The 60948-nt window shown below is 46.4% G+C and overlaps 1 protein-coding gene across 1 annotated transcript; it reads left to right on the top strand.

The window, feature by feature from the left end:
- Nucleotides 1-465: 465 nt before the first annotated feature.
- On the top strand, nucleotides 466-41815 carry C1QL1 (complement C1q like 1). The gene is made up of 2 exons (XM_066630673.1): nucleotides 466-1092; nucleotides 41636-41815. The coding sequence occupies exons 1-2, from the start codon at nucleotides 487-489 to the stop codon at nucleotides 41813-41815; spliced, it is 786 nt and encodes a 261-aa protein (XP_066486770.1). The 5' UTR covers nucleotides 466-486.
- The last annotated feature ends 19133 nt before the right edge of the window (nucleotides 41816-60948 follow it).

The following is a 60948-nucleotide window of genomic DNA, read 5'->3' as shown; positions in this document are numbered from 1 at the left end:
AGAAACAGATCAATGAGAGCATCTTACTAAGATGTATTGAGCGGGGGGGGGGGCTGGGAAAAGAACAGTCAGAGTCTCTCTCTCTCTCTCTCTCACTTCTTTTCTGCTGCGCTTTCTCCCCGTCTTCCCCCCCCCCTTCCTAGACCTTTCCATACCAAACCTGGAGTCCCCCTCGCAGCTGTCCTGAAGGCTCCCCCCCACCAACAGCAGCACCCCGCCTTGAGGGTGCTGCCACTTCACCCCAGGAGGGGCTCCTTTGATCCTCAGCCCCCCCACCGCGCTCTTCTGCTCTGCTTCCTCCCCCCTTCTGGGGGATCCTTCATATTTCACCGGAGTCTCTTCCCCCCCCCCCATCGGCCCCTCTCTCCCGCCAGGCTGCCCGGACCACCCGTCACCATTCCCCCGCCGGGGAGGCAGCGCGCCCAGCCCCTCCAGCGGCTGAGCCTGGGCAGGAAAACTTTGATCGCGGCGGCCATCGGGGTGGTGATGATCCTGCTCCTGGTGATCCTGATCCCGGTGCTGGTGAACTCGGTGGGCATGGACGGGCACTACGAGATGCTGGGCACCTGCCGCATGGTCTGCGACCCCTACCTGGGGGGCAAGGGCGGCTCCACCACCAGCGCCAGCGGCATCCGCACCGAGGGGGGCGAGCCCAGCGGCGGGCTGCCCCCTCCCTCCACCCTGGTGCAGGGCCCCCCGGGCAAGACTGGCAGGCCGGGCAAGCCGGGCCCCCCGGGGCCCCCGGGGGAGCCGGGCCCTCCGGGGGCCATGGGGCCGCCGGGGGAGAGGGGGGAGCCGGGCAAGCCGGGACCCCCAGGCTTGCCCGGCCCGGGCTTGAGCAGCGGGGCCATCAGCACTGCCACCTACACCACGGTGCCCCGCGTGGCCTTCTACGCCGGCCTGAAGAACCCCCACGAGGGCTACGAGATCCTCAAGTTCGACGACGTGGTCACCAACCTGGGCAACAACTACGACGCCGCCACCGGCAAGTTCACCTGCAACATCCCGGGCACCTACTTCTTCACCTACCACGTCCTCATGCGCGGCGGGGACGGCACCAGCATGTGGGCGGACCTCTGCAAGAACGGCCAGGTAGGCAGCCGGGGCGTCGCTGGGGTGGGGGGCGCGGACCCCGCGCTGGGTGGGCGCAGGGGCCAGCCCCACTGTGGGGGACCCGAGCGAGCATTCACCTGTCCCATGCGCACACCCCACCACTGGGACCACCATCATCATAACCCTGAATTCCTGGAGGTAGAGGAGACAACCCCCAGAGCTCCGCACTGGCACCCTGACCGGGGATCTACACTTCTGAGTAGATATGTGACAGTCCGATCCTATGGAGGAGTACTGGGAGTCCCATGGAGTTCAGTCCCCTGGTCTGAAAGTTAGTGGTAGACAGGGGGGCCTGGCATGCTGTGGTCCATGGGGTCACCAAGAGTCAGGCACTACTTAATGACTGAACAACAACAAAAAGCATGTACAGGACTGCCACCTAAGAGTCTTACAGGGCCCAATCCTATCCAACTTTCCAGCACCGGTGCAGCCACAATGCAGCCCCAAGGTAAGGGAACAAATGTTCCCATAACTTGAACTCATACGTGAACAAATGTTCCCATAACTTGAACTCATAACGTGCACTGCATAGCAGGAGAGGAGGATAATAAATGTTAAAGGCACTGTATCTGTCACTTTTCCTTAGAATTCTTCTCACCCAGGGCTTCTGAGAAGAATTTTATCAGGAGGTACAAAGTTTCTTTTGGGCCCTTTTTGGGGTACAAGGTTTCTTTTGGGCTTCTTCCCTTCTCCACTGATTCCCTTCCAGCATAATTCCATATGATCATCAGATCATAATTTCTACAAATTACAATATATAAAACTATGTTGGCCTACACCAAATGTGAATACTAGTCTTCACACAGTATATGCAAACATTTTCTGAGATCCCAGGCAATTTCTGGCCCCCTCCTTTGGCTCCCGGGACCTCTTTTTGACCCCAGGCCTGGGTATAATTTACCCCCTGAACCCCCTTCCCAAGGGTCCTTTCCTCACCTCACCTTTCTGCTCCTGCTTCCCTGTCCATGACCTTCAACTCCTCTAGTTTATTTCATTCTGGGTGCAGTCCTAACTCCTTATGTCAGTGCTTTCCAGCACTGACATAAGGGCAGTGCAGCTCCAAGGCAAGGGAACAAACATTCCTTTACTTTGAGGAGGCCTCCGTGAGTGACACCCAACTGCAGGATGCAGCACATGTCCCATTGGCACCAATATGCCAGTGCTGGAAAGCTCTGACATAAGGGGTTAGGATTGCGCCCTCAGTTACGCAGAGTGCTCTGTTTCTGTCAAAGAAACAGAGTCCCATAATCCCATGTTTCACATTAGTCCTGGAACTTCTTCCCACAACACTTATGGATACTACCCCCTCTCTTTTTCATCCTCCTGCAAATCCCTCTCAATAACCACCTTTTCTGCAAAGGCTTTAGCCTTCATCTCCTGCCAAAATGAAGCCCAAGTACTATATGTAGAACTGCATTTGCTCACATTCATCCCTTTGTTATCTTTGAGACCACATCATACAAGAGACCAGACTGAGGGTCCAATCCTATCCAATTTTCCAGTGCCGGTGCTGCTGTGCCCATGGGGTATGCACTGCCTCCTGTGTTGGGGAGGCAGTCACAGAGGCCTCCTCAAGGTATGGGAACATTTGTTCCCTTACCTTGGGGCAGCATGGTGGCTGCAGAAGGCTGGAAAATTGGATAGGATTGGGCCCTGAATCAGAACATTTGCCATTCAAATCTTACCACTGCCAAGCAATCACTAGGTGACCTTAGGCAAGCCACCAGGGGTGGTGTCAGGTGTCAACCAGGTTTGGGACTAACCAGTCAGAGAGCCCACCTAACCTGGCCAACCTCTGAACAATACTGGCAGCAGAGGTAGTATCCAACGTGCTATATCAGGGATATCATGGGTGAACTTAGGAGGTCTTAGCATTGCCCCAGGGCCCCCCAAAACTCAGATTTAATTTTGGATCAGATGTCAGTGCTTCAGTCTGTTATGTTATGAAGGAGAGCTCAGTGAAATCTGCATCTTGGTCTATGGTAGAAGATTCAGCAAGCCCATTTTTTTTAAAAAGCAAGAAATATCCCGCAAGTTATGTAGATCTCCTTGAGGCTTCATTTGAACTGTGATTGAGCCCCAAACTTGTTCCAAATGCTAAGGGTCTGCCTTGGAAGATGCATTAAAGGAGTGTTTTGAGCATTTGTGTACAATGTCTGTCCCCCACCAGGCAGGAGCCACATCTATTCCCAACATTGTTAGAGATGGAGGATGGCTTCCATGCTGTCTTGAGTCCCTGTCTCGCTCATATTACAAATTAATTGGAAACAATCCTTTGCAATGTTTTCAGATGTGGCTGTATTTGGAATTTGAAAGATTAGCAGTATATTGCCAATGGGTCCATTGGAATGAGATATTACATACAGCACTTGGAGGAGGGGATCCTAACCCATGTCGCCGCTACATCTTTGAGAGTGACTAGCTAGATCCCCTCACTTGCTTGCCTTTTTTGCAGAGATGGGCGGATTAGCTTCTATGCTTTGAACAGCTGCATAAATAGGCAGACACATCACATGTTCCACCAGTGCACTTTCATGTTAGGCGTCAAACTTCTGCTTGTCATGCAGTTCTTAAAGGCACAGAAACCTTGTCATGAAAAAGGTGGCAATCCTGCTGGACAATCAAGGACAGCAGTGGCAAAACTCACCACCACTGCGCATCGTAGTCCCCATTTGGTCCGCATCTTTCTGTTCCGCCCATGCGCCACATGTAGTCCTCCACAATTAAGGAACAGGGATGCTCTCGGTAGTTGCATCTACTTCCCAGCTTCGCGACAGGATGTCTGAGCAGATGCAACTATGTCCCTGTCCCCCCGATTGTGGAGGACTACATGCAACGCCTGGGTGGAACATTAAGGTCTGCTCACCAGGCGGATGGATTCACCTGAACTCCAGACTCAGCTCCTAGACCGGCTTATTCGAGCAGCCCTAATCTAGGATAATCTGGACAGCTACCATTATGGTCAAAGCTTGAGGAATGTTCAATAGAATGTAGTGTAACAGTTTCCATGTCTACCAGTCTTACTGCCCAACCCTATCTCCCACCGTTGGTGCAGATGCAGCAACAAAGACAGAGTGCACACTACATCCAATGGTGAAGGGGGGCAATCAGACAGCCAACAGGAGGTAAGTCAGTACTGCTGGATCCACCCCCTGCCCTTTCCCCTCTCTACCTTGAAGCTCTCCTTGCCTGTGGCTTACCAGCACCAGCAGGGGCTCTGGAGACTCTGCCGCATAGGCCACACTACTGCCTGTTTGTGGCAGATGCCCAGCAATATGCAACAGTGGCCTGCCTATTGTGCCACTGTAAAAGGCCTAGCTCTGCTGGAACACTAGTTCTGGCAGCACAAGGCCCTGATAGATTGAGACCATAAACTACTAATGGGCTGACAACACCATGGCAAAAGCTGTAAGAGTTCTCCATAGAAGGTGATTGAAGAGCTCTGAGAAACTGACCTGTCTAGGGCTTCAATCCTACATGCACTTTCCTCTGAGTAAGCTCCATTGGAACCTACTTCTGGGTAGTCATGCATAGGATTGATGTGTAGGATTTGTGCAAGGCAGGTACTCCGAGATTAATTTTCAGACACATTTACTTGGTGGAATACATTACTGAGAACCATCTAATATTTACATACAATTGGCACTGCCAAGGCAAGACTCTTCAAACATGTTACCTTTTTTACTTCCCCAGAATTCAAGTTTGAGAAGTATATGCAGTACATAACTTGAGGGCATGTGAACCTCAGCCTTGACACAATCTGTAATCTCTGAACTTTGAGACTAGAGAGGCTTTTCACAGCTGAGGAGAAGCTCCCACTGAATGGATAGCTTCTAACCCTGAAGAAGGAAACCACTGAATGTAGTTACTGTTGGCATCCTTCAGTCTTGGAAGACTATGGTATTGCGCTCTGAATGGTGGTTCTGGAACAGTGTCCTCTCCAGTGTGCGAAGCCTGGGTAAAGTAGGTATGGAGGATAGGCTGTTACCCATGCAGCAAATCCCCCCTCTCCACGTTGCTGAAATGGTCCAATGGAAAGGCGGAAGCCAATACGGTTGGTTCCAGCGGTGTCGCAGGAGTTGCCAGAACGTGACTGTGTTCAGCCATGAACTGCCTCAGGGACTCCGGCTCCGGATTTTGCCTCGAGGTTGACTCCTGAAGCCTCTTCCATAACTGGATGTAGCCACAAGGCAGTGGAGATTTGGGATCAGAGTTTTCCTTCTCTCAGATGAGCTGCCTTCCCAGGCTAAGGAGTCCCATCTACCCGGTGGCTGTTCAGTCACCTCTTAGGACAAGGACAGCCAAACTGAGGGCCTATTCTTATCCCCCAGCCCCCAGGGGTTAACTGAATGCAGTGGCTTTTTTTAAAGACAACCACCATCAGACTGAAACTCCGGCCTCTTGCAATGGGTGGCCAGGTAGTAATTCATCAGCAGCATAAGAATGGCACTTTGTACATGTTCAGAGGCACTCTATCATCCCTTCACAGATTTAGTTCTTACATTTGTATTACACCCTTTCTCCAGGGAGCTCAGAGTAGTGTACATGCTCCTGTTTAGCCTCACAACAACCTTGTCAGGTTGAAAGACAGTGACTGGCCCAAAGTCACACAGTGAGTTTCATGGCTAAGAGAAAATTTGAACCCGTGTTTCCTCAACAATTATCTGACATTCTAACCAGTATACCACACTAACTCTCTTCCAATAGGCAAGGCACTGGCTCTCAAAGCAGATTCAGGGTGTGATCCTGGATGGGACCCTTTCTTTCTTTCTTTCTTTCTTTCTTTCTTTCTTTCTTTCTTTCTTTCTTTCTTTCTTTCTTTCTTTCTTTCTTTCCCTGTGACCTCTGATGTGAGGAAACTTAATATATATTGAATAGTAAATTTAAAGTACTCCTTTTCGAAAAGAAGAAGGGACGATTAAATCATTTCTGGTCCCTTTTCCACATTCTTAAAGGAGGGAACACCAAAGCCATCTGGGGAGGCCTGGGCCAGAAGCACCACAGCCCAGGAGGAGAAAGGAGCTGTGACCTTTAAGGAACAGCTTCCCCTCTGCCCTCCAAGATGATTGTGCTTTGTGTTTTTAAATCTTGCTGCAAAGGATCTATTTATTTATTCATGTACTTAGTTTTACTGGAAATGAGAAATAACTCCCCCTCACCCTGTGTTTGTAGACAACAGCCCCTCCAGAATCTGGTCTGATAAACTCTTTCTAATGGTTCCTCTAGCAACTGGAAACTACCGATAAATAACAACAAAGTTTTTTAAAGGCAACCACATACCTATAGATGAGTGTTCACTGTTGCATGCTCACTCCCCCCCCCCCATTGTCCCATGTTCTGTCACACGCTCCATCCAGATGATTAGAAAGTGGGTTTCCCTACCCTTTCAGCACATACGGATGCGACTGTGAGTGTGAAACCAGGGCTGGGGTAAAACCTTCTACATTATTAATTGACAGAGTACAAAGGTGTGATCCTGAATATGAGGTGGCAGCATCCGTGTATGTATATTTTAGGCACGGCTGAGTGTTCGCCAAGGGAAGGAGCACATGGTCAAAAGAGACAGAGATGGATCTGTAACAGGATGCAAAATGAAAAGCGGTTTGGCGAAGGCTGGGCTTAATTATGAAATTCAGTTAGAAAGCATCAAGAATCTCACTGCTGGTCTCCCTCTGGTTGGATTAACTAGAGCTATCACAAAGGGATGGTTTGATAAGACTGTGGTGGTGGTGGACAAGGGAGGCAGCTCCTGTCTTTGCAGTTCCCCTTCTGTCTTTTTCAGCCCCTGAAGCATGTGATTTTTTAATATCTTAAAGAAAACTTTTTAAAAAAAATGTTCCTGCACCACATAACCCCACCCCAAACTATTCTAGAAAGTGGAAAACAGGTTTCAAATATCATCACATAATTTTGTTTTAAATGAGAGCATCCTGGGCACTATATAATAAGCTGATTAGTGAATGTTTGTCCCAAACTATATTCAATTTCATCATTTAAATTAAGAGAAATATACAGAGATAAATTGACAGAGGAGAAAAGGGTGAGCTGATCTCTGTGAAATTGACTCAAGTGAGCTTCACTTCTGAGAGCACAGACCTGAGAGCAAATCCCATTGAATTCAGTGAGCCTTGATTCTGAGTAGACCTCCATACCAACAAATGTATTCTTCCTAGGATGCAGACTCCATTGAACTCTATCAGCCTTGGAGAATGCTGTCAGAAAAGCATCCTTTCACCCACCTCAGAAGTTTGGGGGAAGGCTCCAGACTCTTCCTATAATAAAGTTAGAGGGCTCTTAGCAATGATCTCCTTTTCTTCCCGGTAACATATGGGGGGGGGGCACTGCAAATGACAAAATGTTTTCCTTGAAGGAAGAAAATACTTTAAGGGGGAACTAAGGGGGAAGCATTGCCCCTTTCATCAGGAGCAGATTGAGAGATGGATGTTGCATGTGTGTTTGGGGGAAGGGGGGGAATGAGAAGGGTTGCCAAAGGCAGGCAGGTCCAGATTTCATATGGCCATGCATATTCTAAAGACAGGAGTGGAAAGTTTGGGGGATGAGGAAGAGGACGCATGTCCCATACTATTTGGGGGCTGCTATTGCTGGAGAAGATCCCCTGACTCCACACTTGTACGGATTTGAGGTTATGTGTAGATGAGCCTACAAAACTTGCTTGGGCCTCTCTCTCTCTCTCTCTCTCTCTCTCTCTCTCTCTCTCTCTCTCTCTCTCTCTCTCTCACACACACACACACACACACACACACACACACACTCACTCACTCACTCACTCACTCACACACCCCTGGATGTTACAGAATCCATGGGGAGGGGTAATTCCTCTGACACCAAAAGAGCTATGTGCACTTTATATCACACAGGAACATCTCTACACATCCAGGTTCCTGAATGTTCACAGGAACCTGGATGTCCACAGATGTTCCTGAGTTAGCAACGATACAATATATGCATTCAATTTAAAGGTCAGCCTTGGTGCCTACACGTTAAATGCGGTGTGATAACTATCCATGCGGACAGACTATGCTTGTTGACTGTCATGTGTGAATTGAGTTAATGAGTTGTCTGGTGAGTTGGGGAGGAGAATCCAGAGAGAAAGAGAGACTTTTTCAGAGCCCAATCCTACCCAATTTTCCAGGGCTGGTACAGCTGTGCCAATGGGGCGTGCACTGCATCCAGTGGTATGCAACTCACCAGACAACTCATTAACTCAATTCACACATGACAGTCAACAAGCATAGTCTGTCCGCATGGATAGTTATCACACCGCATTTAACGTGTAGGCACCAAGGCTGACCTTTAAATTGAATGCATATATTGTATCGTTGCTAACTCAGGAACATCTGTGGACATCCAGGTTCCTGTGAACATTCAGGAACCTGGATGTGTAGAGATGTTCCTGTGTGATATAAAGTGCACATAGCTCTTTTGGTGTCAGAGGAATTACCCCTCCCCATGGATTCTGTAACATCCAGGGGTGTGTGAGTGAGTGAGTGAGTGAGTGAGTGTGTGTGTGTGTGTGTGTGTGTGTGTGTGTGTGTGAGAGAGAGAGAGAGAGAGAGAGAGAGAGAGAGAGAGAGAGAGAGAGAGAGAGGCCCAAGCAAGTTTTGTAGGCTCATCTACACATAACCTCAAATCCGTACAAGTGTGGAGTCAGGGGATCTTCTCCAGCAATAGCAGCCCCCAAATAGTATGGGACATGCGTCCTCTTCCTCATCCCCCAAACTTTCCACTCCTGTCTTTAGAATATGCATGGCCATATGAAATCTGGACCTGCCTGCCTTTGGCAACCCTTCTCATTCCCCCCCTTCCCCCAAACACACATGCAACATCCATCTCTCAATCTGCTCCTGATGAAAGGGGCAATGCTTCCCCCTTAGTTCCCCCTTAAAGTATTTTCTTCCTTCAAGGAAAACATTTTGTCATTTGCAGTGCCCCCCCCCCATATGTTACCGGGAAGAAAAGGAGATCATTGCTAAGAGCCCTCTAACTTTATTATAGGAAGAGTCTGGAGCCTTCCCCCAAACTTCTGAGGTGGGTGAAAGGATGCTTTTCTGACAGCATTCTCCAAGGCTGATAGAGTTCAATGGAGTCTGCATCCTAGGAAGAATACATTTGTTGGTATGGAGGTCTACTCAGAATCAAGGCTCACTGAATTCAATGGGATTTGCTCTCAGGTCTGTGCTCTCAGAAGTGAAGCTCACTTGAGTCAATTTCACAGAGATCAGCTCACCCTTTTCTCCTCTGTCAATTTATCTCTGTATATTTCTCTTAATTTAAATGATGAAATTGAATATAGTTTGGGACAAACATTCACTAATCAGCTTATTATATAGTGCCCAGGATGCTCTCATTTAAAACAAAATTATGTGATGATATTTGAAACCTGTTTTCCACTTTCTAGAATAGTTTGGGGTGGGGTTATGTGGTGCAGGAACATTTTTTTTAAAAAGTTTTCTTTAAGATATTAAAAAATCACATGCTTCAGGGGCTGAAAAAGACAGAAGGGGAACTGCAAAGACAGGAGCTGCCTCCCTTGTCCACCACCACCACAGTCTTATCAAACCATCCCTTTGTGATAGCTCTAGTTAATCCAACCAGAGGGAGACCAGCAGTGAGATTCTTGATGCTTTCTAACTGAATTTCATAATTAAGCCCAGCCTTCGCCAAACCGCTTTTCATTTTGCATCCTGTTACAGATCCATCTCTGTCTCTTTTGACCATGTGCTCCTTCCCTTGGCGAACACTCAGCCGTGCCTAAAATATACATACACGGATGCTGCCACCTCATATTCAGGATCACACCTTTGTACTCTGTCAATTAATAATGTAGAAGGTTTTACCCCAGCCCTGGTTTCACACTCACAGTCGCATCCGTATGTGCTGAAAGGGTAGGGAAACCCACTTTCTAATCATCTGGATGGAGCGTGTGACAGAACATGGGACAATGGGGGGGGGGGGAGTGAGCATGCAACAGTGAACACTCATCTATAGGTATGTGGTTGCCTTTAAAAAACTTTGTTGTTATTTATCGGTAGTTTCCAGTTGCTAGAGGAACCATTAGAAAGAGTTTATCAGACCAGATTCTGGAGGGGCTGTTGTCTACAAACACAGGGTGAGGGGGAGTTATTTCTCATTTCCAGTAAAACTAAGTACATGAATAAATAAATAGATCCTTTGCAGCAAGATTTAAAAACACAAAGCACAATCATCTTGGAGGGCAGAGGGGAAGCTGTTCCTTAAAGGTCACAGCTCCTTTCTCCTCCTGGGCTGTGGTGCTTCTGGCCCAGGCCTCCCCAGATGGCTTTGGTGTTCCCTCCTTTAAGAATGTGGAAAAGGGACCAGAAATGATTTAATCGTCCCTTCTTCTTTTCGAAAAGGAGTACTTTAAATTTACTATTCAATATATATTAAGTTTCCTCACATCAGAGGTCACAGGGAAAGAAAGAAAGAAAGAAAGAAAGAAAGAAAGAAAGAAAGAAAGAAAGAAAGAAAGAAAGAAAGAAAGAAAGAAAGAAAGAAAGAAAGAAAGGGTCCCATCCAGGATCACACCCTGAATCTGCTTTGAGAGCCAGTGCCTTGCCTATTGGAAGAGAGTTAGTGTGGTATACTGGTTAGAATGTCAGATAATTGTTGAGGAAACACGGGTTCAAATTTTCTCTTAGCCATGAAACTCACTGTGTGACTTTGGGCCAGTCACTGTCTTTCAACCTGACAAGGTTGTTGTGAGGCTAAACAGGAGCATGTACACTACTCTGAGCTCCCTGGAGAAAGGGTGTAATACAAATGTAAGAACTAAATCTGTGAAGGGATGATAGAGTGCCTCTGAACATGTACAAAGTGCCATTCTTATGCTGCTGATGAATTACTACCTGGCCACCCATTGCAAGAGGCCGGAGTTTCAGTCTGATGGTGGTTGTCTTTAAAAAAAGCCACTGCATTCAGTTAACCCCTGGGGGCTGGGGGATAAGAATAGGCCCTCAGTTTGGCTGTCCTTGTCCTAAGAGGTGACTGAACAGCCACCGGGTAGATGGGACTCCTTAGCCTGGGAAGGCAGCTCATCTGAGAGAAGGAAAACTCTGATCCCAAATCTCCACTGCCTTGTGGCTACATCCAGTTATGGAAGAGGCTTCAGGAGTCAACCTCGAGGCAAAATCCGGAGCCGGAGTCCCTGAGGCAGTTCATGGCTGAACACAGTCACGTTCTGGCAACTCCTGCGACACCGCTGGAACCAACCGTATTGGCTTCCGCCTTTCCATTGGACCATTTCAGCAACGTGGAGAGGGGGGATTTGCTGCATGGGTAACAGCCTATCCTCCATACCTACTTTACCCAGGCTTCGCACACTGGAGAGGACACTGTTCCAGAACCACCATTCAGAGCGCAATACCATAGTCTTCCAAGACTGAAGGATGCCAACAGTAACTACATTCAGTGGTTTCCTTCTTCAGGGTTAGAAGCTATCCATTCAGTGGGAGCTTCTCCTCAGCTGTGAAAAGCCTCTCTAGTCTCAAAGTTCAGAGATTACAGATTGTGTCAAGGCTGAGGTTCACATGCCCTCAAGTTATGTACTGCATATACTTCTCAAACTTGAATTCTGGGGAAGTAAAAAAGGTAACATGTTTGAAGAGTCTTGCCTTGGCAGTGCCAATTGTATGTAAATATTAGATGGTTCTCAGTAATGTATTCCACCAAGTAAATGTGTCTGAAAATTAATCTCGGAGTACCTGCCTTGCACAAATCCTACACATCAATCCTATGCATGACTACCCAGAAGTAGGTTCCAATGGAGCTTACTCAGAGGAAAGTGCATGTAGGATTGAAGCCCTAGACAGGTCAGTTTCTCAGAGCTCTTCAATCACCTTCTATGGAGAACTCTTACAGCTTTTGCCATGGTGTTGTCAGCCCATTAGTAGTTTATGGTCTCAATCTATCAGGGCCTTGTGCTGCCAGAACTAGTGTTCCAGCAGAGCTAGGCCTTTTACAGTGGCACAATAGGCAGGCCACTGTTGCATATTGCTGGGCATCTGCCACAAACAGGCAGTAGTGTGGCCTATGCGGCAGAGTCTCCAGAGCCCCTGCTGGTGCTGGTAAGCCACAGGCAAGGAGAGCTTCAAGGTAGAGAGGGGAAAGGGCAGGGGGTGGATCCAGCAGTACTGACTTACCTCCTGTTGGCTGTCTGATTGCCCCCCTTCACCATTGGATGTAGTGTGCACTCTGTCTTTGTTGCTGCATCTGCACCAACGGTGGGAGATAGGGTTGGGCAGTAAGACTGGTAGACATGGAAACTGTTACACTACATTCTATTGAACATTCCTCAAGCTTTGACCATAATGGTAGCTGTCCAGATTATCCTAGATTAGGGCTGCTCGAAGCCCGGTCTAGGAGCTGAGTCTGGAGTTCAGGTGAATCCATCCGCCTGGTGAGCAGACCTTAATGTTCCACCCAGGCGTTGCATGTAGTCCTCCACAATCGGGGGACAGGGACATAGTTGCATCTGCTCAGACATCCTGTCGCGAAGCTGGGAAGTAGATGCAACTACCGAGAGCATCCCTGTTCCTTAATTGTGGAGGACTACATGTGGCGCATGGGCGGAACAGAAAGATGCGGACCAAATGGGGACTACGTTGCGCAGTGGTGGTGAGTTTTGCCACTGCTGTCCTTGATTGTCCAGCAGGATTGCCACCTTTTTCATGACAAGGTTTCTGTGCCTTTAAGAACTGCATGACAAGCAGAAGTTTGACGCCTAACATGAAAGTGCACTGGTGGAACATGTGATGTGTCTGCCTATTTATGCAGCTGTTCAAAGCATAGAAGCTAATCCGCCCATCTCTGCAAAAAAGGCAAGCAAGTGAGGGGATCTAGCTAGTCACTCTCAAAGATGTAGCGGCGACATGGGTTAGGATCCCCTCCTCCAAGTGCTGTATGTAATATCTCATTCCAATGGACCCATTGGCAATATACTGCTAATCTTTCAAATTCCAAATACAGCCACATCTGAAAACATTGCAAAGGATTGTTTCCAGGGCTTAATTTGTAATATGAGCGAGACAGGGACTCAAGACAGCATGGAAGCCATCCTCCATCTCTAACAATGTTGGGAATAGATGTGGCTCCTGCCTGGTGGGGGACAGACATTGTACACAAATGCTCAAAACACTCCTTTAATGCATCTTCCAAGGCAGACCCTTAGCATTTGGAACAAGTTTGGGGCTCAATCACAGTTCAAATGAAGCCTCAAGGAGATCTACATAACTTGCGGGATATTTCTTGCTTTTTAAAAAAAATGGGCTTGCTGAATCTTCTACCATAGACCAAGATGCAGATTTCACTGAGCTCTCCTTCATAACATAACAGACTGAAGCACTGACATCTGATCCAAAATTAAATCTGAGTTTTGGGGGGCCCTGGGGCAATGCTAAGACCTCCTAAGTTCACCCATGATATCCCTGATATAGCACGTTGGATACTACCTCTGCTGCCAGTATTGTTCAGAGGTTGGCCAGGTTAGGTGGGCTCTCTGACTGGTTAGTCCCAAACCTGGTTGACACCTGACACCACCCCTGGTGGCTTGCCTAAGGTCACCTAGTGATTGCTTGGCAGTGGTAAGATTTGAATGGCAAATGTTCTGATTCAGGGCCCAATCCTATCCAATTTTCCAGCCTTCTGCAGCCACCATGCTGCCCCAAGGTAAGGGAACAAATGTTCCCATACCTTGAGGAGGCCTCTGTGACTGCCTCCCCAACACAGGAGGCAGTGCATACCCCATGGGCACAGCAGCACCGGCACTGGAAAATTGGATAGGATTGGACCCTCAGTCTGGTCTCTTGTATGATGTGGTCTCAAAGATAACAAAGGGATGAATGTGAGCAAATGCAGTTCTACATATAGTACTTGGGCTTCATTTTGGCAGGAGATGAAGGCTAAAGCCTTTGCAGAAAAGGTGGTTATTGAGAGGGATTTGCAGGAGGATGAAAAAGAGAGGGGGTAGTATCCATAAGTGTTGTGGGAAGAAGTTCCAGGACTAATGTGAAACATGGGATTATGGGACTCTGTTTCTTTGACAGAAACAGAGCACTCTGCGTAACTGAGGGCGCAATCCTAACCCCTTATGTCAGAGCTTTCCAGCACTGGCATATTGGTGCCAATGGGACATGTGCTGCATCCTGCAGTTGGGTGTCACTCACGGAGGCCTCCTCAAAGTAAAGGAATGTTTGTTCCCTTGCCTTGGAGCTGCACTGCCCTTATGTCAGTGCTGGAAAGCACTGACATAAGGAGTTAGGACTGCACCCAGAATGAAATAAACTAGAGGAGTTGAAGGTCATGGACAGGGAAGCAGGAGCAGAAAGGTGAGGTGAGGAAAGGACCCTTGGGAAGGGGGTTCAGGGGGTAAATTATACCCAGGCCTGGGGTCAAAAAGAGGTCCCGGGAGCCAAAGGAGGGGGCCAGAAATTGCCTGGGATCTCAGAAAATGTTTGCATATACTGTGTGAAGACTAGTATTCACATTTGGTGTAGGCCAACATAGTTTTATATATTGTAATTTGTAGAAATTATGATCTGATGATCATATGGAATTATGCTGGAAGGGAATCAGTGGAGAAGGGAAGAAGCCCAAAAGAAACCTTGTACCCCAAAAAGGGCCCAAAAGAAACTTTGTACCTCCTGATAAAATTCTTCTCAGAAGCCCTGGGTGAGAAGAATTCTAAGGAAAAGTGACAGATACAGTGCCTTTAACATTTATTATCCTCCTCTCCTGCTCCTCACATCTTACCTTAGGAAACACTGCCGTAATCCCTGTAGAATACCTATCCTCTAGCTCAAGGGCGCCATTCAAATGTTAAAGACTAGTTTATCTGTTCAAGTTGTGTTTTGTTTGCAATGAGCAGAGTCCTCAAAATTCATCGCCTACCCTTTCAAAAAAAAAAAGGAAAAAAAATGAAGGAGCCAGAGAAGGAAAGAAACAGCATGTGATTTAAAGCACAGATTGTCAACTTTTAATGGGGACGCTCTTGTCACACCTTGAATGTCACACCTGAATCTTCTTCAGTGTTGCACATTAGACAGAGAGGGAGGGAGAGAGGGAGAGCAAGTGAGCGAGCGCAGTGCAGGCTATATCTCCCCGTGATTCATTTTGTAGAGATGGAAAGTCTAAAAGGCCGGTGGGCTCTGTGACTTTAAATATTTAATAACTTCCCAATCAGCAAATGTATTTTTCTCCTCTCTCTCCTTGCAATTTTCCCCTTGTCTGTTTGCATTTGGATAGCTCCCTTGTGCACCCCCAGAAGACAAAGCACAGCCCAGCAGTTCCTGGCTGCAGGATTGAATCCTTGCCATAGGAGTCATGTTTGTCTCCTAGTTTTCTGCTCAGGGTTTCTTGGGGCAGGATCACTAATGGGCTCCTGTGTTAACTGTTCAGATTATTATGCATTTTCCCCTAACAGTCCCCCAGTGGTTGGCTTTAGAATGAAGAACGGGAGCCCTGCCAGGAGAAAAAGGTAGTTGACCCTAGCCTGGTTTATTCTAGTTCATATTTTTTCAGTTCCATCTTGGCAACAGGGTTGCCAAGTGACCAGACTGGGTTGCTCTTATGCTTTAACATCTATTTAATCTTCAGAAATTGAAGGAAAAATGAGCTTTTCTCCAGCACGGAGGGAAACTTTATCACCTGCTTAATGACAACATATCAAGCTTCTTTTAAAGAAACAGCTCCAGGAGCTGGTTCAAAAGCTGGCAGCCCATCTTGGTAACCCCATAAAACCCATTTCCAGCTAGGAAGACTGGATTCATAAAAGAGTGTTCTCGAGCTATGAAGTTCAAACAGTGGCATAGCATAGTGGTGAACAGCCTCAGCTATGAGCCAGTGTTTCTGTGGTTCAAATTTTGCCTCTGCCATGAATGCATTCTGTTTCCTTAGGCAAGATGCTCCCATGCAGCCAGTGGTGTAGCTAATGATTGCGTAGCCCAGTGCCAAGCTCAAAATGATGCCCCAAAAGAGACGTCACACCTGGGCTTCAAAAAAAAGTGAAAATGAGGGAAAATCTGCCTCCTCTCCCCAGCAGCTTGCCAACCACTTTCTCTGCCACCTAATACCTAATAGGCTCTTGGAACACTCAGTCTCATTGGTCAGCTTTTGTTAAATAATGCAGTTGTATTTTTATTTTCTGGTTATTTGGCTATAACATTTGATAGAATGGAGATATTTTGACATGGTTTGTTTCATTGCATTATGCATTAAATTCTACACTGAATGGTGTATAACTTGATAGTATTATTCGAAAATACCAAGGTTTTCACAATTTTGGCCGCTAGTGTCAAGCTCAGGTTGTTGCCCCCCTAAAGCTTGTCACCCGGTGCCATTGCTACCCCCGCACACCCTTAGCTATGCCACTGCTTGCAGCCTATGCTCCTTGGCTACAGTACAGGCATAAATACTTAATTTCCAAAGTTGTTGTAAGAATAACTTTTAAGGTGACCCATGTGAAGTGCCTTGTACATTCAGAAAGTGCTATGCAAATGTTCCTTTTTAAAGTACTGTGAACAACAATATTTAGTATCTGCTTCAGATCTTTTTCCTAATGTTCCAAGATGTTGATAGTCACTGTAGTCACGGGAGGGACGTGGGTGGGCCTGAGAGATAACTTGCCTAAGGCCATCCAGTGAGTTTGAACAGGGTTGCCAGTTTCTGAATAGGGGCATAGATGAGGGGGAGCAGAGCCAGGACTTCTCCTACAGCAGGAGCAGTGATGTCATCAGCAAGAGTGCTCAGAGGCTGCCTTTGAAATTCTTTTTAGATAACCTTAGTGGAGAAGTATAAGGCTCAGCAAGAGGCAAGTGCAGAAATTTGCCCAGGGGCATATGTCAATACTTACACCATCATCTTTAGCAAGGGTTGCCTGAGAGGCAGTATGTCTTGCATTAAGGCTACAATACTATGCAAATTTACCTGGGGGTAAATCCTATAGAACACAGTGGGCCTTTTGAGTAAATATGCAGAGGCTAGCGCTGTAATACTGTATAACTTTTATATCTATTTGAGATCATTTTTAAAATATTGTTTCCCCATTCTAATACATTTATTTTAAAAGTGTTGTAACCCGCCAAGAGCTTGGGTTGAAATGAGTGGAATCTTTAAATGAAGTATAGTAAGTTTTCAAGTAGAAGTAGGAGGCAGGAGAAGAAAATTCTGCAATTTAAAATTGAGCATCCTTACTTCAAAAGTTTCCACCACAATCCTGCTTAGAAACCAGGACATGCCCTTCAACTGGGCCTCAATCTCCTGGCATTGGTAGGTTCTTTGTGCTGTGAAATAGCTTCACTGCCTGCATCAAGCGCATGTTAAATGCACAAGACCAGGCTAGCTCTGGTTTACTAGGCAGTTGGCAGCCCTAGTGTTGACCTTGGAATTTCCTGGCTTATTATAGGTCATGTCCTTAACCATTACATAGCACTAACTACACCATCCTTCTGAACAAAAGAGCATTCATAGGTATTTGGGATCAAACACATTTCGCAAAGCCTAGATGTGATGGCTAAGCAGGGATTTGAACCTGGATGTCCAACTCCTGAACCACTACACCATTGTGGCCATTGGTCCACCACCTTACCAGTGAGGCTTACTGGATCACACTCTTAGTGGGAGTTTTGGTAAACATGTATTTCACTTGAGTGGAATTCCTCATCAGAAAAAAAATACATGGTACAGCCCTCCTGGAATTGAACATCTTCCTTTTGCAAATATTTGAAGAACAATAGCTTTATAATACCAAAAAATGGAGAGGCCCTACACCTTCCTACATCTCCAAAACTAGCTTGTTTGGGACAGGGCTGGAATGGAAAAATTCTCCCTGTTATTCTAGTTTTCTATAGGAAAAACTAGGAATATGGAAGTATTCCTTAGTACTAGACAGTTGCCCTGGAAACAGCTGTAGAACCAGAAAAAAAATTTCAGCAATTTTCAACCACTGCGCTCCAAATTCCTGTGGCACACCTTTCGCGACACACCAATGTGCCATGGCACACTAGCTGAAAATGACTGTTCTACAATGTAAGGGGATGAGAGTCAAACATACCTTGAAGCCAGAGGTCCATACCTGGTCCAAAATCTTTGAGCACCTGAGATGGGATACCAAATGGCACAGCTACATCCTCCTGACTTGCCACACTACTATAATTCCTTCTCCTCTTCCTGTGCTCCCTGTACAGGGGCCCCCTTTACCCATGGATCTTGTATCTGCAGATTAAGTTATCCGTGAATCAGGTCTGCACCCCTGCCCCGTGTGCACCCCCTCCAGAGGTGAGGGGAGCTCTACTCCCCTCACCTCTAGGTAGTCATCTGAGACCTAGAGCTGAAAAATGTCACTTCCGGTTTCTCAATGAATGCCTTATAAGGAATTAAAAATGTCACTTCTGGTTTCACTGAGAAACCAGAAGTGATGTTTTGTCCGCTCTAGTACTCAGTGTGAGCCCGGCAGAGGCTGCAGACAGATGTCCACAGTCTCTGCTGGGCTCAGAGGACCCCCTGGAGGGGAGGGGAGCAGAGCTTCAGAGGGCGGGGGCAGGCATTTGCCGGTATCCATGGTTTCACATAACCACGAGGGTGGGGTGGGAGGTTCCAGAACAGAACCCCTGTGGATATGGGGGCACACCTGTATTTGAAAACAAGAGAAGGGGAGAGGAGAGTAGCATCACAGACTCACTAGGACATCTCTGGACTGTAGCGAACTACAACTTTACTGATTTCTAAAAATCAAGCTGTTAAGCCATTTCTGCCCAATGTTATATATACAAGCAACAGGGACTAAATGTGTACACCTGTGGGCTGGGCACAAATGGATTCAAAGGCACAAAGTGAGGAACTGGTTTCAAAAGTAGGCAACCTTAGTCTGATTAAGAAGGGTAGGGAAACATTCTCTACACATACTCACTGCATTCTCTTTTTTAGTCATCCTGGGGTCTGATGTACCTTGCAGAGTCCTTGATCAGAGCTGGGAATAAAGACATTTTTTGTTTCAAAAGTCAACAGTGCATAGTTGTCTGCATTTTTCCAAGGAGAGTGGGGGAAATTGCTGCCCTAGAATCATCCAGTGGGGGATGAGATTGCTACAGGGCCGAGGAGACTTGCTGGCTGTGTTCCAGACTTATGATTTTGTGGTCAATTAGAGCTAAAACCTGAAAGTCCACTGTATCAAATTTAGCCAATTAAAGCTGCCTGGAATCATTCATTACCTGAGCTGGGAGGACAGATCTAGGCTGCAGGGGCAGTTTGATGAAATCGCTACAGCCATTAGCTGCTTAGAGGAGCACCAGCCTAGTGCCACCACCTGTATCCCAGAAAGTGCCCCTGTGCCTGGCAGGCACAAATTCAGCACAAGTAGCTGCTCTCATTCTGGATGTTGGGGTTTAACTTGTTTCCTGGCTCCTGTGCCTTTAACAGCATTGCTGGAAGTTTGCAGTGCTTTGCCCAGGCTTAGATCTGAAATTAAAGTATGATTTGCAGTTTCACAACATCTTATTATTGTTAGCGCTCCACTGCCTTATGGTTAAGCAAAAATGATCCCTGCTGAAACATACATTCTAATAATACTCAACTCCTCTCACTTCCCACATGCACACACGCTCTCTCTTTCATGGCTGTTTCTCCAAAAGAGGAGCAGCAACTTTAATTCAAACAATTGATTTCATCCCTGCTGGGAGTATCTCTAAGTATGTGCAGAATCACTCTCCCTGAAAGGGAGGCAGTTTTCTTTAAGAGGACCTACGGGCACCACAAGTCTCAGCCCATATGAAGTATGGTTTCTTTTTTTCCAAAAAGAGCAAGAGTATGTGTGTGTGTGTGTGAGAGAGAGAGAGTGTTCTTAGGAACAGTTATCTTAAAACAACATCACAATTAAAATAGGGAAGGCAAAACGTATTGTGTTTCGGTAATACTTAGTGCCCTACAGCACAACTGTTAAAAAATAGGGGATTCATGTCCCACAGGAACTGCATCAGAGTGAGAATTTCCATGCAGGCAGATTAGTAGCAGACTCCTGGCAACTAGCCAACAGCATGAAATTCTGCCTGGGTCTCTGAAACTGAGACTGGCAGCAGCTGGCAACTTCAGTCTGTGGGAGAAATACATGGGATGGTCCTCTATTCTGGGTAGGAGGCTAGAAGGGCCCTTTGTAGGACTGTCAATTTTTTTTTAACTAACCCCTCCTCCTGTGCTTTTAACAGCAGCATGCTGTGTGGTCATCAGCAGGTGATTATGTTTATCTTCATGCTGTAAAAAGCTCACCTGATGAAGGTAGAAATTCAACAGGTAGAGCTCTGCATGGTATGGAAGTGCAGTGGTGAGGAAAAGTGGCACCGATTAAATTGGGGGGGGGGGAAGGGGAGCATTCCTAGAACCACATGGGGCCCTCTGTGTCTGAATGGTAGAGTTGGGAGTGTCCTCTCAATAAATCCAGTCCCTGAAATGAGAGTAATCTGGACAGTTCCTGGATCACTCTGTTCTCTTTCTTGCAGAATGAACTGAACCCTAATTCTATTTGAAGAATGGCAAGGTGGTTAATGAATATTTTCATTTTCAAGGGTTTATTTATAGGTCACAGCATCTCAAAAAATGCCTCCTCTCCATTGCTCTCTTTAACACACACAGCGGGGTCCCCTTCTCAAGCTCCAGGGTGAAACCAGTTTGCAGATGTAGCAAGTTTGCTCTTTAAAGGCATGCAGAGCAAGCACATGGTGAGAACTCAGCATTCTACTAGCTCAGTGAAGCCTGGGCCCATCCTTCCAATCCAAGAAGTTTGGGGTGAAATTAGTTTAAAGCTTCACCCAAACAACTTGATCAAGCAGCAGTTTAACCAAGCTTCTGCCCACAGAGGACAGCTTATAGGCAGCCTCTGTGCCACAGATTGTTCCACAGACTGAGTGGTATGTATTACAGAGAAGCACTTGCAAAGCAAAGAGTTTCAGATAACTCAAGTTAGCAAGCCAAACTACATCTGACTCAGAAAAGGCAACAGCCCCACCCAGGATCACTAACAGTATATAAATACTGTTAATAATAATAATAATAATAATAATAATAATAACTTGGCTTACTTGACTTTTTGTTCTTTGCTGCTATACATGAATCCTGCTGCCCCCTGACTTGTGTCTTATTGTATGCTGAGTGACATCAACCCTACCATTTATTAAGTAGCCATCTCATACATGAGCAGTAGAATATTAACTAGCTTAAATATTTACGTAGATATTTGTCTAACTGTCAAGAGCTAGTGTAGTGGTCAGAGACCTGGTTCAAATCTTGCCTCTGCCATGTGTTCATTAGGTGATCTTAGACAAGCTAGGCCCTATCATCCTCAGTCTTCTCCATCTGTAACATGGAGATAACAATCCTAAGTTTGCTTATAATAATTCGAAGGTTGCTGTAAGGACATCATCAAGATAGTACAGCATGCACGAAGCACTTTGCATGCTCAGAAAATGCTCTGCAAATGTTAAGTATTGGTATGAAATAAATGGTAATGGTTGACCAGAATATTAACAATCATTGTTAATGCCTTTCACTTCTTTATTTCTTCCCCTTTCCAATTGTGCCTATGCTTTCAGTGGCCAATGGATGCTGGAAGCCCCTTCAGCAGCCATGTCCCCAGGAATGCAGAGAATGTCACCCATCCTACAAGCTGCTAAGGAGCCTTGCTGCACCTCCTCCAAAAGTGAGGGCTGAGGTAGTTCTCCAATGCTGAGTTGAGGCAGGTGCCCTTGGAATTTTGGCACCCCAGGTGGTTGCCTAGTTTGCCTCTACATTTGGGTTGCCCAGGGTTGCCAGCTTCTGAACTAGCACCTGTAGTTCTGCCTTTAGCAGGATCTTGATCTGCAGCCTTCAGCAGGTGCTCATGTTTCTTTTTGTTCTGTGAAAAGGCCTAACTTCCTGGTGTCTGCAGATCAAGGTTGATTAAAGGCACAAGAGAAGTTCTGCCCCCTTTTTCCTAGCAGGACCTGGCCTACCCCAATTAGATCTTGGGCATAAGCAAAACCCATCCACTGAATCATTCCAAAGAAAATTCTTTTAGGCACAGTGCCATTACGTTGAATAAAATGCCTCTAGTTGTGATCATCTTTTATGCCTCTGAGCCTATGTATGTATATATGAAATAATCATACATTCCGCCCCTTGTTGTGTCATCTTGCGTCTGTTTTTAGATAGGAAGCTGCTTGGGGCAGGGACCTGTCCTCCCATTTTTTTGTCAAGTGCCATATTTGTTGATTAAACTATAATAATCAAGGAAGAGACCCCAAGATAATTTGTGGGGGGAAACTTCTGATCTCAGTGGGCCATCAGAGTAAAAACCACAAACTGTCCTTCATCAATGGTGTATTCAGCTTTTTATGCATTGAAGTGCTTTGCACTCACATCTTTTTCTCTATATTCTCTCTCTCTCCCCCCCCCTCCTTTTGGGGAGGTAGGGGACGAGAGCTGGGGAAATCACAATTTGAATTTTCCATGGTTGTTTTTGCTCTGAGTTTGCCATAGGGAGTCAGAAAAAGGGTTGGAGTTCAAGGATGACAATATAACAAAAATCTAAAAATGTGCTGTTACAATGCAGTGGTCCTGGTCTTAGTAAGAAACTCAGTGAGTGGTCTTTGGCAAACCAAGATCTCTTGCATTCTGCCTCCCCAGGTGGCCTACCTTACAGGGCTGTTGTAATGATTACCAAGACAAGGTACATGAAGTGCTTTGAGCTCTTAGGAAACCAATGTTTCTCATTATTGATCATTGGAGGGTAAATGTGCTTGATCAGTATGGGGTTGGGATCACAATGTGAGCGTGGCTGGGAATTATTGTGGGGGTAGTAGCATTCCACTTAGCCATACTCTGAGCTGCCACTTACAATGGCTTTTGGAAGAGCGGCCCTTCCATCTTCCTTGTTCAGTGAAGCCGCCTGTACCTAGTCACCGCGGATGAAAGATGCAAGATCGTTATGGTCGTAAATCAGCGGTGGCAGTTCAGGAGCACCAACGTCCCATGTAATTGCTATCTACCAGTGATCAGAGCTATTCTGGTCTCCAGGGAAAAATAATTCACCTCTCTGTGACTGTAATCCTTCTCTGGAACTGCTATGTCAACTCTCTTCTGCCCAGAGGGTTCTGACTACAGGCACAAGGCAGCCAAATTCAAGTGACTGAGTTATATGCTGCAGGTGGAAAGTTGGTCTGTAGGAAACCTGGGTTCTAGTCTTACCTCTGCTGAGACCTCAGAGCAGTGAGTGGTTCTCACACTTTTAGCACTAGGACCCACTTCTAAACATGAGAATCTGTTGGGATCCACCAGAAGTGATGTCATGACCGGAAGTGACATTATCAAACAGGATAATTTTTAACAACCTTAGGCTGCAGTTTTACCCAATCCTACCCAGAAGCAAGCCCCATTTACTATCACATACAAAATAGCATCAAGTCTAATATATTAAAAATAAAATATTAAAATGAATGGAGACCCACTTGAAATTGTCTCATGACCCACAATCTGAGAAACACTGCCTCAGAGTAGAGGTAGAGCCTATTTATCCACGTTAGTTCTGTTCTGTGACTTGGCACAATTAACAAAAACGTGTTGTGCTAAATGCCACAGAGTTACGCAAACACGCTGCAGCCTGACACTTCCAGATGGAAGGAAACTAAGGCAGCTGTTCTCAATCCCCTCCCCTCCGTACTCAGCCCTCCCCAGTGCCAGCTGTCCCGCTGAGCTTTTAAGAGTCCAGCCCTATACGTTAGGTGTAGTGAGGATTGTAGGCTATATCTCATGCTTTGCTTGGTGGGAAGGCTTGCTTGTGTTGGTGATAGCCTGCACCATGGGGGGGGGGGCGGCGGGGGTGGTTGCTTGTGTTGGTGATTGCCTGCACCACCTCAATGGGGGGGGGGGATTTGGCAAACACTCCCTGGGTTTTTTAAAGCAATCCCCTCTCCTCCCCCTCCGTACTCTGCCCTCCCTGTTGCCAGCTTCTTTCACAGTTGGGATGCTGATCTTTTAAGAGTCTAGCCCTATTTGTTTCTACTCAGAAGTAAGCCCCATTCCAGTCAATGGGGCTTACTCCCAGGAAAGTGTGGAGAGTTCCCCTCTTCCCCTCCTCAGCCTCTTTGCTGGCTCAGGGGCTCCAGGAGTGTTCCTTTGCAAGGGGAACCCCTTCCAGGGCTCCAGGGCTATTTCCCTGCCTGAGCAAGGCAGAGCCCTTTTGCAGTGTTTTGGGCTGCCTTGAAATGGAGTGCAGGGCAAAGGAGGCAAAGGTGTGTGTGACTTCCAGTTCCCCCATCCCATTTGATTTGAGACAAAAAATTCGTGGATAAATAGGCTGCACCTGTATTCTCTTATCTGAAACTTCAACAACGAAAGTGATTTGGATTCTCCAGTTAGTTGAATGAGATATGCTGGCCCAGAGGATGCTGTGAAGGCACCTACTATGGGTTAAACTTACATGTGACAGTCAGTCATTAGCCCTGATGGACTTACATTTTTTATAGTGAAAGCAGCTAGATCAGGGCACCCACAGATCAGGATCTTGGCAGTGGGTAGGGATAATGAGATTGACATGGAAGCCGTCTGTCTGTGTCTCTGAACTGTCTAAGTATAGATAGGAAATGTATCAGAAAAGTATACATAAAGGAAAGGAGAGTAAATATATATAAGGAGAGTACTGTATAAATATGATAAATGATTACCAATTATATTGATGCAAATTTGTATCAACAACGTTAAAGGATTTAAGTTCAAACATGTGTAAAACATAGTTTCACTCTTCAAAAGAATAGATGTGATCACGGCCATGTAATAAATTGATATCCCTGAGGAAACTGACAGCATAATTCTATGAGTGTCTACTCAAGAGTCTATTGTATTTAGTGGAGCTTATTCCCAGGAAAGTGTGTACAGGATTGTAGCCTAAGATCTGGTGGTCATATGGGGAGCCTTGGATTCATAGCACTATGGAGTCATTGTATGGCAATAGGGTGCACAAAGTGCCTCAGACCAGTTCATTCCTAGATGCCACACCATCCGTCCATCCATCCCTTCCATCACTGAACCCATATTACCTGTTTATTATGGAATGCACCCTGAATGATTGCTGCATGGGGGTTGCCAATTCAGTGGTATTCTGCACCAGTTTGTTGAACCTCTGGGCTAGAGAGATCTGCCGGTCCCAGAGAACTCTCAACCACCATGACAGCAACAGGGGACAGTTTGCTTGCCAGGGCTGAAGCAACCTCACCAGGCAAGCTGTGGTGGGTTGAACATGGCACCAATACCAGATGAATGGTATTTGGTGGCACCAGATGAATAACAACTGCAAACAATTGTACGAAAAGGAAGCTGCCCCCTGGATAATTTCCTGGTGTACTATAGAGTTATCCCTATTCACTTATAAAAAATTCTGGTGCTTAGAGTTAAGTGCCTATGAGAATAGAAAGATAGCTTTCCAAAAAACAAACAAAAACAAACCAACTATCCTTGAGCATGTGCAGAGTGCCTTTATTTTCTGAAGGAAATGCCTCCTCACCTGTTTGGGTGTGCTGTCCTGCATCTCACCCCCAGCCCATTAGGGATGACCATAGTAGGCCTATAGATATGGTGTTGTCCAAAAGTCCTAGAGCAGGGGTCTCTAAACTTTTCGCTTGAAGGGCCACATCAAATATCTGGCACTGTGTTGACGACAGGAAAATGATAAATATAAAATTTAAGTAAATACATTAGAGATGGAACTTGGATGAATGAATGAATGAATGAATGAATGAATGAATGAATGAATGAATGAATGAGCTCAAATGTCCAGGATTTCTCCAAGCACCAAGAAATAAAGTGCACACTTAAATGAACCCTCCTTCCCCCACCACATAAGCACAACTCTGGTTGTGTTTGGTCAATTGGGTCAGAAGCTCTCAGGGCATCAGAGGCTGGCTGTGGGCTGGATAGAGGCTCTCCATGGGCCACATCTGGCCCCCAGGCCAGGGTTTGCCATAGAGAGAATACTTGTATTGACTGGTAGAGAAGGGAGGAGGGGCTATCATGGCTGCTGCCTATCACTTGCACCTACTATGCTCTAGTATGCTTGGTGGGGTTTGCAGGGTCCATCATGCCACATGGTCTCCAGTTTGGCTCCATAGCCCCCAGCATGTGTGCACAGAGAGAGAGAGAGAGAGAGAGAGAGAGAGAGAGAGAGAGAGAGAGTGTCTTGCCTAACCCAGCCTGCAAAATAAAGCCAGCCAGAGGTAGCGCTCCTGATGATCACAGAGTATGCATACTTTTGCATTCACAGCAACCATCCTTCAGAACACAGGTATGCATGAATGGTAACACTACAAATGCATTCAACACTCTTAGTGATGCACAAGCATGCGCCACAGCAGCAAACAATTTCACACCAGGAACTTGGCATCTAGAACTTTTTTTCTTGGCTTTGTGTCCTTCGTTTCTGATCACTGGCCAGGAAGGTGAGGTCAGTAACATTTTGGCTGGGTGGCAACCCTTCCTTGCTAGCAGATGCAGAATTGGCTCAAGGCATTTTGCTGCCCCACCCCACACTGTTGCAATGTGTCCAAATGCCCAGGAGCGAGATAAAACTGGATTTGTATGAATGAATGAATGAATAAATAAATAAATAATTGCAAAGCGACACCCCCAAGCACCTCTTGCAGTCACTGCAAGGAAACTCTGGCCATACTCCAGCATTTGCTCACTGCTTCATTTGTGCACCTAGAAATCTCACACCAGGTGACTGCATAATCTTCTGGTTTTGGATAAAAATCCCCCTGTGCTACCTTATAGCAGGCTGTGGGCCATTGCTATTCCCTTCTGGTGGCATTCGGAACAGGCTCCATGCCTGCAGAGGAAGGATTTGGCCCACCGACTGTCAATACCACTTTGAGTCTATTGTTCTTGCTTGACGGTAATTTGCCACCTCTAGCAACAAATCTATCTCTCCGGAGGAGCTGTACAGGAGCCGCTGCCGCACACAGTGGATCGAAACACTGAAAGTGAGACAGACAATGCCCCAGCATTTCTAGGTCAGCAGTCCTGTTTGTGGGCAAGTCTCTGGTAAACCACAACAGAAAGTAGAGATTCTCTGTTTCAGAGAGAGAAAAAATGGCCTAATTGAGGTGTTTCTCTGCTGGTGTGAACTCACTCACAAATACTGCACCTTTTTTGTATGAACACACCCCTCAAAACATATGCCACATACTGAATATCACACCCTTGGACTCTGCAACCTGAAAGCTTATGCCACAATCCATATGTTAGTTTTGAAGATGCTGCAAGACTCCTGGTTGTGTTTACCCTTCTGCATTGATTGATCTGGAGTCGTCTGGCCTCATGCTCAAAATTGCTGGTATCCCCGATGGCAAACGCCAGCAGAGGCTTGACAGTAGTCAGCCAGAAATTCATTGGTGGAGCACATGCATGGTTGAGCTGTGACAGAACTCAGCAGAGCAAGAACAGGAGTTTGTCCAAGATCCTAGAAAGCCAAACTAGGTGTTTCTTTAACCATGTTATTGGAGTCAATGTGCTTTTTAAAAAAAATTCACTTCGATAAATTTCAGTAAATCTCAGAATCAGCACCTTGCAGACTGAGACTGTAGCATAGATGGAGGTTAGCCCTATTCCCATCAGTCATCCCAGTTTTGACCCCCCACCCATTTGTCCTGGGGGGGGAGTCTTCCATCAGTGCCAGCCAATAGACAATAATGAGTAGATGGACTGTTGGTTTGATGCACTGCAGAATCTTCTTGTTGGCATCCTTCAGTCTCGGAAGACTATGGTATCGCGCTCTGAATAGTGGTTCTGGAACAGTGTCCTCTCCAGTGCGCGAAGCCTGGGTAAAGTAGATTTTGGAGGATAGACTGTTACCCATGCAGCAAATCCCCCCTCTCCACGTTGCTGAAATGGTCCAATGGAAAGGCAGAAGCCAATACGGTTGGTTCCAACCGTGTCGCAGGAGTTGCCAGAACGTGACTGTGCTCAGCCATGAACTGCCTCAGGGACTCCGGCTCCTGATTTTGCCTCGAGGTTGACTCCTGAAGCCTTTTCCATAACTGGATTTAGCCACAAGGCAGTGGAGGTTTGGGATCAGAGTTTTCCTTCTCTCAGATGAGCTGCCCTCCCAGGCTAACAAGTCCCATCTACCCGGTGGCTGTTTAGTCGCCTCTTACGACAAGTACAGCCAAACTGAGGGCCTATTCTTATCCCCAGCCCCCAGCTCATATAACCCACAAAGGTTGCCTTTTGGTTTGACATTTCACACGTGTGAAGAATAGATACAGTTCAAAATGTTAAATGCACAGGCCACAATTTGAGTTCTCACATGTTGCCTTCTATTCAGAATCTGAGCAGCTGTTTAGGAATTCTGACTCATTTTCAACTTAAGCCAAACCTGTGGGGCAATTGTCCTCAGGTTTGCAGAGAGAGGAGTGAAAACCCTCTCAGCTGCTGTGGTCCTGATCTCAGGACCTCAGGATCTCAGGTTCTCTCACAGCTGATATTTAAGAACATGAAATCAAAAACCTCACATCAAATGTGGATCTTTAGAGTTTCTTTGTCCTTTCTGCTGATAAAAGGCATTTCCAGTTGGGGCGTTTAATCCAAAATAGTCACAATCAAGCACCCTTTCCAAACCCCTTGGATGATTCACACATTGCCATCATTCATCCATTGTCCAGCCATGCTTTCCTCGAGGTTAAATGGCCACATCTATTAATGATGGAAATCTGTAAAGAGAACTGCAGTACAACAGCAGTACTACATGATTGCAGTATGATCTGCTGTGAGTGTTACAGGTTCATGTTTTTGGAGAAATGCATGTCCAGATACAGCTGATGACAGCAGAAACAAAACCAAAAAAGGATAAGATGGGGGTGGGGAGGAGGTCAGTCCACTGTGGCTACTGTGTGGGAGGAATGTTAGTGACTCCAAGGGAAAAATTAACAACCTTTGTGGCACATGGCTGATGGCACAAAGAACCCAAAGGAAGTGCCCAAAGATACAAATATGCATGTCCGAATGCATTCAGTAGGCAGCATGGCCACTGCCTTGCATCAAATTCCCAGAGAGCAGCTGTTGTGGCCCCTCCCAGCTGTGATATCCTTGTTTAGTTACTGCCAGCTAAGCAAGTAATGCACTTTTCACTAGACTGAAAGCTGCCAACTTGGCTCCAACCTGTATCTATGCCTCCCTCTGGCTTTGCCTACAATGAAACCCAGGAAGCTGTAGTTCAGAAGTCTGACTCCTGAATCCTATCTTGCACTGAAACAGGCAGGCCAGGAAGGCTGCCCTGTATCCAGTGCAAGATTGGGGCCAGAACTGGCTCAGATGGAGGCAAGGGGGAACTCTTCCCTTTAGCCCTGGTAAGCCACCGCAGCCCCAAAGGATCTCCTTGGACCTGCATCACTTCAGGAGGTGGCACAAGTTCAAGGAGAACAGAGCGGCTGCTCGGGGAATAGGATTGGGATCTGGCATAACTGCCAGGTTCCAGCTCCACCTCCCGCTCCCTGCCTACCCCCTGGAATGCCCTCTGCCTGCCTTCCTCCTGCCCCGGAACACCTCCCTCCCACCTCCTCCCCACTTCCTCCCCTCCCTCTCCAGGCCCCTCATTGGCAGAGCTTGGCCGACGCAACCTCCCTGGCTGAAGCTGCCACATAGGCTACAGAGGCTACCTCCATGCACTGGCGCGGCTTGCTCCTGAGGAGGCGCAAACGTACTTGATGGCACCCTCCTAATCTGGCGCAAGGGATTTGCGCCAGCCTAAGGATTGCACCCTTAGATCTGGAGGATCCAGGTTTAAGCTTCTTGGGTGACCTTGGGCCAGTCACTCTTTCTCTTTCTCAGCTTCACCTACCTCACAGGGTTGTTGTGAGAACAAAAGGAGGCGGGATTATGTACACCACCCTGAGCTCTTTGGAGGGAGGGTAAAAATGTGAATGAATGAATGAATGAATGAATGAATAATGAGAACAGCTCTTTGCAGCCTGCTCTTTGCAGCTCTTTGCAGGCCATCAGGAACAATCACAGACAGAGCCAAACAATCACCGTCCTTATGGGCATTTCCTATCCAAAACTGAATGGCTTTAAACTTATAAATACCTATGGTTTTCAATACAATATGCACAGCAGACAGGTTTTTCCACACAGAGCCCAGGGCATTTGCCCCATCGAATATAGTGGGAGGTTTGCCAGTGCACTCATTCACAGTGATCAAGACAGCCAAACTTGCAACGACTTTATGGCTTGAATGAAGGGATAAGGATTTGGGTTTTTCCATATCTAGACACAACCAACTTATGACGCAGCCCAATTGCCTGTTTTGAAAATATTCATCTTAACCTTGGATTGGATTAATTAATAAGAAAGGTCAGGGAGCCCCTGTTCATGTGCAGAATGATTTTTTTGTCATATAGCCAGAGCCACTCCCACATCCAGGATTAAGGGCCAGGATTCCCATGGGATTCATCCTCCAGGCTAGCTTCAGCCTGGGCCTCACTCGTTCGAAATTATGCATGCAACTTAGCTGCCTGTCCAGGTTTCTCTTCTAAGACCTCTGATCCCATCTGTTTCATGCTAAATCCTACAATTGAAACTCAAACCCATTTCCCCGAAACACACCTTGGAAGAAATAGCAACACTAGGCATCCCGCTTCTGGAGCAGTAATTTATCTTCACTAGTTAGGGGATAATGTCATAACGGGCTCCTGTGCTGTGACAAGGCAGCTCCTTAACGAGAGGAGATAAATGGCCCCAGTGACAGCAGCGCTGAACTGCCTTTCGCTGCCTTTGGCGTTTAACTAGCAAGCATGGCGTGGAAAGGCAGGAAAAGGAGGGGGGAATAGTGATGATGGAAAATGAAGTTGCACTGGCTGCCTGGAGAATGTCTGGATTAGTCCTGCGTCAGCATTCAGGCATCTACATAGTAACTAGCTTCCCAATCCGACTGATTTAAAAAAAAAAAGGTGTTTAAAACCTGACCTGGAAGCCTCATCCAGCCCTAGAAGTACTGGGATGCTTTCCTCCCACTGATTCTTCTGACTCCCAATGTCAGAGCCAAACTGCACATTAGCCCTGATGTGCTTGACGTTTCTCCATCTTCAACAGCAGCCACGGAGGGCCTGACCCAGACTGTGGATTGTGGCCCAGGAGGGGAGCTTTAGGGCCCAATCCTATCCAACTTTCCGGCTCTGGTGTAGCCAAAAAGCAGCCCTGTAGTAAGGGAACCCATGTTCCCATACCTTGAGCAGGCCCCAGTGACTGCTCCTTCCCCGCAGGATGCAGCAAACACCCCACTGGCACAATTGCACCAGCACTGGAAAATTGGGTAGGATTGGACCCTTAACCCTTTGCTTCCACTGTGGTCCTTATTTGTATAGTACCCCCCCCCCATAACTGCTCTTTGTCCAAGGAGGGGAGCTCCTGTTGGTGCCAAAGGGCCGACAAGTGGAGAAAATCAATCAAAGCCATGTAATGTCACAGAGCTGCTAATTACCCCTGCTAATTGGGCAGTCACTCCACTTTTAAAGTGGTGTCCTCTTATATTTAGCAGGGGAAGCGCAATTGCCCATCCCAGCATGGTGTCTTATCCAGTGCTGGTTCCTTTTCTGTAGATTGAGAGCCCTTTGGGGACAGGGAGCCATTTATTGTTTTGTTTTGCTTTGAAAACTGCTTGTGCACTATGTTTTGTTGAAAATTGGTATATAAACATTTATTAATAATATTAATTACTGCACCAGGGCGGAAATCAGAGCCTAATAAGGACAGCTGGATGCTGTTGCTTAGCACATACCTTTGACTGAGTTGTTTTACTAGCGCACTGTGTTCAAGTGGCATCTTGCCAGGGTTATATATAGGATGCTGGGTTTCACTGAGTTGCATCCAAGTATTTCCTTGGATGTTTGATTGGGTGAGGTTTGCTCAAGCTTAAGATCTGCTTAACATGCCTGCAGTCAGCAAAGAGTCTTTCAGGCCAAAGGGCTGCAGTAGCTCTTGATTTTGTTTGTCTTTCCCCCGTCCATCCCCAGCAGCATGTGTTGCTTGGCTGGCTTGCTTGAGTCATGTGGGACAATATTCCTTGCAATCACAGCACACCTAACCTTGCTAAAAACACACCAAGGTGTGGACTGCATAGTTTGGTCTGTAGGTGGATTGGTGAGTGGATGAATCTGTCTTTTTGGTAAGGGCAGAGGTGACCCTCCCAGGTGGCAAAGGGAGACAATTGCTTTCAGGATGGCAAGGTGGCAGATACATCTCGCACATGGGGCACAGTTCACTGGAAAGTTCTTCTGTGCAGACCCCACTGAGAGGAATGGGCACCATGTCAGCGCATCTGTGCAGTTCAGGCCAACATATGTTGGGTTCTCTGGAGGAAGGTCCCATTGCAAGTGTGAAATCCAACATGTGAATGACAGGTGGAGGCAGGATGGACAGGCTTGATTACAAACATGCGTTCTTAACAACTGCCTGAGACATGGGAGAGGTGCTGCTGGTACAGTAGGAAATGTAGAGTTGGGCTAAGTCTCTAATCTGGCTCAGAAGAGGAATCTCTCATATAATATCATAGGTCAGTGTTCTTCAACCTGTGGGACATGACCCTATGATGAAATAGTTAACAGCTGTGTTTGCTGTCAAAGATTTTCCCTTCAATGTCTGAAAGGCTTCAGGCTCAAAAGCGGGAGCCAGGCAATTGGAGGGCTGCGGAGGCAGGCTGAAAAAGCTCCAGGCCTGAGAGTCTCTCTTTTTCTCTCTTTTCTGCTGCATGCTTAAGACTGTGCAAGACAAGGAGAGCCTCTCTGGTGAGTAGAGGGAAAGCCATTGGGGAGAACCCAGGGAAGTAGAAAAGTGACCAAAAAGAAGATAGTCGCATCAGGGTTTGTTTGTCCTTCCCATCCAGAGGCTGGGAGCTCTTCGTTGCCTCAGCTTATGCTGTGCCAAGTGGGGACCCAGGCTCTTGGCTTAGTCCTGGCCTGCACATGGAGGCTTCCCTGCAGAGCCAGCCCATTCAGGGGATGTTTATTTGTATGTAACCAAGACTGTTTACATTGTATTTTTTGCCTCACCTGTTAATAAAACCTTTTCGTTTAAAACCTCTGCCTGTTCTGGGATCAGTGGATTTGTCAGCCTCTCCGCTCTGCAGGTGCTACTGGTGGAGTGAGAGCATTTTAACAACTCTGAATAGCATTCTTGGGGAGGGGTTTTGCCCAAGAAAGCCCTCTGGGAAACGGATCTCTTGGGCTGGTGGCAGTGGAATGGATCTACCAGGTCTGGTACCACCAAGCTGCATGTTAAACCGACTGGAAGAGTGGGGAACAGGAAGCTTAGCACTAGGCATCACTGCCTGGGATTAGCGGGTGGTTGCTGGAAGTCCCCCCCCTTCATGACAGACCCCAAGGGGGTTGTGAAGCCTCATTTGAGGGATTGTGGCAACCTTTCAAAGCCTGCCTCTTACAGGAACAAAAATGGCTCAAGCTTCATTCTCACTCATTTTACATGATTATCCACATCCACAGTGGGTGGACTGCATCACAGAAGGGGACAGGATCAGCAGTGGGTCCCCAGTCTCATTCATTCATTCATTCATTCAGATCATGACATGAAAAGGTTGAGGACCACTGTCATATGTGATCCCTATTCCCACATCAGCACAATTAGAATCCACATAAACACCCCTTTTCTTTGACCTCTTCGTTGATTCTTTTCTATGAAAGACAATGCTGGTCTTTGGCAAATGTCTCTCTGAATGTACAAATGGACATACCCCGCTCGTCAGTTTCACTGCTGTCCTTGGCAGAGATGACTGCAAGGAGGCATTTTCCTCCAAGAGAGCATGGACAGCTTTGCCCACGCACTTGATGAAATTGATAGAGAACTACAGTGAGGCACTTCACTATCACCACCACCCATATCCTGGCCTGGGGGGACACCATCCAGCAGCACTGTGATGATTAGTCACATTTGTATCTCACTCAGCTCAGAATGACTGATCTCATTTCATCTTCTGAATGACTCTGCTAGGTAGGTTAGGCTGAGTGGCTTTTTTAAAATCCAAGCACCTTATGGTACATATGTTCACCCACTCCAGGATTGTCAGCCATCCAGGGCAGAGTTCTTTCCCAGCCAGGCTAGCTGGGAACTTTCAAATGGCAGTTCTGGGAACTTAAATGTGAACGTTTCTGCATTCAAAGTACGTGCTCTGTCATTGAGCAGGAACTTGTTTCCAGCCCTCCCTAGTCCTAATCTGACCAGGACGTGAATCCAGGCCTTTGCTTGCTGCATCTCCCCCACTAACTTGGCAAAGAGGCACCTTTCAAAGTGGTATCCTCTTATCTCGCCAAGGGGAGGGCTGATCGAGGGAGGGCTGGTCAAGGGGAGGGCTGGTCGGTGTTGTAGGAAGCTCTTCTTTGAGGTGGGTCTAGCCAATAGAGCTCCAATGGTGGTTAGTCCCTGGCAAGTCCAGTTTATTCAAAAATATAGCTCCAGGAGGGTCTGAGGGTGTGAGGAGGTTGGGGGGTTTTCCTCTCCCCAAGCTAGCTTCCAAGGCAGGTAGACCGAGGCAGGCAATCGTTCAGGGGGTGGTGTCATGCAGTAGTGGTCTGGCAGGAGGGTCCGGCAGGATATCCATTTTGTTTTCCTCAGGCCCAGCTGGGTTCCGGGGCTGTGGAGGAATGCTGGTGGCCGCAGCAATGATCCCATCAACTCACTCTGATGGTGCCAGGGAAAGTGATGGAGAAGACCTTTCTATCCAGTCCTGTCCCCTTTTCCTGGTCAGCAACCTTTATAGCCCCGCCCACAGGGATGTGGGGTGCTTGATTCGGTACAGGTGGAGTTGTCCCGCCATGCTCTGCCAGGTACTTCCCATCTGGGTCCAGGCCAGAAGCCACTGCGCTAGTTGGCATGGTTCAACAGGCATGCTTTGCAGGCTTGTGTGGATAATGAAGCCCCTGCCTTGGGTTTGCAAGTATCTTTTGTTCCAGGAAGTGTGCCTTGACAGGAAACATAAAGTCCTAATTAAGAAAGCTCTTGAGTTGCAAACTGATCATGTGGCCTCTGGAGTGGTGAAGATGCCTTCCTTCTTGCTGTCTAACACCCACCAGGGAGGCCAGAGCTGAAGAGCAGTGTGTAAAAGGAGCGACATGCTTTTGACACTGATGCAGCTGCGCCCTGGAGTCACACCCAGAAGGCGTGGGAACATGGCCACCTTACAGCAAATGCGACCTGTATAGATTCAGAAATGAAAGAAGCCACAGCAGCCGTGACGGCTTTTGCTTTGCTGAGGAACAAACGGCTTCTTTCCAGCCATGCTGCCTTCAACAGGGCCAAGCTACACGTTCAGTATAACATGTGCCTTGGCCACTTGATTGCAGGGTTTTTAATGCAGTGTGCAGTGGGACAGGCTGAAATGCTGTGAAAACCACAGCAAAGTAGGTGATTTGGGATGCAGTCCTAAACACACCTGGGAGTAAGTCCAATTGGACCCCGTGGGACTTACTTTTGAGTGAACATACTGACTGTGCTGTTTAATACTTTGTGGACTGTGCTGCAGTTCTGAATGGGCTCATCCCCCCTTCTCCCGTGCAATTTATGGTAGGAATAAAGCTGCTATAAGGTACAGGCTTCAGACACTCATAATACATTCTGCAAAGAATCGAGTAGTAGGAAGAGAGCCAGATTTTTCTCCAGTTTGGATGAAATTCCAAGAGGGGAGTTTCCATCCACCCAATCCAGCCCCCCAGCCCCCACCTACCCACCTTTCTTAACCCCCCAAACTCTCCTCCACCAGGTTGCTGTCCCAGCCAAGTAAGTGCTGTTTAAAGGGCAGGGAGAGTTGCAGCATAGGAGGGTTGGAGGATATGGGGAGGATCTGACTGGATGGAAGATGAGTTATTTTCAATTTTTTTTTTAACCTGCATCCTCCCACCTGCCTTGCCTGCTCCTGCTTTACCAACAGGTGAACAGGTGTTTGGAAAAGCCACATTTACCCCAGTAACAGCTAGTTCCACAGACATACCAAAATGTATGTCTGTATTTATTTAAATGTTTTTTTCCCCTCCATTGTGCAAGCTCAGTGGATAACTGGAAATTAAACACAGAATCAGTGAAATGGATAAAAACACATTTCAGAACAAAACAATTCTGTGTATGAGCTTTGGCAAACTCAGCAAGGGCCACTTGACACTCATGGAGGTGTGTCATGAGCTGATGTGCCAGACTCTTGAGTTTATGCTGGATGCAAGATAGAGCTCCTCTGAAAAATCCTCTTGATGATATAGGCGAATGCACTTGCAAATGAGCTGGGCTGTGATGCAAGTCCTTTGCTTTGCTCTAGCAAGCTCAAACAGCAGAAGACCAATAGCAGCTCTTAGGAACTCTTGGTGCAAGTGAAGCTGTGCAAAACTAAGGCAAAGAGTTGAAAATGTCCAATTTGTGACATCAGGGCCTCCCCCTCACCATCCAGTCATGCACACGCAAATTGCCCAGGATCATACAAACTGAAGGCTGGTCCTCCAGTGTGCATACTCAACACAGGATGACTCAACTGAATGTGTGAGCATTGCCTACAAAACACATCTGTGATTATGGCGCTTTTGCACACGCAAGTCACTGCAAGATGCTGTGGCCATCATGGGATAGGGAATGCACGTGTGAAACAACCCATAGTCTGCAGGCTTTCTGTGCCAAACACATGAACATCACACCAGGCCTGTCAATGACCCAGAAAGGAAAGCCCACCCTGGCTTTCTCATGTGCCTTTAATAGCACAAGTAAAGATTTTCATGGCACTGAGATAAAAATTATCATTTGACAATGCCTGCAGATCTCACTTTTGTTAAGGGCATAGGAGCAAGGGTCAGGAATAAAGTTGGCAACCTCAATTTTCACTGAACATTTCACTGAACATCCATTCACTGAACATTGCGCATGGCGAGTTTAGTTTCTGGAAAGAAGGGGGGGAAAGGACTGTTAAAGGGATCTTGAGCTGAAGCAGGAACTGAGGTGTGGAAGAAGCAGAGGCTGACACAGTGCCTGCCAGTCACATGGTGAAGGGGCATATGGCTGGCAAAGACCCCTCACTGTGCTGCGGCATCCCTGTACCAAGTCAGCACATTGCAGGCAATTTAAGGAGGAAAAATCCACCTTTATCCCTAGCACTTCCTTCTGCAAAGCTTTCTCTTGTACACAAAAGCCACTGCTCCAGGTCAGTGGTTTTTCCCCCCACATTATTTAGCATGCAAAGTGGGATACAGCTCTGCCTGGCTTTGAATTCAGATCTCCTCCCCTCCTCCACCCCCACTGCAACCCACAGGTAAGGACATTGTACAGTTCCCCTTTCAGGCCTCATTTTATTATCCTGCAGGACAGCACCTGCATTCCTGACAAAATAGGGCTGCAATCCTAAATACACTTTCCTGGAAGGAATCCTCATTGAACACAATGGGACTTACTTCTGAGCAGACATGCAAAGGTTTGTGCTCTAACTGGTTCTGCATTCCAAGGGCAGCTGCTTCCACACTAGGACCCTTTAGCATGGCAGAGGCCTTGCTTTGGTGCAGTCAGCTGGAAACAGCATGAAAACAGAGGTTTCGCGTGGTATTTAATAGAGCACATATTATCTAGCAGTGCCCTTCCCCACAGTCTTGATCCATCTACAGTGTTTGCTCAGAAGCAAGTCCCCTTCAGCAAAGAACCCCTGCAACATTAATTAGTAGCTTCTTCCTTATGGCTCGTGCCCCTTTTATTTCTTCTTGCGCCACCACTGCAGCATCACTGATGAATAGTTTCTTAATTGCCCTTAAATTAGTCAATTCCCTGTTCCTCCCCCCCCCAGGGCCCTAATTACTGAATTCCCCTCTTCTTTTTTTTCTTCTATTTTCATTATTTATTATGAAAATAGCTCTTCAGCGCAATCCTATCCTCTGTCATTGTCATCCCCACGGCTGCAGCTGCACCAAAAAGGCTTGCACTGCATCCTGCAGAAGGGGTACAGGGACAGACTGGGCGCTTGGGAGAGGTAGGTCTTGCCAATAGGTCTCCTCGGACCTGCATCAGCTGTTTAGCTAGTGCAGCATTTCTCAAACTGTAGGTCGAGACCTACTTTCTGGTGGGTTCCGCAGAGCCTCCAATGAAAACATGGCTGACAGAAAGATCAGGTAGCTAATTGACTCAAGCCCTGAGGCTATTCCAAAATCAGATAGCTGCTAACTGCCCTGCAAAGAACAGAGTTCCTGCAATTAGCAAGACAGCTGCTAATTGCCCTGCAAATAGATGAGCTCCTGCAGTTTGCAAGCTTGTGTAAATAAGGGAGATAAATGTTGGGCAGCACAATCCTAACCTGTGCTGGAACACAGCGGCGGATCTCCCCTGCCCCATGCCTGGGGCAAAGGTTTGTGATGGTCCCCCCCCCAGGCTGTTGTTGTCCCCCCTGCACAAAAATCCATAAGCTCCCCCACTCATGGAGCCTCGCATGATCTTAACCCACGTCAGGGAAGCCTCTCTAAAGTTCCCCGATGCGATAAACTGGAAAACCGGTTTCTGGGAAACCGGAAGCACAGTTTTCAACCCTGTCAGGAACCTCAGAGAGGCTTCTGTGGGGTTCAAGAGGCTCATGCCTGGGGCATTTGTCCCATTGAACCAATTGGTAGGTCTGCAATTGCTGGAACAAGCAGGCCAACTGGCCTGCGCTGTATTGAGCACGGCTTAGGTGTGGGCTGGAGCGCAACTTAGAGTAAGGAGACTTATGTCCCCTTACCCTGAGTAACACCCCAGCCAGCTCTATGGGGCTATTCAGATTTGCATCAGCAAAATTGCAGACCTTTGCTCCAGGCACAGGGCTGAGTAAGTTCACCACTGAGTGACTTCCTGTTTTGTTGCCACTGCATCTCCATGCTGGTTGAGGGTGCACCTGATGACCTTCTGGCTGTCAGGCTATATTAAAAGTACAGAAATTCTACCAAAAAGAAAAGTGAAACAAATGAAAATTGGCTGATGTGGGAGTATTATGCATTTGAAGTCCCAGCACAACCATTTTCTGAGTTGTTAGGCACACTTAGGCTGCACTTTTTAAAGTATATTCCCTCACTCATCATGAGGACTACACTCATTCTACTTTTTAAACTCCAAAAGGTTGAGCTGAGAATTGCCAGCTTTTCTGATACATGCAGTAGATTCTGGGCACGTTCTGCCATCAGCAGCACAACTGCTGCCATAAAGATTTCCAGTCTTGTATGCAAAAATAAATAAATAAATAAATTTAAGCCTTGTGCATCTGTTTCCACAGAGCCTGTGACTCTGTCAACTATGGATGTTTTGTTGTTATTTTTAACCTCCCTGATCTTGCCCCTTTGTCGATCATCTACAAAAAAACATGAATAGACCCTGTGGCTGATAAGTTTCCTGCCACAGTGAATATTCTATACAAAGAGCCTCCGCGTGCAACCACAGACATATCCCTCCATGCACCTCCATGAATTGTGCTTGGTTTGCTCTCTCTCTCTCTCTCTCTCTCTCTCTCTGGGAGCTCCCTTCAGGTATCTGGTGGTAATTAAAAGCTAACATTCTTCCCACCCAGGCCATACAGCAGCAATCAAGTTAATGTTTAATGACAGTACAACCCAATAACCCATGAAAAATAGAGGTCTCCATTTCACAACCATTTCTGTGCATGCTGGTGTGGGGGAAAGCCTGCTTGCCTTGGCTCTTAGCCAGCAGTGTGAACCAGCGTGGGAAGGCCAAGAGCGGATCCATCTGTCCCTGAGTAACAAGTTGTTCAAATGAGGGTTGGGCGAACATCCTACTGCTCACCCATAAGTAAATTGGACTTTTCAAGTGTTCCTGTTTAACGCTCAGAAAGCCTCAAGGGGATTTTTAAGTTGCTCAGTATGAATTGCCAAAAAGACCACTTTAAGCTTTGTTTCCCCTTTCCTGACAAACTCCCCCTTCCCAAGTTTAAAAAGAAAAGGAAAAAAAAACCCTATGTTGAAGAAGGGGGGGGGCACTAGCAGAGCAAGGTTTCCATGGACACAGGCATCCACAGGGTTTGACTTACAAGCCCCATGATTCCTGGCAGGAAGTTATGCTATGCTTGTGCATCTTTTGCCACCAAGGAAAGACTCCTGTGGCCATGGAAGCTCTCTAGTGCTCTTACCCAGTCCTCTTTCTCAAACAATAGTTTTTTGGGTTTGGGGCAGACAGGGACAGCCAGTGAAGACATGGTGGTGATGGATGCAGGATATAGTTCCAATCTGAGTTTTACCGGGAATGGCCCATCTAGGAGGCCAACTGTACCAGTTGCTTCAGGCAGCAGACTGCTGGGTGGCACCCATCTCTGCCCACCTCCTTGCCTCCACTCCACCTCCTTTTCTTTCCACTATCTGTATTGGAAGAGCCTGGGGGCTGGGGATAAGAATAGGCCCTCAGTTTGGCTGTACTTTTCGTAAGAGGCGACTAAACAGCCACCGGGTAGATGGGACTCGTCAGCCTGGGAGGGCAGCTCATCTGAGAGAAGGAAAACTCTGATCCCAAACCTCCACTGCCTTGTGGCTACATCCAGTTATGGAAAAGGCTTCAGGAGTCAACCTCGAGGCAAAATCCGGAGCCGGAGTCCCTGAGGCAGTTCATGGCTGCACACAGTCACGTTCTGGCAACTCCTGCGACGCCGCTGGAACCAACCGTATTGGCCTCTGCCTTTCCATTGGACCATTTCAGCGATGTGGAGAGGGGGGATTTGCTGCATGGGTAACAGCCTATCCTCCATACCTGCTTTACCCAGGCTTCGCACACTGGAGAGGACACTCTGTTCCAGAACCACCATTCAGAGCGCGATACCATAGTCTTCCGAGACTGATGGATGCCAACAACATTGGAAGAGGGAGGCAGAGAGGAATTAAGATTGTGGAGGGAACAAGAGTGCTGAGTGACAGCATTGGAGAGTAGGAGGAGCAGTTGTTGGCACATCACTGGGTCAGGGTGGGTAGTGTTTGGCATGCTGCTTTAGGCATCAGGAGGTCTTGGGTCAGCCCTGATTTTAAGGATAAAAGGAGGAAGCATGTATGCTGCTCTGAGATCCCTTGGAGAATTGGAGTCCGGGGAAACAAAGGGGGCACGTCGGAGGGGATAGCACCTGGTGGGATAGGATTGGCCTCTAAGTGGCAATAATAAACATTCATGGGAGACAGCAAAGAGATGAAGCATAGAGGCGAAGCATAGAGGCAGCTTTTCTTGGGTGGCACAAGTTCAGTTCCTCCACCAAAAATAATTCCCAATGCAGACTGATTGGAGTTATAGTGACCTCCTTTGAAGTATGACATTCAATAACGATGGTGAAACAAAGAAGCAGTGCCCTCCCCACCCAGCTTTTCTATATTTAGCCTGCAATAACTTTCACTCCCTTCGCTGTTGCTAACTGTTTCACTTTTTCCCTGTCTGCACATTTTTTTAAAAAAATCCTTCCCATCTGCCCATCTCTCCAACCTAACTCTGTCATCTCCCATGCCAGGTCCGGGCCAGTGCCATCGCGCAAGATGCGGATCAGAACTACGACTACGCGAGCAATAGCGTCATTCTGCACCTGGATGCCGGCGATGAGGTTTTCATCAAGCTGGACGGGGGCAAAGCCCATGGGGGCAATAACAACAAATACAGCACCTTTTCAGGCTTCATCATCTACTCAGACTGAGGGCTATGCAGTCCAAGCCCCTGGATTTCTATACGTGGCACAGACAGCTGCGGAATTCACCTCCACTGACATTTTCGCGTACTCTCAGTCTCCCCCACTAGGGGGGCAGGAACATGGTGGTTGTATCCCTGTTTCCTTTGGGGACACTCTGTAGGAACGATGGATGATTCCGGTCAACCACCATCCCCATCTCTTTTCCTTCCATGCATTTCCAGAAAGCACCACTAGTGGTCACTATGCCTTTAAAAGCTTTGTTTATGGGAGAAGGCTCAAGGAAGTGAAGGGCTTGCTAAAAGGTTTTGGCAAGGTGCTTGCAGAGGTCCGGAGAATCTAGGGCTATTCACACATTATATAGTATGCATACACAATCTATGTACACTGTACACAGATTGTTGATCAATTGGCGCATACAGTCTTTCACACATGATGTCTGATGCACATACAGCAGTGCACAAAATCTATACCCTCTGTTTGAGGGGTGGTACCCAGCTTTACTTTTGAAATCAATGCCTTGTACAGTCATTCACACATCAACATGTATGTGTGTGCAAACATCTGTACACATGTACAATGTAATGTGTGACCAACCCTTCTTTGATGTCACCTTCCACAAAGCACGTTTTCATCACCGTCCTGTAGGTCTTGTTGATACACAAGTTGAAACTGGAGGCAGAGATCATCTAATCTCCATGCCAAAATCTAAAATTTCAAACCTAGATTTGAATACTGTATTTGGGATGGATTCTGTCTCTCTTCATGTGTATATGCACATAGGTGCTTAAATTCTGAACAAAATACACAATGTTTTAAATATGGTGGATGGAGTGAGATTTTAATGCAATCAATATATATGGTTTAATTTTTTTTAAATGTAGGTGATGACATCCCAACAATTTCAAATGGTGTGAAATTTTGATTTTGATTCTGCTTTCCTCAAAGAGGGTCCTACAGTTGTTTTAGAAGCAGTTGATCCAGGATTGCTGAATTAGATTGCTATCTTGAATCAACACCTCCTTGTTTGAATCTTATAAGTTTGAGCTTCACACCCTTCCTGACTTTTTCTGGTCACTGCATGGACTCTACCCACCCTTATATAATTAAGAGTGCAAGCCTATGCACATCTACTCAGAAGTAAGTCCCACTGTGTTCAGTGAGGCTTACTCCCAGAAAAGTGTGTATAGGATTTGCAGCCTGATTCATCCATACTGTTGTTTACATGATCTCTTAATACCATGATGAAACCAGAGCAAGTTAATTATCCTTAATTATCCTGGGACTCTTTTCCTCACTTTCAACTTGCTCCAAGCACAGATTGCACCTTGGATCACCACTCCCAGTCTATCCCTATTTGCTGTCTGCACAGTCTCCCCTGTTGATCTTCTATGAATGCACTAAATGACTTAGCCTGAAAATGAAGTCCTATTTCTCAGCAACCTATTTGTTGCTGACCTAGTGGGAGATGCATGGGCTAGACTGGCTGGCCAGAGGCCTTCATTTCCCCTGCACCCACCCCTGCCCAAACTGTCTTCCTGAGTACACACAAACCCACCCAGTGTAAATCACATTTAAACCGATTTCCCACTGAGAGGCGGTGAGTGGATTCCACCACCCACTCCAACTCCTCCATTGTGTACATATGTACAATATATGTGTATATTCTCCAGATAGGTCCTATTACAGGAATGCTGTACCATCAGAAGAGGTCATGACATAAGAGAGAGCCTCCGCCTTGCCCTCCGCTAATCTTGCCGCTTTTTGGACTATGGGATGATCCTTCCTCCATCCTTCCTCCATCCTAGCTTACAGTAGATTTGTTTTTCTGGGTTTCTAGTGGAGATGTTTGGGCTAGATTGGGATGCAGGAGGCTGATTTTTCTTATCAATGTCCAAGCAGAGTCCATGGGCTTAATAAGAGCTGTGATCATCTTTGAGTTGTTGTCTCTTCTTCCATGGGCCAATTCCATGTTGGCTTTGCTGAAAGAGGCTCTGAAAAGTGGGACCCTTCTGAGTTCTCATCCTATCTCTGCTTCATAAAGACAGGAACACAAGAAAAGGGGAACCACAGATGTAGGCACATTGCATTAAGACTTACATCAGGTAAATCCTTCCTTTGATCCTGATTTGTTACTAGGTGCCTCTTGCAAACCAGTTCATGATGACTTCGGCTTAGTTCCCAACAAAAGGAAAAATGAATGGTTGAGAGCAGGTTGGCAAGGGATTTTTAGCATTTTTTTTTTTTTATTCTGGCAAAAACAAACAGCATGGCATGAACAAAGAATGAGGAGTAGTTGGCACTGGTGCCCAGCAGCAATCCTGACCTCCACCTGCCCCCATTTATTATTCATGCAATGTCACTTGCCCAAGGCTAATACTGTGTCTTCTCAATATAGTTGCTTTTTTTACAACCCACAGCAGCAGCTTACAAAAGAACAAAAATAAATCTTACAAATCAGTATAAAACAAATAGGCAGCACAAAATCTCTTGTAAGTTATTCATTTAGCAGCAGGAGGCCTGTTGAATCTCCTCAGGGAGGAATTTCATTGTTGCAGTGCCACCACTAAGAAGGTCCTTCTTCCTGGTTCCCATCACCCACATTTCCAAAAGAGTCATGCCAGAGAGCAACTCCTGAGCCAAGGTTTAGTCTTGGGCAGTTTTTAGATGGATAAAAGTAGTTCTTTAAGGTAACTGGTCCCATGCAATTAAAAGCTTCCAAAGGTCATTAACAACACTTTAGATTGAAACAAAGGCAATCAAGGTAATTGGAATAAGATCCATGTGATATTCTTCAATCATACTGCAATAATCAACATTCTGGCAGATATATTCTGTACCAGCTGCAGTTTGACAACTATCCAGTGTAGAGGACCATATTTGCAATAATCCAGTCTGGATGTAACCAGACATAAGTAGAGGTGTTTGAAAATAGTGCTATTTATTTTACTCAGCCCATTGTGTTCAATCCTATCCTGCGCTGGAACAGGCAAGCCAAGAGGCTTGCGCTGTATCCAGTGCAGGCTGGGAGCTAGAAGCGGCTCAGCCAGAGGCAAGGGGAAACTTTTCACCTTCCCCTGAGTAAGGGCCACTGGCCCCTATGGGTCACCTCGGACTTGCACCACTTCCTGAGGTGGCGCAAGTCTGAGAGCGGAGCGACTTGGAACCGCTCCATTCTCTCCAGGAATGGGAGTTGGGATCCAGCATAACTGCCAGATCCCAGCCCTGCCTCCCGCTCCCCGCCTGCTCCTGGGGCCGCCCACCGCCCACCCTCCCCCGCCCAGGAACTCCTCCTTCCTGCCTCCTCCCACCTACCTTTCCTTCTTGTGTCGGCCTAGCTGGGCCGATGCAAGTCTGAGAGAGGCAGCTGGTGCGGAGGCTTGCGTCAGCCTCTGCAGGCCAGCACTTCTCGGAGCGCTGGCCCAGCTTCCTCTCAAGGAGGCGCAAACGTGCCTTACAGCACGTTTGTAACCCTCCTGGGCCAGTGCAGGGGACTTGCATCAGCCCAAAAGCGCGTTTGGATTGTGCCCTTAGGCTGTAACCCTATCTTACTCACCAGAAACAAACACCTTGAGGTATAAGTAACTTAGGTCTGCTCATTCCAGGTCAGGCTGCATCTGGCAAACCAGACGAACCTGGTGAAAAATGTCTTGAGGCATCCCAGGACAGTGCTGGGTCCAAGAGCTTCCCCAAGCTATGTACTATACTTGGTCCTTCTGAGGGAATGCAACCCTGCCTAGGACAGGTTGTATACCTTCATCCCAATCAACAGAACCCCTGATCAACAGCATAGCTATCTTTTCTGTGTTAAGTTTCTGTTTATACACCCCAACCATTCCAAGACTGGGCTTAGGCACCAGTTCACAGTTTCCACAACCTCCCTAGGATCATAAGATAAAAAAGAAATGGAGTTGTGTGTCATCAGAATATTGATGATACTTCAGTACAAACCCCCAGATGTCCTCTCCTAGCAGTTTCATGCAGATGTTATCAATCATGGGAGATAAGGTGGATCCTTGTGGTACCCCTAGACCAGAAGCCCCAGGATGGAAGAACAATCATCTCCATTGTTTGACATGGAAATGTTGGTTGAAAATGTGTTTTTTTTAGGAGTGTGCCATGATTGCAGCTGGAATGTTTATGACATATTGTGGGGTGGAAAAGGGATGCCTGAGAATGAATTATGCATCCAGACTGGCTGGGTCTTGTGCAATCAGCTATAGATAAATGAACAGTCAGAGCTTCATTTGTGCTGGGGCTTGTCAGGACTCAGCCCTTCTATCTGTTTTCAAGGCCGGGAGCTGAGCCATTAAGCCCCATGAGGAATAGATGAAAGTGCTTCTGAGCAGGTGCAGAGTACATTTCTCATAAGAACATGAGTCCTACTGGATCAGGTCAAAGGTCTAGCTCTGCCAGCCAGATTTTTCTTGGAAGCCCACAAGCAGGGCATAAAGGAATACCCATCTCCTCACATTGCTGCCCTGCAAATGGCATTCAGAGACAGATATTCTACTCACCACTGAGTTTCCTTGCATCATGGATTAAAGGGATGAACATCTAGATCAGAGGCTACTGTTTCCAGACAGACTTGAAAGCAGAGTTCTTTTCTTTAGATATTAAGCACTGCCCAAGATCAATCACCCACTCCAATTCAGTGCTTTGTTACCACATTTTCTCACTAGAGAGCTTGTATGTCGTTACCAACCTTGTACCTCATAATTGGTCCAGGCAAACCCTATACAAAGGGTGCCCACCAAACCAAAACCAGTGTGCCAAAAAATGAGTCCAGAAAATAAATAAGAGTTCACCCCCTGGAAAAAAAATGTGAATGAAATGAGATGCCCACATTAATAAGAGTCTCACTCAATGTATAGTATAAGCAACCTCATATACACTTTATCTGCTAATTCATTTATCTTCGAGGGGCAGAATTCACACTCTCGTTATCTGCAACTCTGTTCTCTCTCATTATCCACTAATATGGACTGCTGCATGGGGGGGGGGGTTTGGCACAGCTACGAGCAGGCAGATGGGGTAAAAGAGGTTGCAGGGGCATGAGTAGAAGAGACAGTGGCCTCCTCATGAGCAGAAGGCAGGTTTCTGGAAGGCTACCTGAGGGTTTCCTGGGGGCTGCAAGCCCAGGGAAGGAGCCAAAAGACAGATGGAGGAGGAGGTGAAGCAACCCCAACCTCACTCCTGAACTTTGGGGACTCTTTGTTGGGTCAGCAACCTTCAACAAGTTGAGGGATAGCTAGCATAGAGAAATTGTTATCGCCACAACCTTCAGTGCTTTGAGGGATATCCAGCACAGAGGAAGAAGCATCAGATGTTGATGAGGCTTCGCTATCATCCAGCCCTATAGATTTCAAGTTAAGATTCAGGTTCATAAAGCTCATAGTGTATGGTGAAGAATGTCCCCTGGAACCTAAACCCATTTTTCCCATAGGCTTTATGATTCAGTATCCATTAATTCGATATCCACTAAGTTTTCCAGGAACCTAAACCTAGCTGATAACAAGAACTGACTGTATCAACACATAATGCCAAGATATGTAATAACAACACAGACAAAAATGTGAAGCACATATATTGTATAAAATCAAGCAAACTGAAAATCAAAATACCAAAAAAAACTACATTTTTTAAATTTAAAAAAGGAGATGGTGATGCCAGGCTGCTCGATGAATGTGGTGTCTCCCACTGTTACAATTAAATCCAGATGAAAATGGGCCCATTTGGATTGCCTTTATTCATAATGAATACACCTGAATGGAGAAACAACATCCCTTAGGCTAGCTCATTAAAAACTTGTGACTGCTCAGTGTACCTGAAAATCCAAAAGATTTCACATGGCCTAGTTATGATGGATGAAAATAACCAGCGCCTTCCATACACACTGGAACCTGGTACAGAATCCATGCGTTCTGGCAATGGTAAATCTTTATCAAATTAGCCCTTAACAGAGTGAGTGCCTACAAAGTAGAGGGTATTTGACTTTCTCATCTTTCTATGCCGTTGATTATTAGGCTTTCAGTGGGGCAAAATGGATTCCTTTAATAGGCATCCCATGGAGTCGGAATGGATATTTCTCATTGACTGCAAAGAAAGTGAATCAGGAGTGGATTTTTTTAGTAGTGCTGTGGTTACACTTTAGCAACAGTTTTTTTTTAAAAAATATTTGCATGTATTTATTATTTATTTGAATGCATGGATACTATGCTTTTAATTGCTCATCATTCACATATTATGGGGAATTTGCCATTCCTTTTGAAGTTTCCAGGGCCTATGGAAGTTGTTTTGGACCAAGGGTTGTATGCTCAGCTCAACCACAACAGAAAGCATGGTTCCCATAGGTTTGAATGTGTGAGTCACAGGCTTGAGTGCTCCCATCTCTTTCTCCTTTGCAGTGGTCTTCCTAGAGGGAGGGCAAAACTCTAGATTTTTTCAGGCTCCTGAAAGTGTAGAGCTCCCCCTCACCTCATCTTCATAGCCATTCGTGGCTGTGAAAGCAAAGCCATGAAGGACTTCACTTTGTTTTCACAGCTGCAAATGGCTCTCAAGGTGAGGGGAAAGGGCTGCTTTACAGTCAGGGCATTCAGGTGCCTGAAAAACTTAGTGTTTGCCCCCTCTCTGAGAATGCCACTGCTCTTTTGTGCCTATGAAATGAGGGGAGGGAAAGCTTTTGGAAGTAAACCTCGGTTCTGCATACATTTGAACTCAAGAACTATGACTAACTTCACCCACAATTAGTGAAAAACAAAACAGAATCTGAAACCACGTATTGGTTTCCTAACTGTATTTTTCCTAACTGTAGTTGAAGGAAGTCCCAGTTCCATTTGAAGGAGTCCAAATGTATGCAGAACTGTGGCTTACTTCCAAGTGAAAGTAATGTTTTTAATGCCTTATAAGGCATTGGGAGACCCAGGGAGGCCTGGGGAATGGTCTGTAACAGCCATTTTGAAGTCTGTAGACGTGTGCGGCCTTTGCGGGCTTCAGATAGCCCTCCAGAGGCAACCAGAGCACAGCTCCAGTCATCTTCAGAGGTTTTAAAAGGGGTGGAAACTGCAGATTTTGGTATCCATTTCTGTATCCATTGGGGGGGGGGGTGTCTGAGAATGGATCCCTCACAAATACCAAGGACCCACCTGTAGTGGGAAACCATCTATTTTCATCTATCATAATTGGACCATATGAAACCATTTGGATTTTCATATTATACACTGAACAATCATAGGGTCTTAATGATACATTTTACTTCAGTGCTTTCTTTGATCAATATAGTGTGTGTTTTCTTTGCAATTTGATGTATTCACTTTGATGTGTTTGTAATTTGATATACCATTATCTTCTGTATTACACATGTCTGGGGCTGGCATTACCTGCCCTGAACAACAAGGGCAATTACTAACACAAGTAACAGTCAACTCCCACCCCCCAGCGTGCTGAAAGGAGGAGAGCAGCAAAGCAAGAGAGATGGTGGCAGAAGCAGCCAGTCACCTGGGAGACAATGTCAATAAACACCAACGGCCTGGATATCTCGCAGGATCGGGAGGGGGAAATGCACACATGCGCACAATGCATTTCTATATTTGAGCAGTATTATGCTCAATTGTGCTCAATTATGATGGGCAAATATCGGCCTTGTTCCCCGGAGAGCAGTAGCTGATGGCAGAGCGGAAGAGAGAAGGAACAAAGTAAAAGAAACCCCCTTCCTCCCTAAGTCAGAGGTCAGGTTTCAGAGCTAGAACAGACCTTACAAAACGGCGGAGAATACAGCCAGATTGGGCTGTAAGAGCCATGCAAGGATCCTATAATAGTTTAAGTTTCCTTCTCTCTCTCTCTCTCTCTCTCTCTCTCTCTCTCTCTCTCTCTCTCTTTTCGTTGATGATAGAGAGAACATAAACCAGAAAGGGAAAGGGATGAATTGTATGATTCCACCATGTCTTCTACCATGGATGTGTCCCAATTTGGACAGTTTGATTGGTGAAAAAGACAAATTTAACCTTGGACTTTGCACAACAGCAAGAAGAAGCTTAGACTAGTTTGGTGAAAGATTTACATCAAGGAATAGCAGCCAGCCACCTGGTCCCATTAGTGTGATCAAGGACCCTTGGAGATGGCTGCCCCCATAAAAAGACATACAAAATAGTTTCCATAAGATGACATAGAGGCACTCCTCACTACTTTCAAGCAGATAGTGGGAGTGGTCAAACAGCAATGGATGTACATTTTGGAGCCGTATTTGATGTGGGCAGTTCAGGCAGTGTTAAGAACCATGCTTTCTCACACACAAAAAAAAAATTCACTCTTGGTATGATGATCACACAGCAATCATCAAGAGAGGGAAGTTTGCTATGAAATTAACAAGGATACTTTCTGACAATGGTTTCATGCATTAAAAAATAAATCAGGAGCCTGATGGCCAAGATAAGAGAAGTGGCCTTCAAATGGTTGAAACCAGTGGCTGAAAGGAAACTCAAGAGATCATGGGAAAAAAGTTGTTTTGGACCAAGTGTTATATGCAGTATCAAGTGATGCTAGAGCATGGCAGCTGCAAAACAAACCATCTATGCTTAGGGCAGCCACTAGAATGCTGGACAACTTCTTAGCTGAAGCTGTGGAGCTCTCTAAGGACTGCCAACTTGGGGGAAGGGAGGCCAAGCCCTTCAAGGTCAAAGGGCTGTTTTGCTGGGTCAGGTGTCGTCAACTTCCAAGCTATAGTACATCAAATCACTTTTCCTGTGCCCATGTTTGCAACATATGAAAGTACTGAGGAAGCCCAAGACAGTGGAGCAGGGACAGTGGTATCTGGGAAGCACCAATAGAGCCCTAGGAAGGAGAAGGATTATCCTTCAAAGTGGTCCAGAAGGAAGATGAAGCACTAACCCAACTCAGAGACAAAATGGCTGTGGTGGAAAGAGAGGTGAATGATCAGTAGAAAGGAGCTCTCAGGTGAAGGTACAGGGAGGATCCAGTGGGAGGCTACTAAACCTCCTAGAGACTAGGGAGAAATTTGACAGCTGCGTGCCCCTACAACTTCCTCTGTGTAGAACACCAGGTGGTCCAGAAAACACTGATTCACATTTTGGAATGTTTCTTTGGGCCATCAGTTTTGGGAGACATTCCGGGCCCAATCCTAACTTAATGCTTCCTATAAGGTGCTGTAGCACCAGCATAGGCTCCACTACATCCTACAGGCAGTTGGAGATCTTACAAGGGACAAAAAGTAAGTAAATTTTTTTTTAATCTTGCGAATAACACACTTGCGAATAACGTAATGACCACACCAGTGAAGAACTTTGTGAGCCAATATCCAGACCTTTTCTCCAAAATAGCCAGGCAAATGCACCTCATATCTAAGTGCATCTTCTATACGAGTGAAAATAAATTTATGATCAGATAAACTCTGATTTAAGTTATTCCTGGAGATTTTTTTTCTCCACAAGATAGAGGCCCTGTTAAAATCTCCAGGACTGCTTTCAGAAGTCACCTGGAGATTGATGTAGATTCCTGGAGACTCCAGGCCAATCCTGGAAGATTGGCAACCTTACTCATCATGCAGCATTCTGTTGAGACATTTTCCATGACCTGGCAGCATGCACCAAGAAAATGTTGGGAGAACATGAACTGAGAAGCAGAGGACATACTGAAATTAGATGTTAACCATCAAAAAGCCAAAAGAGGAGTCTCATGTTCCCATGCCAGATGAAAGCATTAGTTTTTGGGTAGACTTGCATGGCACAAAGTGGCTAAATTTGTTGTGTACCCCATGCCCAGAAGAACTAACGTTTTGGAAGACTTAACTTGAAGAGGCCCTATTTCTTATGGCCTTAGATCTAAAGAAGGGCTATTGGGAAGTGTCACTATGACCACAAAATACTGCCTTTGTCACATTGTAAGGCCTGTTCCACTACATCACAGTGCCTTTTGGACTCTATGGGGCAACCACAATGTTCAAGTCAGTGGAGCATGTGCTGGGACCATACCAGGCCTTTGCTATGGCCCACCTGGACGTCACCATAATTTTCAGTCTCCTGGTAAGAACACATTGTATGCTGCCTTCAACAGGTGTTACAAACATTGGATGATGCCAGCTTAGAACATATCCATAGAAAAGATATGGGGCCACCAAGCTAGCATGTGGAATGTTTGGTTGGGGAGGAACAATTGTGTCCTCCTCAAGGAAAAGTGTTCCTTTTGGACATTGCTCCTGTTTCCCAGACAAAGAGGCAACTACAGAGATTTCTTGATCTGGTGGGTTATTGGTGTGGCAAGTTCTTTCAAAACTTTGCCACAATAACCAACCTTTTGGCAGATGTATTGCAGGGCTGTCATCCACCTTTTCTGCACTGACATACTCTATCACCTTTTACATTTTCTTTTGTCCACTTATTTTCAAGAGTGAAAAATCCTAGAATTTTGGATTTGCAAATTTTGGATTCAGAATCTTGAATTTGCAACACAGCTACTACACCTCACAAACCTTCCAGAGCTGGCCCAAGACATCCTGATGCCTGAGGCAGTTCGCTAAATGCTGCCCCCCTTACTTGATGACATGCCAGTCTCTGCTCCTCCCGCTCTCCATGTTCTTATGTTGTAGCGCAGTACTCTCCTCCCCTCCACATTTCTTCTTCCTCTTTCTCCTCCTCTTCCTTTTCTAATCTATGGACTAGAAGGAGGTTGAGTGGAGTCAAGTAGGTGGACAGAGATGGGTGTCCCCCCTTCAACCTGCTGCCCGAGGCAACCACCTCAGTTGCTCTTATGGATGAACAGGCCTTCACAAGTTGTCCTTCCCTTTGTTCAGGGCAGCATTTTCCTGCACGCTGCACTTAATTTCTTGGAGTCTGTATTCCTTTCATTTATTCTGAACTTTTTTTCTTTCCCTCTGCTTTTCTCACCCAAACTCAGAGCTGCTTATGAGAAATAATGTAAATTAAACATTTACGCTGCAAGTAAACGCCCAGAAATTCTTTGTGGTCTTCTGCAGATGCCCCATGCCTCTTTATGTGTCTCCTTCATGTGTTTCTTATTTCAATGGCACTTCTGCTGCTGGTTTCATTCATTGCTATTTGACTAGGCAACTGCCCTGGCGACTATAAGACAAAAGTGCAATGGGCCTCTTTTGGATACTGTGTAAAGAAAAGAGCAGCTGCTGAAGGTGGTCAGGTCAGGTATTTGCCAGGGCCCCAAAACTAGCAAAAGGCCCATCATTCTAAAAACACTGCCATTCTCAGTTTGCACAGAGCATGCAAAAAGTCCACAGAAAAGTCTGCCACCCACTTTCCCCTCTAAGGTGTGCAGTCTAGAGGCCATGCACCTCCAAGTCAAGCTCCCTGCAGCATGGAGTTTGGAAATGCAGAAGTTCAGCAATGGAGTGATGGCATCAAAAGTCTGGAGGCAGCACTATCAGAAGGACGCAAAACAGTGGCAGCACAGCCACTGATATCCTATCCCTTTTCCTACCTTGATCCACCTTCCTATGTCCACTCACACTTGCGCTAGCAAAATCGCCGGCACAGGACAGCTGAGATGTACCCCAGGCAAGGGAACAAATGCTGCCTTACCTGGAGGAGACCTGCAGGTTTGCCATCCTCCCACCATCTCAGGATGCAGCACAGTGGTGTGTGGGTAAGATAGGATCGGGCTGTCACTGTGATATTTTAGAAAAAAAATCAAACATAATTCTAGAACAAGAAAATTGTACATGAACAGGAAACATGCAAAGATGAGTATGGGGGGGCAAAAGTGCATTGGGGATGTATCTGCACTTCAAACTAGCGTACTAGTCATTCCCTCACTCCAGGAAAACCTGAGACATGTCCTGTTGTGACATATCGGTTGAACTGGTATACAACCAATATCTTTGTAGTGTAGCAGGGGCCAGGAAGCAAACTCCCTGATCCGGCATACACTCTCTGATATGGCAAATGCCTTTTGTCACCACATGGGGGAAGCTTCAAACAAAATATTCCCCATGACAAATGGCCATGCTGCCAAATAATCTTATGAAAAGATGAGTGCCTCCAAATTCAGGCCCTTTAGCACTGCTGAACAATTTTCCACAATCAGCTAGAAGCATAATTAACAAATTACACATTTGGTCCCTGTGCAACGTTGGGCAGAAATGGCTTAAAATGGCTCTACGTGGCTACTTAAAATAGCACTGTATTACCTAGCCACATTCTTACCTATGGTCAAAATCCTTCCATAACATTTACTTGGAAGGAAATTCTGTTTTCATAACATTTCTCTGCAACATTAGTTAGAAACTTCTTCCTCAAGTTTTTGATCTTTAATGGTTTCCTGTTCAGAACACTCCCAGCATTCTTGATGAATTGCTGTTTAATTGTCCTCTATTCAATCCATTCCCATTTCCTTGTACTTTCTTCTAGTTTTGCTTTATTCTTTTATGATGAAAGGGAGCTATTAATTGTGAAAAAGAGAAAAACAATAATTAAAACCCATCTTCTCAAGCAGGGAGTTAGTAATGGCTGATTGATCTGAACAAGAAACAATTACAGAAAGAGGGAATGTTTCCTTCTAGAAGAGGAAGTTTCTAATTAAAGGTACAGTAGTCCTGAAACAGATAGCAGCTGACACGGGCAACATCAAGGGGATGTATGATGGTATCAAGCAGGCCCTAGGTCCAACACAGAAGAAAATTGCCCCTCTGAAGTCTGCCACAGGCGAGGTCATCCAGGATCGGGCGCAGCAGATGGAACGCTGGGTGCAGCACTACTCTGAGCTATATTCCAGAGAAAATGTAGTCACCAAAGAAGCGCTGAACAACATTGAGTGCCTGCCTGTGCTGGAGGAGCTTGACAGTGAACCAACCCTAGAAGAACTTCACGTGGCCCTGGACTCCCTTGCCTTTGGCAAGGCACCTGGAAAAGACAGCATCCCTGCTGAAGTCCTAAAGTGCTGCAAAGAGATCATCATCACTGAGCTGCATGAAATCCTTTGTCTCTGCTGGAGAGAAGGTGGAGTACCTCAAGACATGAGGGATGCAAACATCATCACGCTGTACAAGAACAAAGGCGACAGGGGTGACTGCAACAACTACCGTGGCATCTCTCTCCTTACCGTTGTAGGAAAGCTGTTTGCCTGAGTTGCACTAAAGAGGCTCCAGGTACTTGCAGAGAGCATCTATCCAGAATCGCAGTGCGGTTTCCGAGCCAACAGGTCCATCACTGATATGGTATTCTCGCTTAGACAACTGCAGGAGAAATGCAGGGAACAATGACAGCCACTCTTTATAGCCTTCATAGATCTCACGAAGGCTTTCGACCTGGTCAGCAGGGACGGCCTCTTCAAGATTCTCTCCAAGATCAGATGTCCACCCAGTCTCCTCAGCATCATCAGAACTTTCCACAAGGACATGAAGGGCACTGTTGTCTTCGATGGCTCCACATCAGACCCCTTTGACATCCAAAGCAGAGTGAAGCAGGGCTGTGTTCTTGCGCCAACCTTGTTTGGGATTTTCTTCGCTGTCCTGCTGAAGCATGCCTTTGGAACTGCAACAGAAGGCATCTATCTCCGGACCAGATCAGACGGAAAGCTCTTCAACCTCTCCAGACAGAGAGCAAAGTCCAAAGTCCAGCTGAAATGTCTGCGTGACTTCCTCTTTGCCGACGATGCAGCTATCACTACCCACGCTGCCAAAGATCTCCAGCAGCTCATGGATCGTTTTAGCAAGGCCTGCCAAGATTTTGGACTGACGATCAGCCTGAAGAAAACACAGGTCATGGTTCAGGATGTGGACTCACCTCCCTGTATTACAATCTCTGCGCATGAACTGGAGGTTGACCATGACTTTGTGTACCTTGGCTCAACGATCTCCAACACTCTTTCTCTTGATACCGAGCTAAACAAACGCATCGGTAAAGCAGCTACCGCGTTTTCCAGACTCACAAAGAGAGTCTGGTCCAACAAGAAGCTGACGGAATATACCAAGATCCAGGTCTACAGAGCTTGCGTCCTGAGTACACTTCTGTACTGCAGCGAGTCATGGACTCTTCGCTCACAACAGGAGAGGAAACTGAATGCTTTCTACATGTGCTGCCTCCGGCGCATCCTCGGCATCACCTGGCAGGACAAAGTTCCAAACAACACAGTCCTGGAATGAGCTGGAATCCCTAGCACGTATGCACTGCTGAAACAGAGATGCCTGCGTTGGCTCGGTCATGTTGTGAGAATGGATGATGGCCGGATCCCAAAGGATCTCCTCTATGGAGAACTCATGCAAGGAAAGCGCCCATACAGGTAGACCACAGCTGCGATACAAGGACATCTGCAAGAGGGATCTGAAGGCCTTAGGAGTGGACCTCAACAGGTGGGAAACCCTGGCCTCTGAGTGGCCTGCTTGGAGGCAGGCTGTGCAGCATGGCCTTTCCCAGTTTGATGAGACACTTGGCCAACAGTCTGAGGCTAAGAGGCAAAGAAGGAAGGCCCATAGCCAGGGAGACAGACCAGGGACAGACTGCACTTGCTCCCAGTGTGGAAGGGATTGTCACTCCTGAATTGGCTTTTTCAGCCACACTAGACGCTGTTCCAGAACCACCATTCAGAGCACGATACCATAGTCTCTTGAGACTGAAGGTTGCCAACAACAGTCCTGAAAAGTCCAAACAGCTTGCTGCCCAGCCACATTTGCACTGTAATGACATTTTAAGTGACAAAAAAAAAAATCACCATAAATTAAGCCTGAAGAAGGACAACACTGAAATACACAACAGGTTGGTAAAAACATCATCTGAATTCTCTGTAAAAAGCCTTCAAATTGATTTAACTGGGAGGTGGGTGGGACATACACACATAGATATTAGAGATTTATAAAATGATGGTGACTAGGAAAAAATGAATTCATTTTGTTCTCTTAAAAAGTCAAGGTATAGGCATCAACCACAGAACATTTAAGATTAAATGAAGCCCTTCTCTAGACCATGTATAATCAACCCGCAGAATTCATTGCTACAAGATGTTCTAATGGTAACTAGTTTGAGCTGCTTTTAAAGAAGTGTTTGATGCAGATATGCAGAATAGGCTGATCAGCTCTTAGGGTGCAATCCTAACCAACTTTCCAGCACTGGTATAGCTGTACCACTGGGGCATATGCTGCATCCTGCAGTTGGGGGGGCAGTCACGGAGGCCTCCTCAAGGTAAGGCAATGTTTGTTCCCTTACCTCAGAGTTGCATTGCCTTTATGTTAGTGCTGGAAAGTTGGTTAAGTTTGCAGCCTTAGAGACACAGATGGGGAGCACATTGTCTGCTGAATATCTACCTGTTAAATAAAGACATAGAAGACCTGCCAAGAAGAAAAGGTCAATCATACTCCAAGATCCATTCCAGGGATACTTGATTGGCCATTAATTGGAATTGATTCTCTCCATCTGCTAGCAGCCTCCAGCCCGACCAACAAAGAAGGCAACTCTTTCAGTGTATGTGATAGAAACCAACTGTCATAACAGCAGGATTTGAATCCTTGAATATCCAGAGACTAGAGTCAAACAGAACTGCAGGCAAGAATATACTCTCTCCGAGTGTGTGTCTGTGAAAACCAAGAACAACTCGGAGCAGGAGGGATTGTGTACTGCTGACAGGAACAGAGCAAAGATGTAAGCGAGCTTTGGAGACTGGGGGAAAGGAAACCAAAAACACAGAGTGTGTGAAGAATTTCACAGCGGTAAAACTAACCAACTCAATCTTGGAGAACAAGTCCGTAGTATATTCTTATTCACCTGCTCCATCAACCTTGGCAAATCTATCAAGACATTGAGGAATAGCATGCAGATAATTCTCTCTGAAGAAATCACTTGGGCTGATGTGGTCAGGGGAGAGGATAGCAGTGCACCCGACAGGAGCAACTGTCCGATTTTAAACAGACTGGACAGGCCGCCTTTTGCCATCTGTCAGGCGTTGCACACAGCTGTCAACCGCTTTCCCCAAGTGAGGACCTGACCAGCTGCGATCAGATAACAAGGTTTCAAGAGTTCTTCAGGGATGCTGAGGTGCAAGAGGACAAGAGCAGAGGATTCTGGGTACAGGGCCATGGTTCCTGCTTGTGTTTCTGACAGAAGTGTGGGATGCAAAAATGGAGAACTGGTTTTGTTTCACAAATCATCGTGCATGCTCCAGAAAGGTCTTGGTCAGGCCTCGGCTGACTGGCCCCCCACTTTTTTTTGCATTCTACATTATGCCTGCCCCTTTCTCCCTTCAGTCTGATTCCCCAGCTTTGGCCACCACTAGAGAAAAATTGATTTGGTCTTTGAATGGCCCTTTTCATCCTGAGTGCTGCTTCAAACTACCAGTTGACCAGATTTTTTAAAAAAAAAAAATTAGCCTGGTCCATTGTTTTTGCTCTGAGAGCTGTTTCCAGAAATGCAAGGAGACGATGCCCTGCAGCCATTGTTGATCATTGGACACAAGAATGGTCCCACACCAGATATGCTCCCTGAATTGTGACAGATATGCTGCCCCTGCCAGCTTGCACTCCCCTTTTAAGCACACACAAAAATTGCATGTGCATGTGTGCATGTATGCCTCACCAGCACTGCTGTGGCCTCTTGACTTCACCCTCCTCCTTGCTGCCTGACTGCTAAGGGAAGCAGCAGGTGAAGCAATGAGTTCTTAATTTTTTTAAATTCAATGGAAAGAACTATCGGGGAGGGGGGCACGACAAATAAGTGACTTCCAAAAGTGGGACGTTAGTAGGAGTGATGAGCAGGACTCCACTACCAGCGCAAAAACTGCAGCATCAGCTGTAAAATGTGATGAGAAACTGGTAATTAATTCCTGGCTTGTAACCAGCCAAATCTTCTGTGGTTTTAACCTTTCGACAGACCTGGATCCCAGGGAGGTTAAGGGCCTAATAACCAGGAAGGAAATAAAGCATGTCTTGGCTCAGGCACTAGAAAGTTGCAAAGGCAAAGAATCAATACCCTCTAGTTCTGAGAAGGAATTTCATTGTGCAACTGCAGCCACGCAGCCATTGTCCGAGCAGATCTGATGCCATGGAATGTTCATGAACATTTGAAGAGGGAGGAGTCAGCAACGTAATGTTGACAAATGGTACATCAAACATCACTTTAGATTAAAGAAGAACCATGCACAGGCCTAAAGACATGCTGTTGGCAGGGAATGCAGGAAGAGGTGTCTAAAACTGAGATGCTGAAGTAGACTCAGGAGGTAGGGGCGCAAAAGGAGAAGGAACTGTCACATATCACTCAGATTGTTCCCACGAGCCTTTGCTTATGGAGTTTGATACAAAACTGTTCATGTTTGGATAATCGTTGAAGGGCGTGGTACAACCGCTGTTAACAGGTGAACAGGGGGTTTGAAATGTTGGCAAGAAGAAAACACAGCACATGCTCAGAGTTGCCCTTTTTGACAATCACATATTCCAATGGAAACATAACACAGGCCTACACACATTTTGTAGACCTATTCTTGGGTATATTTGGGGTGCTACATCCAAAAATGGCATCTGTTTTGCCCAACTGGCTCTAGTTTTGGGTGTTCGGCATAGCCACCTTATATGCTGCTTCTTTGCAAGGAAGCATGGCGTCGGTTTCCTCATGAGGACACACCTCCAAAGCCAATAGGAGCCAATTGGGCAAACGTTATGCCATTTTTTGATTCAGCACTCCAAAAATATCTTAAATTTGTTCAAACAGCCTTGGCAATTTTTTAAAAAAAGGTTTTTTATAGGCCTGTGTAATCTGGGAATGCTTTGTGTTCCTGGTTTCAAATTAAGACCAGATAAGAGAAGAAATTTCCACATGCTTTCCCAGGGCATGTGTGAATGCAGATCTTAGGATTACCTCCTGCCTCTTTCTATTGGGCAGTTAATCTTCTGCTAACTAACTCCATTTTCACTGCAATGCTGGAGTGCCACTGGGATCCTACCAACTCTTGTCAAACTGACACAGTCTGGCTGCAACGAAACCTTCTTGAGCAGCGCACCAAGTTTTTCTCTCTTCCTCCTCCGCACCTGCTTGTCTCTGTCAGCAGCAGCAGCTCCCTGCACAACTGCCTTTGCCTTGGCTGGCACAAGGGCTGATTAGCAAAGGAAGCTGGCTCCAGAACAAGAAGGGCTTCTCAACTCTCTCTCACACGCATACACAGACACATAAAAATGTGGCACTAATAGAGTTGACAGGGCCAGGACGAGTGACTTCAAGCCACTGGGCGTGGGTGTCGAGATGACTCTAGGATCTATTCCTGGTAGGGCAATCAACCACGCAAAGCCTCCTTAAAAGTCAGGATTTCTTTAAAGTTAGCAAACCAAGGACTTTGACAGGTAGTTTGCTTTTCACCCATTTGCCAGGGTAGGGCCTCTCCCGTCAGCAAAGCTGTGCCCTTTACATCCTCCTCCTCCTCCTCCTCCTCCTCCTCCTCATTATTATTATTATTATTATTATTATTATTATTATTAGACTTCACAGCAGAAGCAAAAGGCACCTGCCCCAAGGAGCATGCAATCCCAAGCCTAAGGAGAGAAAGAGGGATAGGGTAGAGAGGTAAGGATAGAAAAGGTGGATGGGATCAAAGGCTGGGTGAGAAGGTCTGAGAAGGCAGACATGGCAGCATCCTGGCTTGTTTTCTGCTTTCCACAATGGTTCACTGTAGCCATGGATGGAACCTTTTGTCCTTCATGCCTGCCTGCTCCGTTCAGAACAAAACTGAACATAAAGCAAAGAAGGACTCTTCTGCCTCACCTGCTTCTGTCTTCAGTGGCATACCTAAGGTGTGGCAGGTAGAGCACATGTCCTGGATACCACTTGAAGGGGGCACCACTGAGCAAAGCCCCACCTCCACTGTCTCCTGTTTCTGTGGCATTGCAATCTCACTGCTGCTCTGTTCCGTCTCCTTTGGAAGCTGAGCCCCCCTCCTGCCACTGCCACTTTAACTTCCGGGAGAACCCATCCAATGTCACCACCCCAGGCACTGCTGCCTGTAGCTAAGCCCAGTCTGTCTTTTCTCCATGGTCCTCTAACTATACCTGCTGCCTGTTTCCCTTTCCTTATTCACAAATGGCCATTTTGTTTTCTTTTCCTTGCTCTTTGGAAAAACTTCCTCCCACCATATTTTTAAGTCCAGGGCAGCATATTTGCTCCTGCTCACATTCTCCACTAGATGGAGCC

The sequence above is a fragment of the Tiliqua scincoides genome, chromosome 5 (genome assembly GCF_035046505.1).
Source record: "Tiliqua scincoides isolate rTilSci1 chromosome 5, rTilSci1.hap2, whole genome shotgun sequence".
Classification (NCBI taxonomy): Eukaryota; Metazoa; Chordata; class Lepidosauria; order Squamata; family Scincidae; genus Tiliqua; species Tiliqua scincoides.
The sequence above is the reverse complement of the archived record's forward strand: the minus strand, read 5'-3'. Positions and strand labels throughout refer to the sequence as shown.

Bases quoted from the DNA above. Each gene is read 5' to 3' on its own strand.
- C1QL1 (XM_066630673.1), top strand. From the start codon at position 487: ATGATCCTGCTCCTGGTGATCCTGATCCCGGTGCTGGTGAACTCGGTG. The intron at 1,093-41,635 runs GTAGGCAGCCGG...CTCCCATGCCAG, and splicing joins ACCTCTGCAAGAACGGCCAG to GTCCGGGCCAGTGCCATCGC.